This window comes from Maniola jurtina, chromosome 11 (assembly GCF_905333055.1).
Source record: "Maniola jurtina chromosome 11, ilManJurt1.1, whole genome shotgun sequence".
Taxonomy (NCBI): domain Eukaryota; kingdom Metazoa; phylum Arthropoda; class Insecta; order Lepidoptera; family Nymphalidae; genus Maniola; species Maniola jurtina.
The window spans coordinates 561,205-625,000 of NC_060039.1; the positions used below are offsets into that span (position 1 = coordinate 561,205).

Genomic DNA, 63,796 nt, shown 5'->3' on the forward strand with positions numbered 1-63,796 from the left:
TAGTTAAAGACCTGGAGAGTGACATAGGCTACTTTTTATCCCAGGGAAGCAATTCGTATAGCTGGACTTCCAAGCGCCACGGTCTTGCCACCTGAATCCAGCGGCTCCCTGCCACTTTGGATGCTATCCACTTAGTGGGGGCTCTGCCAACGCTACGCTTTCGAGTGCGTGGTTATATCCGAACTATTGCCTGGCCCATTGCCACTTCAGTTTCGCAACCCGCTGAACTATATCGGTTACTCTGGTTCTCCTAGGGATCTCCTCATTTCTGATTTGATCTCTCCATTTCCCGCTAAGTTTGAGCCGCACTGAGCTTTCTTATGAGGCCCAGCGTTAGCGACAAAGTCTTAGATCCGTATATCATCAAGGTTGCCTGTAAGAGATTGCATTAGCAATAAGGCCGCCCTTGCACCCTTTGTATAGTTTCCTAAGTATTTATATACCTATTGTTTCTCTGTAATGTGTGTGCACAATACTTCTAGATAGATAGAAGATAATAATCATCACTGGTAACACGCACTGATCGAAGACTTTGGTGTTCAAGCAGACAATACACGTACCTAATCGTAATCCTCAATCAACGTCATAATAAGGACTTTGGTTGTTTCTATCAGGATAATGGTTTGACAAGGTATCGTAACATTCGAATATCACGCGTGAAAGTCGCCATATTTAATCAATGTTTGCGTATAAGTAAACGACACCTCGTTGCTACACGGATTTGCAGGAGTCTCGTGGATAAGATTTTACATTATCTATAATTAGCTATCAATAAAAATAAAGGTATTATATTGTTTGTTTGTGATAAAATATTTGTATAATCTTAATTAGCGATTCTGTAGAATTATTATTTATTGACGCATTTAGAATGCGACAATTTTTGTCGCAATGCGTCATTGATGCACCAACGACATACCAACGATAACTATGTATATTAAGTATATTAATATTTCCTATACAGTTCCAGTTCAAGTCAACCGGGGACTCGAGAGCTGGCCGCTACCTTGGGCAAAGAATTAGTTTGGCCATCCAAAAAGGTAATGCTGCCAGCGTCTTGGGTACAATGCCTCCATGCGGTGGTCTCGATGAGGTTTTAGATTTCATTTAAGTAATTAATTTTAATTTTAATTTAATATTTTTTTAGTTTTGATTTAGATTTAAGTTTATTTTATAGAATTGTTAGTTCTATTGTTAGTCTCGGTTTTTTTAATCAGGGTCTCTAAGAAAAATTTAAGGCTAAGAAACTTAGTTTTAGGGTAGGCTAGGTACTACCTCGATGTTATCGACTCTTTCAGATAGGTACTATTTTTTATTATCTTTTGCTTTCTTTCATCTGTCTTGATACACTTTTACAAAGATAATATAATGTTTATCATAAAAAGCTCTTAGGTATATTTCAGAGCTTTTTCAAAGTTCAAGTATCAAGTTAAAGCAGTACCTAAGTAGGTTCACACTTCACAAGTCAGTCATTCTGCCTGAAAATAGGTGCCTACATGCCTGCTCACCCTGAAATTCAAATTCAAATTATTTTTATTCAATTAAACTTTTACAAGTGCTTTTGAATCGTCAAAATAATCTACCACTGATTCGGAATGCCGTTCCTACCGAGAAGAACCAGCAAGAAACTCGGCGGTTGCTCTTTTCAAGTATTGAATTTACAATAATATGCCATACTGTATACAAGCAATTGCAGCGCTGTGTATTGCTGGAGCGAGTTAAATCCAAGCTTTTTTGTCATTTACTCTTCGATTTTATAATAAGCTTTTTTCAGGAGCATACTTTAAACCCTGCGCAGCCACTACTACTAAGCTATCACCGCTTACACCTTTATATTTATGTATAGAAGATATTTTTTTGGGTTCCGTACCTGAAAAGTGCCAACGGAACCTTGTTACTAAGATTCCGCTGTCCTTCCATCCGTTCGTCTGTCTGTCAGCTGTATCTATCTTGTGAACCATAATAGATAGAGACTAGAGACCTGAGATTTTCACAGAATTTGTATTTCTATTGACGCTATAACAACAAATATACATATAAATAATTTTAAATAAAAATTTAAAATTGGCACCATGAAAAATAAAAAAAATAAAAGTGTTATTTCTTGTAGGTTGGTACGGAACCCTTCCTGTGCGAGTCCGACTCGCACTTGACCGATTTTTATGTAGGTACCGAACCAAGCTTGTATACAGAATGATGCAATAGATTACCTCGCACCCCTGGTCGCGATATGCGTTATCAGAACATATCAGCGAAAAATGATTTATTTTGGACTTTGTGTCTCACGGCCGCGCCGACTGATCGCGCGATACGCTATCGCGTGTTTACGCAAACACATCACAATACAATACTGATTGATGCCGTATCTGATCAGCTAATCGCAACCGAAATACCATTGTTCTGACTGGGAAGTCATCACGAACTTTCTGGGTTTTTAACTACAGCTATAAGAGTTCCATACACATCCTGGTCTTGGAAAAAGCCCACAATAAAATTAGATTTAATAAGAAGATTACCTTCCCACCTTACTTACGTACCATATAAACCTGTAAAAATTGGTACCTAACTGCTAGATATGAAAAGGCTCGTAATAAAAATATTGTAACCAGTAAAAACCACTATGTCAACTGATGTTTGTGGTAACTTCTTTCCCAAGAGCAAAATATTTACGATACACTTGGTTAATGAGCTGTTTATATGTAATTCATGCAAATCGATACGTTTGTTTTCCTACCTAAAGGCGCCGCGGTAGTGCCGAGAGCACTCTTCAAGTTACAAGCGATCAGCGGGTTTCTTTGCTTGCTCCGAACAGAACTCAGAGGTTCTGGGTCAAGTAGAACTGCATTATTTAATAAAACTGTCATATTCCTTTCAGGAATCCGCTTTCAACTTCGACTACATCATAATGTAAGATGGTAAGGCTAAATTGAAGATGAATAAAATGGCACGGCTTCATCCACACATTAAACGTTGCTCAGGGGGTTATGGATTTATGTTGGACATTTATTTCTCTGGGGTAAAGTCATATCTATGACCACGTAACGTCAAGACATTTTTTTTTGAAAATACCCATTTCCTACTAAGATACATGCATACAGGATAATGAAATGGAAAGCGTCCCTAACATCTCATATTATATTTTAGCCCCTTTTGTGGCTTTACTCATAATATGCTGCTCATTGTGGGTACCACCAGACACAGGGAAATTATTGTATAAGACTATATTTGTTAATAAAACATTTTCAAAACATTTTCATTGTGTTATTCTTAACTGATGGTCAAAAATATACCTTCACTGTATTATGGCAAATCGACAAAAGAAAATAGTGTAAAATAAAGGGAAGTCATTAAATAGAATTCATTTATTCAAAATAAAAAGTTTATACTTAAAGACAAAGCGCAGTAAAAAATGAAAAAGAATAAGTTCTGATTCTCAAGTTAAGAAATAAGTTTTATCAAAAGACTGACTGAAAATTCCTTGATATGTCTTTCCTACCACTTGATTTCTGTAGCTAATTTAAAAAATTTAGAGGGGTTTTTTTTCATTTTTATTGAAAACCACCACCTTTTGTAACTTGGGCGGCCCAGCGGCATTTAAAGCCAACACTTGGAGGAAGGCGTTGTATCAGTAATTGTGTCGATTAAAATGCCGGAGAGAAGTGATGTTCCTGCACCTTAAGTGTCCCCACTGATAACAGCCCCGAGACCACGATAACGAGCGAATTTGAATACGAGACCGGCAGCCGCTCCTCCAATATTTAGATACCTACATTAGATGCGTTTAGATACGTGCGCGAACCGCTGATGAATTATTTTCTTTTTAACCCCCGACCAAAAAAGAGGGGTGTTATAAGTTTGACGTGTGTATCTGTGTATCTGTGTGTCTGTGTATCTGTGTATCTGTGTATCTGTCTGTGGCATCGTAGAGCCTAAACGAATGAACCGATTTTAATTTAGTTTTTTTTTGTTTGAAAGGTGGCTTGATCGAGAGTGTTCTTAGCTATAATCTAAAAAAATTGGTTCAGCCGTTTAAGAGTTATCAGCTCTTTTCTAGTTTTCTTGTAGAAAAGAAGGTTAGATAACCGTTAGGTTCATAATATTATGTCAATAGACAAATGTCAAGCTGTCAAGATGGACGTTGCCTAAATACATAATTATTTATTTGAAAATGATGTTTTGGAAAACTCAAATACTTTTTTGGATCGTCGGGGGTGTTATAAATTTTTAATTTACACTTGTTAAACCTTTGAAATGTAGCGTTATCGAAGACTTGCTGCTGTATCGAGGAATGCCTGATTAAATACCACGAATGCCTATTAGATCAAAGCTTAAAAACACTGTAGGACTTTTTGGATTAATATAAAAATATATTTTACATCTAGTATGCAGGCTATCTCTCTGCCTTTCGTCAAGATTCGTTCAGCGGTTGAAAAGGTAAAAATCCTGTAAAAATTCTTTAGTTTTTCCGAAATGACAATTAACTTACTTTTGTTTCCGGGGTGCAAGCTATCTTTTAGTACAATAGATGCCAGGAACTTCGTCCACGTGGAATTAGGTACATATTTAAAAAAAAAATTGAACTTCGATTTTCTTGTGATAAAAAGTAGTGTATGTCCATCGCCGGAATGTGCGAAATGTAAAAATGCGGTAAACGGAACATTTTCGCATTTATGATATTTATGTATAGTATAGTATGTAATAGGTATGTAGCCTTCATAATCCATACAAAAAGCGGACGATACAACATCCTATGATCCCAGCTTATAAAAAATCTGTAAAAATTCCTATTAAATCAAACGAAAATAGTTTGATATCATTTGTACAGATTTTTGTAAGGAAATGATTAATGGATGTGAGATGCCCGCCTTGCTATAAGGAGATAAATAAATATAATGTTTAATCAATAAATAACCGCATGAAGCGATTCGCATTGCGCTTAAGCAAGGGGCGCGGCGCTTGCGGAAGTTAGGGTAACCAAGTCTCTATTGCTTCTGAAACTAACCCAGAGTCCAAAACACAGTAAATAACAAAGCGTAAAGAGATACACCCTCCAGCACGATGGACCGATGATACCAAGCGGCTGGCGGGAAGTGGCTGGATGAGGAAGGCTGAGGACCGGGTGTGGTGGCGCTCTTTAGGGAAGGCCTAGATGTCCAGCAGTGGATGTCCACAGGCTGATGATGATGATGATGATGATGAAAGAGATACATTCGGTCGTCAATTACCGAGCGATCCTAAGCGATGACAGAGTCTTGATGGAGGAGGGATTATAGGGACTAGCAAAAATCGGCAGAGCAAACTATGATTTTTTTATGTAGTGATTCAGTCTTTCGGGTACGAGTATGTCAACAAAGGTGCCGTCTCACTGTAGGAGTATTTTTAACCCCCGACCCAAAAAGAGGGGTGTTATAAGTTTGACGTGTGTATCTGTGTAGATATCTGCCTGTGGCATCGTAGCTTCTAAACGAATGAACCGATTTTAATTTAGTTTTTTTTTTTGTTTGAAAGGTGGCTTGATTGAGAGTGTTCTTAGCTATAATCGAAGAAAATCGGTTCAGCCGTTTAAAAGTTATCAGCTCTTTTCTAGTTTTCTTATAGAGGTTTTTGTGGTTTAAATTTTGAGTTATACGCTATGTTCTAGTAAGATTAGCCAATTCTAAACTTCAAAGTTTTGAACATTAGGCCGAAGTTGCCTGTCTACAGGATATAGGACTAGGTACTTTGGCTAGGCTAGGTAGAATGTGCCCAAGAACTTTTGACCTGGATCTTCCTTCACCTTTCTATTATCCAAAAATATTAATCAAGAACTTTAGAAATACAAAAATTGCATCAGCAGCCACTGAGTTATCCTTGAGTCCTGAAAAAAAAGCCAAAAATTTATTTTATTTCATACCCACCCTACTGTACGCCGGAAACGGGTATGGGGTAAGAGACAATATCGGCAAATTGAGACATCGCATTCGCCACGCATTACCAGTGGGAACACGCATTATCGTGCATGCATGCGCCTTCACCATGCATGGTGAAGGCGCATGCATGCACATGCAATAAATCTACTTTTGTTCATTTGGTTAATGGTTTATGACTCTATTGAAACTGAAACCCCATGACATGATGGTTACCCAACTATTTGGTGGCATTATTTATATAAATGTACTGATTTATATCCTTAGAAATGTTTTTTGGGTTGTTTTAACAAAATAATATTTTAATTTAAAAAAAAAAACATTTCCTATTATGACATACCTATTACATACATAGATAATATGAGTCGATGCATTTTATGTATGCAAAAATGTCTAACTACTTTTAAAGTTCTATGTCACAAAACGATCAACGTACAAAATTTAAAAAGAACAGTCAGCATTTGGGACGCTCTTAGTATGTCATCATCGCCGGCTCACTACTAAGCACGGATCTCCTCCCAGAAGGGTTTAGTCACAGTCTATCACGCTGGCCAAATGTGGATTAGCAAACTTCACACACCTTTGAGAACATTATGAAGCACTCACTCTCAGGCATGCAGGTTTCCTTACGATGTTTCGACACTTTAAATTTTTTCTCAATAAACTTAATCAAAAATGGAATAATTAGATTTTGGCATCCGTGGTAGAGTCTATGTCACTAGTTGCGTGTGCGTTTCTTTTTTGATTTTATTTGAATTTAATTCAGTTAGTTCCAATAGGGTAGCTATTTCGTAGAAAGTTACTTCTGCGTTTTAATGAAACTTGTCTTTGCACAATATTTTGTCTATTGTGCTATGATTATATTTTCAAACTAGATGATGCCCGCGACACCATCGATTTAGAGTTTTTAGAAATCCCGTGGGAACTTTTGCTTTTCCGGGATAAAATTTGCCGAAATCAATTTCCGGGGCGTAAGCTGCTACCTTAGAGATGGTCTAACGATATAGTACAGATAGCAGGGAAGAATTGGCTTAAAACATCAAAAAACAGAGAGAAATGGCGCGAACTGGAGGAGGCCTATACCCAATGAGGGGCCCTTATCAAAACAGAATTATAAAGACAATTATATATAAGTAAATATGTAAAAAATAAATTTGTAAATAACTACTAATTTACTAACACATAAATAAACATAACTTACACACATAAATACACACGCATACTTTTATACAATACGCTTATACGCTTACACAACACACACACACACACACACACACACACACACACACACACACACACACACACACACACACACACACACACAACGATTAACATACTAACAAATAAAATAGAATAGACATTAGAATAGATTAAATTAGTTACTATAAACATAAACTATGTAAATACTTGTAATTGATAAGGAAAATAAAGGCTTAATAAATAAAATAAAAAGCTGCTACCTCTGTACCAAACCTATACCTACCTTAATCGGTTAAACGGATAGACCCTTAAGAATCCCGAAGGAACTCTTTGATTTTCCGGGATAAAAAGTAGACTATGTCCGTTCCCGGGATATAAGCTAACTCTGTACCATCGGTTCAGCGGTTGAGCCGTGAAAACATAGCAGACAGATAGACACACTTTCGCATTTGTAATATTAGTATTAGTATGGAAGAGGAAATAAAATGGACATGTTCAGATTACAAAAATGTACGAACATGTCGCCATTTTGTATGTTGTACCGATGCACGTGGTAGTTAGTCACGCTGGCAATGTTATTCAACATGGCTCCAAACAAAGAGCCCTATATCCGAAGGGACGCTAGGGTGCACCCTTAGTTACATTTTGAATTATTTTCATTTCATTAATAACAATACATTTCACCCGTTTTGAAATGTGATTTGTTGGCCGCCATCTTTATTTTTCAAAGTCCCCATGCGCGAGCGCAACCGAAAACACTAAAATACAAAGCAGTGTTTTTTTTATGATCCGTTACAAAAAATAACAAAAAAATATGCCGCGGTGGTTTTGTGTCGGAAATTAAATTTGTATCGAAGTATTCGCCATGTCTAAATGAGTGAAAATATAACGGGTTAGGATTCGTTATGGTATGCTGTTTTGACAAATCCTAATGTCCTTTATTTAGGACGGTATATTAGTACATGAACCGTATGGTACTTAGTACGGTTGTCATACATCGATTAAACTTTAAAGGAATAGAACTTTATAGGAGACCAGATGAAGCCAACGACTTCACCTATGTGGATACACTCGTAGGTTGGTTAAAAATCCTGTGGGAATTTTCCCAATTTTTGATTTTCCCAAAAAAAGTAGATAGGTACCCAATATTCCCGTCTCTGGTATGCAAGCTATCAAAATCGGAACAGAAGTAAGTATGGATTTCTCAGTAAAGAAAATCTATCTCTATTATTCTAGCTTAAAAAGCATCATTCTGTTTTTAACAGTATCTAGACAAGTCAATCATTAGGTACCACTCTACCAATTTACGGTACCTACCCATCGTGCTGTATAAGTCGAAGTTTTAAAATATTTTGACGAAATATGCAATGTTTTTCTTTGCTGTAGAAAAATAAAGCACACCAGGCAAAAGTTTTCAAAATAGGTACTTTATTATCAAAGATTGAATTTCAGACCTACTTTTATGAATTTGCATTCGAATTGAATTATATTCGAGTACGAAATTCTATAAGAAACAATATCGTTTAATATTTCACCATATTATTTACATAATATTTAGCAAAACAAATCTCAAGCTGCGTCGGTACAATAGTTGTAACATAATTGTTATTGTCGCGTGTTGTCAGGGGTCCGATATGTTGGAACACGCGGAATACTGTTACAGCAAATTAATTTAATAACAACTTTATATTTGACGACCTCCATGACTTATTAGATGGAAGTCCTGGGTTCCAGTCTTAGCAGGGGCAATTCAGGTTTTATCAGGTATAGTTCAGTTAGTTAGTCAGGTAGATTTTTAAGGTAGGTAGGTAGGTACATAATTCGGCTATGGAGCGTTAAAAACACACACGATCATAAGTTAGCTACATCATCACGTGAAAAACTGCATGCATTTCCAAATTCCTGTATGATAACACTATATAGATAAATAATACTAAGTATAGATTCCTATCTCTGCAATGATTCCACTCAAAAAAACCGCGGTGACAACATGAAAGGAGGCTACTGGTTTATCTTGTTCCTGGAGATCTTGTCTCGGCAAACATCACAAGAATCGATCAGTCAATATGTTTGTAAAATATCAGATTCCGATATTTAGATAGGTAGAGTTTATCATTTGATACGGAGTTCTTTCAATATTTTTCCGTCAATAAGCCCATTTTAAACATAACCTTATCGTTCCAGATAAGATGATCGAAAATGGGTCTAAAATAATGATGGAAAATTATTTTGGACGAGTCGATTATCTTTTGCTAGTGACAATTTGATTGATTTCTTTCTGAATAAGTGATCAAAACTATTTAAAAAACAAAATATCTCAAATTGTGACTGTTTTCCTATATACATACAGCAATTATTTTTATAAAAACAGCTACTTAATTGTTATGAACTTATACTTCCTAGGTTTTAAAAATCCCGTAGGCACTATCTGACTTCGCCGCACTAGTGATTTTAACTAATGTCATCGTTGGAATACGTACCTAACTAGTAATAAATAGATAGTCAAGACGTCCGCTTCCTATTCGATAGGTCAGGGGTTCAATCCCGGGCACGCACCTTTAACTTTTTCGAGTTAACTATAGGCATGTGCATAAACAATAATTTAATATCACTTGCTTCAACGGTGAAGGAAAACATCGTGAGGAAATCTGCAAGCCTGAGAGTTCTCCATAATATGTATCCTCAAAGGTGTGTGAAGTCTGTTTATACGCTCTAATGTGGTGGACTATGGCTTAAATCCTTCACATTCTGAGAGGAGACCTGTGCTCAGTAGTGGGCCGGCGATGGGTTGATGACGACGATGATAATAGATAGGTAGTAGGTATTACAAGCTTGCACAAAAAATCACGGAAATACTACACATCTTTTTACTACGTACATAACCCTACAATAAGGCATAGAAAAGCTTTCTATTACTGTTTCACTATAAAAACATAATAGATACAAATGTAGGGCGCTTTCCCCCCATGCCGGGGTAAAAGCGGGTGTGCACAAACGTCACACCCGCTGCTAACAGTGTAAGTGTAACAGTGACAGTGTAAGAGCGTTTCCACACTATCCGATCCGTTATCGGTATCGGACGCCGATACGATATCGGGGCAAGTAAGATGTATGAAATATGTACCTGCCTTTCACATTGTCCGCCCCGATATCGGACATCGGAGCCGAGACCGATATGTTGGCGGCACCATCGCCCGTGAGCTGTTGGACGATAAAGTTTGTATGTGAGCTATACGTGTACCTACATTGTCTTTGTGTGCGCAGAGCCTTGACGCGCGGCGGCTATTTTGAAATTTGAACTAGTCCCAGTTTAGAAACATGGCGTCGTGAACATTTAAATACGACATTATTACTTTAATTGAACTAGTAGTATCTAGACTATGCTGATGGATAAAACTCACGGGAATTATAAAAATAATATACTTGACAATGGGATGTATCCAATACTGTCTATTGACAGATGTTTTTTTGGGTCTCAAATATAATAGATACAGCAAATAAAGTTTTCTATTATAGTCTGCCATGACGCTGCCCGCGTCCTGCTCAAAGAGAAAATAGTGGAATCGGAACGATTTCATATATGATATGTGAAGGTGCTACATGATATCGGATGTCAGATATCGGCTACCGGAGTCCGATACCGATATCGGATCAAATAATGTGGAAACGCTCTAACAGTGTAACAGCGTGGCGTGGTTTCGTCATCAATGGTAACAGCACACTGTCGCAGCGGAATAATACCACCAAATATTTATAAATGTTTTATTTGATCGGCGCGGGAGCAGCCTCGCGAGATTTCTTGTGGCGCAAGACACGAGCGAGTGCGGGCGATTTCTGCTGCGGTATTTGCAGGTCCATTTCATGTTTCGAATACCAACTGATATCAAGTTTTTTTAAAAGACATGATGATTGATCTTCGTGCCGGTGGACTTCATCTGTAACAAAAAATAAAAATAATTTATTTTTAATAGGATAAACTAACATATCAAAGTGCAGTATAAGTTGTTGGGTCTTGAATTTTGAAATGGCTTAAGTGGTGAGTGGTTTAAGCTACCTAAGGTGGTTCTATCAGTAGTTCACATAGTCACACTTTGACACAGTCTAAGGCTGAGGTCCATGGAGCACTCTTTGAGTTTGTTCAGAGTTTGTTTCAGTTGAAACGAGACATATTTATGACAGATACGTCTTATAAGATGTAAATAAGTTAAGTCTTAGGAAAGTCAAAGTATGCTTTGTAGATATATAGTATATAGTTAGTGAATTCATTAGGTAGAGTGAATCTATGTGTTAAAGTCTTGAACAAAAATGGCTAATCGTTTCTGAAAATGACTCATTTTAAATATAAATCGGAGCTTTAAAATCAGGTATAATTTTTGAAAAATATAAATAGGTAGTGTTACTCCCGCTTTAGCCAATGACTTGTGACGTTACAATTAGCCCTATTGTGTGATTACCCTTCTCGCTAGTTGGCGCGATGCAGATTGAATTATGTTTGCACACATGTTTAGGGGTTACCTACTCTACTCTGGGAAGGCGGCGGATTTGTGGGATTTCCACTGAGAAGTGACAACTCCGCGTCAAAACTTACGCATTAGTGTACGTTTTTTTTTTTAAATTCAGTTATAGATATTTCGAGTGCTTTATGGTCTCCCGGACCATAATAACGAATCGATTGACACCTCATTCATCAAAATCGGCTCAGTAGTTCAGGCGCTACGGTGGAACACACATAAATAAAATCTAAATACATATATAGACTGTTAAAATCATAACCCTTCCTTTTGGCTTTGCCGTAGTCGGATAAATAAGCTGTCACAAAATAAACATGAAGGTCAAAGCTTGAGCTGGTTGTTTGGTTGCGCTAAATTAGCCGCTACTCGCAATCGCAAGCATCTTGACGTGGACCGCTTGATATGAGGGTGTTATTCTCAGAACATTCGAAAATATTCACTCGGCACCTATTTATTACTATAGTTAGAAAAACAAAAAAAAAAACGACTTCAATACCTAACTACAAACACTAAAAAAAATTCGGTGGTAAATCAATTAATTCAATTTAGATACTACCGAATATAATATTAATTATTATGTAGGTATAAGAATTGATGTAGTTCTACTAATATTTTAAAACTTTTTAATGGCCCATTTATTAAAATGTGCATTGCCTGGTTAAAAACCTACTATTTACTAATTTATTACACTAGTAGAGGAGTTCCATTATCTATCGTCGAAGATATTCATCAGATCGTCACCCAAATTTTTTTTTTCCAAATCGGTCCAGGCGTCTTCGAGCAATCGGGAAACATACAACGCGGGGAACGTGCGACAGCCAACTCTGAGACGGCGCCAGCAACCTGCGATGTACCGACGATTAAATAGGTTTCATTTTTATAACAAAAAAAAACCGGCCAAGTGCGAATCAAACTCGCGCACCGAGGGTTCCGTACTTGGATATTTTTTCCGACATTTTGCACGATAAATCATAAACTAATATGCATAATAATTTATATTGTTGTTAGGGGTAAAGCCCTTTCATAATATGATACCCCACTGGGTATAGTTACCTTACTTTTAAAATAATTTCAAAAGTAAAGTAACTATACCTTGAAACATATTTTAATATTTTTTTAATGATGTAACCACAACTTCACGGTTTTCAGATTTATTCATTTACTAGTGCTATTACACCTACCTACCTGCCAAATTTCATGATTCTAGCTGAACGGGAAGTACCCTAAAGTTTTATTGACAGACATGACGGACGGCCGGACGGACAAACAGACAGAACAAAGTGATTCTATAAGGGTTCCGTTTTTCCTTTTGAAGTACGGAACCCTAATTATTGAAAATTATTTAGCCTAATACGTGAAATGGTATACAAAAATTACCGTACGAAATCGATATCGCACGACTTACAACATTGAATCCGAATAGGTAGCTATACAAGGTAGGTATTTATCTACAGATAGCATCTCTTATGTGTAATCAATTGACTAATTGTCTCCTAATTACTTTCGCAAACCTACTTCTAATATATTTTCATGTATGTGGGCACATACATGGTCTTGGTTGATTTAAGTTACTGTGTTATATTATGCTGAAATTTCTCGTTCGTTGGAAAACCTATTTAAAAAGTTTCTGAAAATATTACCACGTACAAAATTAGTCAACCTTATTCTAGCATTTTAAACACATCGTCCGCGTGAATTGATTCTCGTGGGAACACTTGCTTTAATAACAAAAAACTTCGATCAAAAAGTAGTCTTCGTCCGTTTCCGGGATGAGAATTAGGGGACTCCAAATATATTTAGTACCTACTGTAGTTACTTTTGTGCCGAATATGGTCAAAATCTATTAAAGGTAACAGACAGACATACAGATAAACACACGTAACTCTTGATGACGTTAAGAATCAATATTCTATATCAACGTTCCGGGTAGATAATAATTTTAAGAAATAAAGTATGCACGAATAATTTAATAGAACTTTCAATTAAGTAACCATACACATATTTCATTCGATTACATAAAATTTGCATGAGAACAGAGCCAAAAATATTATTTCTAAACATGCACAAATAAATGTCAAATGAGCACAATGTGACCGTTTTAGTGAAGCTTTCTGTGGGGAGTTTAGGAGATGTGCGACACAGACACACCCATCCGGACAAAAGCGACGTCAATGTCACCTCATTCCTTACGCTATACGCGTCTGTTCAATGCACTTTGACAATATCTATGAAAACCCGGTCATGTGCGAGTTACACTTGTACACGAAGGGTTCCGTACAATCGTACAAGAAATAACACTCTTAATTTTTTTCAATGTAACCACAAATTCACCGTTTTTCTCTTTACTTGTGCTATAAAATTTCTAATCATTATAATTCTAGTTCAACGGGAAGTAACTACCCCTAAGTTTTGATTCCCTTAACAGGTTTTCTTGACAGACAAAACAGACAGACAGACAACAAAGTAAGTAATCCTATTTTCTTCCTTATTTTCTCTTGAGTCATCATCATCGTCATGATCAACCCATCGCCGGCTCACTACAGAGCACGGTTCTCCTCTCAGAATGAGAAAGGTTTTGACCATAGTCTACCGCGCTGACCAAGTGCCGATTAGTAAGGCTTCACACACCTTTGAGAACATTATGGAGAACAAACTAGGAAAAGTCAGAGCCGGGATCAAACCCCCCGGGGATTAGTAGGCTATTATCGTAACTAGTAATTGAGGCTATCACAGCTTTTTTTACTGGGGATACAGAACCCTAAAACATATGACACGTCGAATTGGACTTTAAGAGTCCTGAAATAGAGTTTAATTTTGTGCAAAAGAGGTTCAGTTGCTAGGGTGCGTATATTTTTGACTTCCGCGCGGACAAACTTACCCACACATTAGCGGTACAATGAATAAATCGTGCGCCTGCGACGAGATAACTTCATTAAACTTGTAAAGTTGAGGACACACGTGGGGGAAAATAACATATTATTTTATTCAGAAGTTATAACAATATACGTGGACAGTTATATTTTTGTGTAATATGTCGTGTCAGTTACGGCAGTATACGCTGTATTTTTACTGTAAAATGTAACACCAAATATTTTTATGACATCATTTTCTTTTAATAAATACTCTAAGGATGAAATCGCCATAAACTGTCGCTCGCTATTTCGCTATGTCGTCTGCGTAAAATACAGTAATCCTTTGTGGGACTGAATATTTACTTTTATAAAAAATTCCAAAAGAATTTTTAGATTTATAATTTTATAACAATATTTAGTCGAATCTATTATACAATTAATGATTTCCTTTGAGAAAATTGCGTAGAAGCAACTTGTTGAGCTTTCAGTTGTCAACGAGACAGTGTAGGCCTGATCGAAATATGATTTTTTAGAGAGCATTTTTTAATTCTTGACCATTGAATTATTTTCATTGAAGCTTGTCTTAACAAAGTATTTTTTCTTTAGATAATTATAAAATATATATAAATGTAAATCATTTATTGTATATTTTATTTTGCTCTCGATACGTAATTTTCTCAGTACGTTACCAACCTAACGGATAACATTCAGAATTATTGGCCGGTTATCTCTTGATAAGGGTCAGGCGCATTAACATAAAGCATTTTAAATGTTCATAAGAGGATACAGCCATTTAATTTTATTTTTCTCGCCTTTTAAATGGTGTTCTGTCGCCGGCCTTATCCGATATTTAATAAAGATGATATGGTAATGCTGATCGCACTAAGATAGAACTAGAAACGAGCGTACGATGTAGCTTAACACGTTACGTTATGATAATTAACTAAATGTACTTTTCTAAATATATGTAATTATTTATTTCTACAGAGCCTTTTCTATCGATTTGATTTTTATGATCTCTGTCAAGTGCGTATTTTTATCAAATATCGTGAATAAGAAAAATCAAGCATCAAACCATATAAATATAAATCATTGACTCTCAACTTATTAGGACTTATTTTTAGAATATTGAGCGAAATAAAAATTTAATCGCAAATAAATATTCTACGTCATACCAATACCATAAATACAAAAGTGCGTCTGTTTGTTCTTCAATCGAGGCGCAATACAGCAATGGATCGACACGACTTGATTGATTATTTGCATAGCTAATACAAGTTCAAAAGCTGGAAAGCAACATACGCTACTACTTCCTGTCCAAGAAAATGAAAGAAGTTCCACGGGATTATTAAAAAACGTAAAGCGACGTGTCATGGACATAATATGAAGATTTCTCGAAAATAACAGGTTATTTTATCACTTGCTTGTTGCACGATTACCCGTACCTAACTTGAAAATCTTAACCTTCCTTTGATATGAGGCAGGCCTCGTACTTACCTGTCAAAGATACTTTCCCCTAACTAATTATTTTTATAACACAATCAACCTTTTCCCGCAGTTACCATGTCTACACCATTACATCAAATGTTCCAAAACACGAGAAGTCGGCGTGTTACTAATTTATAATACAAGAAGCATTTTGAGGGAGTTTTAAATCTATAAATCGGTCGGAATGGGCTGCATTAGTGGAATGGCCCATAAGGCGGGCCCGTTCACAAGACATCACGTCGCCGAACGTCTTAATTTCAATCTCAGTAAAAAGTATAAAAACTGGCTTATAAAGAGTTGATAAGGCGTGGCATTCACGCTATGAAACCAACTAAAATTCGTCTTAAGGCATTTTAACAGTATCCATTTTTAGATATGTATTTTTAAAACAAATGAACAAAAAAACGCAATTTAATTGCATTTTATTTGAATTCCAAATATTCGTTCATGAAATAAACACTATTCAGGAATATTTTAGAAGATTTTTTTACCATACTATTACTCATTTGTCCTGCTACTAAAAAGATAACTTTGTACGTGTGTATGTGTGTGTGTGGGAAGATATAGACTACATGAATATTGCTACGTGGTTTACGGACCTTTTGGCACCTACGAGTGTGCTCCAAAAAATGGCAGTCCGTTACCAAGTTTGTCTGCTACAAATGAAAATTTTCTCTCAATAGAGCAGACATTTTTAACGGAGAGTAAATAGAGCTCTGTTGTAGAGTCTATCGTCATTACAAGAAGCTTCATAACGACACCGTTTTCAATACCATTACTACCGTACCGGTTACCGTAATCATATTGTCCATTCCACTTTGATGAACCGACGGATTTTCACTCTCTTCTAAACCAGTTTCATTTCGATTGCCACTTCATTTAAGCTGAGGCTTATTAAAATAATAGTTAAGAATATCTTGAACTAAATTACTACCTATAAAAGGGCTATTTCAAACATAATGTTTTATTATGAAAAAAATAGTAATTATTATGTAAAGATTAGTAAGAGACTGGACATCAAAGTGTAATAAAAAATGAGCTGTAGCTTGCAAAATTTTTTGTTCCATATTGTGTACCTAGTACTTCTAGCCAAGACCTTTATAATACTTCCTAAATCCATGAGTACTACACAGAGGTCATTGCTGATTGGCTGTGTTGATTAGTAATTTTTGCATGTTTTTGGCAAAGTTTGTAAAAATTTTTTGGCAGCCTGTGGTGAAAATGAAATCTTTTCAATTCGAATTATTATTATAAAAATACACAATTTCTTAGTTTCTACATTTTTTAAACTTCAGTCAATTGAACATCGATGAAGACTCTACTTAGGACATTCAATTCTCTTCTTTTTTTTAATTCTTAATAAAAAAATATATATGTATCTTGTCTAACTCATCACTAAGCATGAATTTTATACAAACTTGTATGTATGTAATATGAACGTAAAGTGTGTACTGATGGGTATGATAGGAACATCAAATAGATCGATAATACAGCATTTTTCTGTAACAGAATCTTTTAAATCGTCCATTAGCTGAAACGTGATCGTTTTCCATGGTGGTCTGTAATCTCGAGTGCTATTTACAATAATATCCATTGAGCGATCAAAGCGACTCAAACGGCGTCGGTAATTTGCAGGACAACAATAGCGAAACCTCACCAAAACGAGATCAGCCGTGAACGGACCCAAACTCCAAAATAACATGATTACGGGTCCGGGCGGCTGTGTTTGTGCACGATGTCCTTTTGCTGGATCCAAATAAATAAATCCGCTGGATAATCCGCCATGAATAAATAAGTCTGCTCTCGCTTTGTCATCGCTGTCGTATTGTCAATTGACATCTTTTGACAAACTTAAAGTTAACCATATTTCCAGTTTACATTGAACAATCGACTGTAATTTTTTGTAACATACAATACTATTCGCTGTGGAAGATGCAAAAGTAAGTTTGCCGTATACTATTTTATCTACACACGATTTTGAACTGTAATGTGATGTTGTTAGCGAATATTTTAAAGCGGATTGGATCTGTCAACTATGTCATCACATAATCCGTCGGCGCTTAGTTTTGATGTTATATTGGGTATTTTTTCTTGGCGTTCACTTTCTTTCAACATCTGTCTTTAGGATAATTAGCTGTATGTGGGTGGCCCTCTGTTTGTTTGACACACTCGTCTATTATTATACTCTTAATAAGTACTATTGTAGCCATTGTCTCGCTGTTTTCACTTTCTCAGTAAATCCTTTTGCTTATACACGTAAACGGTAATCGATACTTTCAAAACGAAGGATCTAAAACGTTGAAGTACTTTGGACTATACTAAGATAGTTGTGTTTCAGTTTCTACTTTGTTAAAGCATAATAGATTTTATAATATTTCTTACTAAAATATAGTACCTGGTTATTTTTATGTCCTAACTATTAACTGTATACGCTATTAACAGAATTGTTACGAGAAATAGAGAGCAGACTCATTTCCAAAGAACAGATTCTTGAGTCTTATTATTACATGAAATCGACACGAATACAAGAAGTACAATGTTGAAGTAACTCCGGATCACCAAATAGCAGGTCAAAGTCTTAACCATTAGGCTCCATGAAATATACTCAGTGCTACTTGGAGTTCAAATCACATAGTTGTATTTGCTACAATCATTTTAAATGACACCAACTGCCTTTACTGATGAGCCTATACTTAATAGTGGTTCTCATTCTGAGAGGAGACCCGTGTTCAGTAGTGGACTGGTTATGAATTGATGATGATGATGATAAATCTTTAGGCCTCTATGAATTATGCTACAGGGTTCTATATGGAGTTCACATTACTTTTATTTGCTACCATCATTTTAGACGACAATCATTGCCTTCTGGTCGCTACAACACCAAGTGGGTGCTACCACACATTTCATTCGTACTTCCTATATCAAATTGAATATAATAAGCGCACATTATCCATTGTCAGCCATCAATAGTCAATACCAGTTGGCGGCATGAGACGACGTTCCGAAAGGCCGATAAAGAAAGACGTTATATCAACTTTTGTAACCGAAAAGTAATGGGAGGCTCCCGTCAAAGGCTGTACGGAAACTAATGATATAGAAAACCAAAGATATACATATACAATCTCAAGTATAATAGCTTACAAAATTATGAACTAGCTGATGCCCGTGACTTTGATTTAGATTTTTAAAGATCCCGTGGCTTCCCACGGGATCTTTAAAAATCTAAATCTTTGATTATCTGGGATAAAAAATTAACTGTGACTCACTCTAGGTCATGCCAAAAATCACGTCAATCCACTGCTCCGTTATAACGTGATTGAAGGACAAACCAATAAACAAACACACTTTCGCATTCATAATATGTGTAGTGATGGGTAGTTATTGACAAACCCTTGACGAGTTTACTGCTTCTGATCACTTTTTCCGTAGTGCGGGCATTCCACATCTGGTAGATTCACTTGACGATTCAAAATAATTTGCAAAATTTAATTTAAATTTTAAAAACTTTGTTACTCTAATCTATTCTAAAAACTTTGTGATTATTTATCGTAATTAACCGATTTACTTCTGCGTTACTAGACATTTTCGATTCATCAGAACTTTCATTAGAACTGTATATCTTGGTTTTTTAAATTTTTTATATCAGCGTTAGGGAACGATCAAACAGCAGCCGATAATTTGGTCTTTATTAGTGCATAAAAGGCTTTGTTTTGTCGGCCATTGTGCGCAGAGGACGGCGCGAGGTGGTGTGAAGTTGATATGTTTATTACAAGGCGGGGCGGGGCCCTAATGACGGGCCACACGGTGCACCGCACAATGGTGCGGCTCGGTGTGAAATTGAATTCGATACAGATGCGACATCGGCTTCTTTTGCTACGATTTGTTGAAAAAATTAAAAATTCATGCTGATATAGAATACAGATACGACAGTTTACGTGGATGCTTGATTTAATCAAATTGTCATTAGTAAAGAAAAATAAGTATTGCAGAAAACTTTCTATGATAAACAGAACGGATTTTTTTCTACGAAATCGAAACGAAGTTGAACCCCATATTGCATCCTGCACGTTGCAACTTGCAGTATACCAATTTGTCTATTTGGGTGGATTATAGCGAATTAAACGTATGGTTCCTTGTATTTAGGTATCAAAAACTTCCACAGAGTAATGGCTGCTTCTATCCAATATATTTTTTATCTTATCTACTCGTAACCTATTGCTTTCTTGCAACAATATCGAAGAAAATAGAAAAATTCTTTCGCGTATACCGGCTAGTTACTTATCATTTTTTTTTCTATCTATGAATTAAACCTTTTGGTGGGCATACAGGTAGAGACTCTAGCCTCTGCCCTCTATTACATTGTTTAGTCTTTGGCCAGGTGCGGGAACTCTGCGTCATTCGTACTAATAAGCCGCGGGATTCGGCAAATAATTGAGTAATCTCCATAATTGCGACTCGTAGGTGTTTCACAACCTTTCCGTTTCTATTCGACTCCACGGCTTTTGTTGTGCACCTCACCTGCGATACGTGACTCAATAATTTGATAATTCTACCTCTCTATTGTTATTATGTTCATTGCTAGGTAAGGGTAATTACGGAATAGGAATATAAAAATATTTTTGAGTTAATTTCAATGAACGTTATCTACTTTTACGTTACGTTTTACGGTGAGAAGACTTGGTAGTGAATTATAGCTACCTTCAATTACTTCCCGAGATTTCCTTAAAACAATGTAATTTTTCCAATTATTTATTATTACGAACATACAAAAACTTTAACGTTCAGCAAAAAAAATGAAGACAAATTAAAATACATTAACGATTTTAAAACGATACGTTATTTAATAGGAAAACAAAATTAAAACGAAATATTAATCCCTGATAAAGTGCTTATTGGCAATGCAATGAGAAAACAGGAAAAAAAACAAAAGTATAAAGATGTCAGCGGAATTATGAAAGGGATCGGTATAATTAAGCCCCGTCCACACTTCGCGACTGGCGTGTTGAATCACGCGACGACTCTTTGGCTTTAATCCTACAAACAGATAAGAATATAAAATCAGTTAAGTGCGAGTCGGACTAGTACACAAAGGGTTCCATACCATCGTACAGTAAATAACACCCTTTAATTTTTTAAATTTTCATGAAAGCTATTTCGAAATTTTTACTATAGTGGCAATAGAAATACAAATATTCTATGAAAATTTTGACTCTGTACCTATAACGGATCACTGCTTTAAAATTAAAATTGTAATATTGAGTTGGGCAAAAGAAACTTATTTTGTGGTTATGTTGGTATTAATATCATAATTCAAAAATGGAACGAGTATATTCTATATCTATCGATTTCGGAAAGTGCTTAGCTTATAAAAATACTACTAATCCGTTATCATACTACATAGTACATGCATATTTATATACCTAAAGTATGTTAAGTATGTATGTAGACATAAGATACGCCCCCTCAACTTCAAGTTAGGTCAAGTGATCTTAGACTAGCGTAAAGAGCATCTGTGGAACAAGAGTGTTTCTGTGCTCTGAGATAGTAAAATATAATAAAAATAAAATACTTACTAGGTCTCGTATGTTAACACTGACCTAGGTCAGGTAGACCGCCAAAGACGAGAAGAGCCCAACTAATTAAGTATATGTACCTATAAACTTAGGTACGAGTTTCCACCTAAATGAGAAACTATCTCTATCTAGGTTTTCCGTGTCTACCTACATTATCGAGGGAAGCTTTATACAAAACAGAGGTCTTTCTAGGTCCAAGGATTTGGGCTGGGCGTTGATGAGTCGATCAATTCAGGACTTTTTTTAATGTAGGTCATCAAACATTTTAACGACGTAAACAATAGTAACTTGAGTTTTATGCTTTTTATAGGAAAACCCTTTCTTTCAATAATAAAACCTTGTTTTGGCTGGCGTAGCTTTACTCTGAACAGCCAAGCTGATTCTGTGTGCAAAACGTAAGCAAGCTCTTCTGCTTTCAGTAAAGGTGTTTAACTGTAGTTAGTAAGCTACTAGGTACTTAAGAGTCTTAGGGCTCCGTAAATGGTTTTAACCTAAGAACTTATCATAGCTTAACGAAAACTTGCCTAAACTTTAAGAACTATAACGCCCTTACATTAGACAAAAATATAACAAATATTTTTAAACTTTCCTAATTTCGATTCCAACACCAAACTATAAATTTTATGATCATTTCCATAACTTTGACAGTTAACTTTTTGTCACAGAACCAAACTCCAAAACAGGGTTCCGCATGGTCGGTGTAGAAGTGTTACCACGTGTAGTTACGGACAGACGGACATACACGTGGTTTGTATTAGTTGTGACAGATTTAACCTAATTGATACATATTTTATTTCGTTTTGTTTGTTTAACTGCTTCCTTTGTCGGTACGTCCGTCATAAGAAACGCTAGCAGAGTGAACTTTTTTTCTAATGCTCAACGCATATTGCTGCAGACAAATATAAACTATGCAGTGAAGGAAAAGTACAGCTTTATCATCATGATCAACTCGTCGCCGGCCCACTACTGAGTACGGACAAGCTAGCAAATATCATTTGTTTTAACGGTGAAGGAAAGCATCGTAAGAAAAGTTGTGAACCTGAGAGTTCTCCATAATGTTCTCGAAATGTGTGAAGTCTGCCAATCTGCACTTGGCCAACGTGGTGAACTATGGCCAACTACTCATTCTGAGACGAGACCCGTGATTATTAGTGAACCGGCGATGAATTGATGATGAGGTATTTTCGGTACACCGCTACCTACATTTTCTTGCGATTCTAGTCAATCTTCTAGTTCCTCAAGTCAACAAAATATTTTTTGACTCTTCAACCTGTGCCCTTTCAATAAAAAAAAACCTCTTTTAATAAAATCGTAACAAATATTCGCATTACAAATGAATTTTCCCTTTACAAAACCATTTTCCTCTCTCGAGGGTGATAACAATTTCACACAACATTTCTTAATAACGCCTGAACCCAGCTGCGCCCCTCGCTATATCACCAATTATGGTGATCCGAAAGCTGATCTCCATCACAAGAAGTATAATATACAAGCTATACTGTGCGATTTTTATCGATATTGTGCTTTACTAACTTGCAGCTAAATTACCTGGCTGATTTTATCCGCAAAAATGCTAAGTCATTCTAATAGTAAAACTTTGTAAGAATTATTTAACTATAGCTTTTGATTTGTTTAAGGGATTTGATAGGTGACCTATGAGCCAGACATCGTAATTCGCAACAAACTAAATTAAAATCAAACACTTACTATTAAATATTAAACTTTTGAGAGAATCGCTAATATACTTCATACACTTTATTTGCTGGAATACTCAAAGGTTTGCTAAAAATACAGTTGAGAATACCAATAGTCATAAAACTTTAGTTTAGTGTCTCCCAGATTGTGACTGCGAACATGTCATGCCAATAATGTAAAACTCATAAAAACATTGTCCACAAACACTTCTCCACATTTGTATCTACTTTACAATTAGCAGAGTCCATTATTATCGACATTTTTATATGCTATAAAATAAGTAAGCCTATTTATATAAATCTACCTTGTCTGTCTTTCTTTTACTATATTTCTTTTCGATCTTCGATAGCCCGGAGTCAGAGCTGGAGTACATACCTTACATTCACACCTACCCTCGCCTTGATACTCAAACACTTCACAAACGATTGAAATAAACTCCCACACTTGGCGTGATTTGCAACAATATTATCTATTAAGTTTAAGTATAAAGAATTTATGTACCATAGGCATATTGACGTGCAGGGTATAGTGACATAAAAGCATTGCTTACCCTAGTTTAAATAGCTCAATACTCATTTTATGACCTGCCAGTAAATTGCTACCTCCCTAACTAATGCTTACCCTGACTTTAAATCCTGTGTACGCCACTACTTAGGTTTATCTTAGTTTTAAAATAGGTACCTAATTCTTAGAAACTTACAATCTTCACAAGCTGTTTTAAAACCTTCCAAAAACGATCTTCAAAGTAATTAACTTCAAAATCGTTTGTTCTTCTGAAATCCTTATGAATAAAAACTTTTTTTATTTAGTTAGTGTTATGTTATTTAGTTAACTTACAGTCTGTTACTTACTTTTCTACCTTTAAATACAGCATGCATACGAAATTAAAGTTAAACTAAATCACCAAAGTATAGTAACTATTTCTAACTTTAAAAAACGGGCAAATGCGAGTCGGACAATTAACTGACGTTGAGACCGCAAAGATAGTATATTTTGCTTATTTTCATAGTATTATGTCTTATGGAATCTTAATATGGGGTAGAGCGGCAGATATTGGGAGAATTTTTGTATTACAAAAAAGGGCAATACGCGCAATTTATAACTTAAAACCACGCGATTCACTTCGAGAAAAATTTAAGGAAATAGGTATCCTTACCGTAGCCTCTCAATATATTTACAACAACATAATTTTTGTAAGACAAAATATTCTTAGTTACAAGAAAGTTGGCGATCTACACAACAGGCTGACTAGACACCGTAACAGGCTTGCGACTCCTACGCTCCGCCTCAGGAAGGTCCAAAAGTCATTTGTGGGAATGGGTATAATCTTTTAAATAACAAAATTCCTCAGCCAATTTTGGACTTGCCTTTACATAGGTTCAAAAAATCTATTAAAAATATGCTCCTGAGAAAAGCATATTATACTATCGAAGATTATGTAAATGATAAAAAAGCGTGGATTTGACCTGCAATTCGCTCCAGCAATGCGCAGGACTTCAATTGCTTTTATACATGGCATAATACGTATATTGTATATCAAATCTTTGAAAAGAGCAACCGCCGAGTTTCTTGCTGGTTCTTCTCGGTAGGAAAGGCATTCCGAACCAGTGGTAAATGCTTTTGACGATTCAAAAGAACTTGTAAAAGTCTAATTGAATAAAAATATTTTGAATTTTGAATTTTAGACTCGCACACTCGGGGTTCCTCAAGTATTCAGTTTAAGAAATTAGTCAAAATAATGAGTTTGACATGAGTTACTCACAAATTAGTCGGATACTATAGCTATTTTCTTATACAAACCTGTGAGGATGATACTGCCATTGGCACAATTAAAGTGCCATAAGCCTCCTTTGGCGTATTAGTTTAAAAATTGCGAAAAACCCAATTAAATTTGAAGACCTGTCGCATGCATCTATAATTTCTTTGTCTGTGAAATAGATAGACTCCCCGTTACTATAACTCATAAAATTCACAACAGATGGCGCAGCAGGATATTGCTCCGCGCTACTTTACGTCACTAAACAAATACTAAAGAAATGGAGACGTAACTGTAATAGACACGGTCTTTACCAAACCTTACAAATACAATTTTTGGATAGTCCTTCAACCCTGATACTTCATAGTTAACAGAGGTTGGGGACGCATACTTCAGAACTCGGGAGCTGGCGAACATACCGGTGTACCCAATTATACTTTTGATCAAAATACTTTTTGGGTTCCATAGTCGAAGGGTGCAACTGTCAACGTTAGGTTAACCTACCTGAAGGTATCTACTAAAGTATTACTAAGCGTCCGCTGTCCGTCCGTCCATCTGTCTGTCAGTGTCTATCTTGTGAACCACAACAGGGTACGGAGTTGAAATATTCACAGAATTTACTACATATTTCTATTGATGCTTATAACACTAATAATAAAAATTTCGAAATTGCCGCCATAAACATTAAAAAAACCGGCCAAGTGCGAGTCAGACTCGCGCACCGAGGATTTCGTACTCGGCTGTTTTTCAGACATTTTACACAATAAATCAAAAAATAAATGCAAATCTGTTTTAGAATGTACAAGTAAAGCCCTTTCATATGATACCCCACTTGGTATAGTTATCTTACTTTGAAAATTAAAACACGTTTTAATTTTATTTTCTGTCATGTAACCACAAATTCACAGTTTTCAGATTTATTCTTTTACTTGTACCTACATGCTTGCCAAATTTCATGATTCTAGGTCAACGGGTACCTTATAGGTTTTCTTGATAGACACGACAGACGGACGGACAGACAGACAGACAGACAGGTCCTATAAGGGTTCCGTTTTTCCTTTTGAGGTATGGAACCCTAAAAAACGATCAGTAAAACCCTAAAGAGGATTAAAAAAATAAAGAGGAAAAGGCCGGCGGAAAACAACAACAAACAAAATGCAACGTAGCGTGTGTTGCCTTTGTTTAATATACCTAAGTGTTTGTTTCGCAGAGGCAGCAGAGGACAGCGCAGACTATATAACTACACTGGTGTCCGTTTTCACTCTCCACTGCCCGCGAAAGAGATTGTTGACTAAACCTTCTTGTCCTTATAATTGTGTGGTACAAGCCATGAGAGCTGACAGTGACAATATTTTACAAAATAATAAGTGTTAGTTTTGCCGCGGACAGCGTAGACTATAGTAAATAAACTGGTGTCCATTTTCACTCTCCACTGCTGCAAAGGAAATTGTTGATTAAACCGTCTTGTATTGTATGGTACAAGGAGTATAAGTTATGAAAATAATTTACAGTGGCTTTTGTTTCCCAGAGGCAGCGTGGATTAGACCTAGAGTAACTAGACTCCTAAAGTCACGTCCATATTCAATCTCCGCGAAAATCTGGATAAAATATTATACCTAATACTAGCTGATACCGGCGACTTTATTCGCGTGGATTTAGGGTTTTAAAATTCTTGTACAAACTCTTTGATTTTCTGGGATAAAATGTAGCCTAAGTCACTCTCCAGGTCTTTAATCCTAACCATGCAAAAAATCACGTCGATCCGTTGCTCCCATAGTTACAAGAGAAGCATGCCAGCAAAATATCAAACAAAGTCCGCGACTTTATCCACGTTAGGTTTTAACCCCCGACCCAAAAAGAGGGGTGTTATAAGTTTGACGTGTGTATCTCTGTATCTGTGTTGTAATATGTAGGTTGCTTACACGATGAATTTGAACAAAAGGTGATACAAAATTATTTAGGTTAGATTAAGAAATATCTGTAAGACAATAGCTTATAAGATTTTAATATAATTAATGTTAGTCCATAAAAGAGTCGATCATAAGCCTTCACCAATTAAAGACGTCTACCACAACGCCTTCCATCATTTAAATCCACCAACAAATAATATTTCAGTGTATCTGTCGAATGAACCGATTTTAATTTAGTTTTTTTGTTTCAGCTGTTTGAAAGTTATCAGCTCTTTTCTAGTTATTGTATCCTTCACGGGGGTGTTATTAATTTTTAATTTACACTTGTTTATAGAACACTTTGAGTTTTCGGGACAATAAGTTATTTTTAAACGTCTCTCTCCGGGATGCAGGCTATCTATGTTGATGTAATGTGAGATGGTGCCCGCCTAAGTCCACTTGGTTAGGTGTTTTAGAGAACTCTGATTTTTTGGGACAAAAAGTTACTAATGACTTTACTTCTTCAATCGCACTTCGCTTATAACTTGTAGCACACACCACCTCGCCCTTCGGTAATCCCTTGTAGTGTGTATTGCTCAAGTCGGCTCTAATTGCCGCGGCCGGGAACAGAACCCCCACGCTCTCCGGGCACGCTTAATTATACCATCTCTTGTCGTCTTCAAGCCTTCAACTTGTCAACGAATGCCAATTTTCGATGCTTGAAATGCTTTAGTGCCATTTAACTTAACTGGGATTAGTAGGGCATTGAAATTTTTATTTCCATTAAAAAGGTTTGAATGTACAGTCCAAGGCCGTAAGTCGTTTAGCACCTTAATGATTATACACGGTTATGCTCATGTGTTACTGTGTGTGGCGTGTTTATAGAAAAAAGTCATAAGTGCGACAGGTTTTTGATGCAATAGTTTCGCGGAATTGCTACTCGAATTCTGAGGTCGACCGTACCTATCTAAGTATGTACAGTAATAAATGGTATGAATGCAAAAGTAAGTTTATGTTTTTTTGTGGACAGCGCGACGGTGGCTTGAGGAACTTATTATCGTTGGAGTTTCAAGGTGCTAAAATGGCGATCTTACACTGGAAAACAGTGTTGGCACACCCTTCACTAGGTCTCTAGGTGGTGGTGGACAAGACCGTGGCGTGTGAAAGCCCCTGCCAGTCCAATGTCCATCAGTGGACGTCTATCTGCAGGCAAACGACGAACAAGAGTCAACATACCTAGCGTTCATACATTAAAGGGTGTAGATATCTACGGGGAGTTTTGTCTGCGGACTTCTCCGTCGTAACACCTGCTGCGGTAACACTATTGGCATAGGTTCTATTTTTTAGATCGTAGCCATCCAGCCACCCAACTAAAACTATTTCATGAGCGGCACTTTCAAATCTATTATTTATTAATCGGTGGCACGTAGACTATGCGCCCAACTTCTTGCGATCTACCGCAAGACAATCATTCGGAAGCTACAATTTTTTATAATATCTTTGCTCGAGGATTTGTAGCTCTATTACGTTGTAGTAAGAATGATAAGGTAATAAACTAAAGCAGATGGTGACGGAATCACCGCTAATGAGTCGGTTACCGCTCCGTCAACGTTGAGGTATGGACGCGGAGATTCTTACTAATAACTTTTCGAGTGTTGGCTTTTGACAGCATTGTTCTGTAGGAAAGATACTTTAAGCTGAATGGTTTGGTCTGGTGGGAGGCTTAGGCCGTGGCTAGTATTTTTTTATTCATATACAAGTTAGCCCTTAACTGCAATCTCACTTAGTGGTAAGTGATGCTGCAGTCTAAGATGAAAACGGGCTAACTTTTACGGGTCTACGGTCGTAGTACCTACTAATGTAATATTGGAAGGACGAGGCAAAGCCAAGGACTTTCTAAGTGATTTTAAAAGAAAGAAACACCAGCTATTAAAGTTTTACTAAACAAGATACCTAATTGTTTTTCGGCCGAGGCTGGTACAGTAGGTAGGTACCGACTTTTCTCATCCTATACGGAAAAAAAATGGATTCCTTAACACAGCGCCAGGGAGGTCAAAAATGCTCCACAACAAAATGTTCACGAGTTCATTACGAACTTAAATATACAACAAAGAATGTAGAAACAGTTCAAAGCGGTAATTGGTGTTCACGCATGCATCATGCATGCACAGTTAGCGCGACAAATGGCTGCCTTGCCACTGGCGGCCCGTTAGCATGAAATATGGACGAGAGGAATGTTGATTATGTCGTCACTTTAGGTGTGAAGACGCCCGCCCAGGGTTCGGGAATTTGGAAGTCCTGGAGGATTCAGGAACCAATTTCCTTCCAGTTGAATTTGCAACCGTTACTTACCAAGTCCATGAACATTTGAATTTGATTGTTTTTCAAGATTTTTTCCTAATTGTCGAAATTATTTTAATCAATCTATCTGTAATCTGTTGATAAGTTATTTAGAGACGTCGTTAATTGTCAAAAAACGACCATACTTTTTTGAAAAATATAAACGTCGCGCTAAGTAACCTATCGACAGATCACGGATTACCAAGTTAGTGTACCTACTGATATTCCTCTTGAACTTTTTGTCTAAGAATGAAATTCAAAAATACTTTATAATGGGCAAATTATGAAGTTATTCTAAGTTAATGGTGCGGTAAACACAGCTTAATACTTTTGATCTGTTGAACTTAAAAGTTCTCTTTGGTTTGACCAGATTCTTTGATCTGGTAGTCTTATTTACCTGATTGTGTCTCCTAGTAAAGGTTAATTTCTTAACTGAGATATGTTAATGATTTCGGGATGGGAGGTCCCAGTTCAAAGCGTTAGCGACTAGCGTGGATCCATTAAAAGTGACAAATTATTCCAAAATAAGCACGTGTTAGCACCTCACGCGTACCGGTACGATACCATGCAGTAATAACCATACAGCGTGTAACCAGAACGCTAGCAAAAACTTAGCGTTATCATTCTATGGATACTTAGAATCCTTCGCTTCGCTCTGAAATAATGCCCTCGAGAAACAAAATATCATACATAACCCTTGTGATACAAATAACTGTTCCCTAGATTTCCCGTTCATTTTTCCGTACCTCAAAATGAAAAACGGAACCCTTATAGGATCACTTTGTTGTCTGTCTGTCTTTCTGTCTGTCTATCTGTCCATCCGTCTGTCCGTCTGTCGTGTCTGTCAAGATAACCTATAGGGTACTTCCGGCAGACCTTGAAAATTTGGCAGGTAGGTAGGTCTCATAGCACAAGTAAAGGAATAAATCCTAAAACCGTGAATTTGTGGTTACATCATTAAAAAAAAATTAAAATGTGTTCCAATTTGCAAAGTAAGATAACTAACTATTCCGAGTGGGGTATCATAATATGAAAGGGCTTTATCTGTATATTCTTAAACAGATTTTTATTTATTTTTATGCATAATAGTTTTTCATTTATCGTGCAAAATGTCGGAAAAATAACCCTCGGTGCGCGAGTCTGACTCGCACTTGACCGGTTTTTTGTACCTGTATATTGTGCATAACAAGATTCTATTACCTTTTGCTTGTTCTCTGGTTTTTACTAGGGTTTTCTCTAGTAAAGAAGGTTGTTGTACAAATGTTGTATCTTGGCTAACGGCTAACGAGGTAAGTGTAGCTGTCGACAGGTCCAGCACGTGTGTGGAGCTCTCCGCTAAGCATGTTATCAGTACGTTAGCTGTGAGTTATTGGCGACAGGCCGCCACCCAGCGCGAGCGGCGCCTTTGACGGGTCAGCCATTTTGCTAAGTGTCACGAGCTTTTTACAGCAGGCTGCACTTTAGAGATCCTCATGATAAATATTCTTCACTTTTTTTAAGAATTATTTTTATGATGACAACAAATCCATACGGTGACTCAACTGCGGAAGTCTGTCTGTCTATATTTGCTAGCTTTTGACGACCGATTTAACCAATTTTGGCGTGGTATTGAGATAGCTGGCATCCCAGGGAAGTACATTACAGGGAAGGCTAGTTTTTATCCCGGAAAATCCTTAGTTTCCCGTGGTCCGTCCCGTAGTCCTTGTAAAGTACCACGGGTATTTTTTACATGTGTTCCAAGAAACACAATGGTACTGCCGAATTAAAATTGTACCAGTCAAGTCATAAATCATAATACAGTCAAGGCAGATATGAATTTAAAAAAAAAATCTTGTTTGGATGCCGTAGCCGAAACTCGGTCGATACAAGAGGGCAAACAGGGGGTAGATACTAGTTCATTTGTAGATATACAGAACCACACCTTATAATTTCCAGGCCACCCTTGGCAGGCTGTGGGTGGCGTCAGTTTTTTAGCGACAACCGCTTGAACGAGGCCTGGCGCCAATTGTGGTCCAATGCCGTGTTTATACCTTATCTGCGCCAGATAATTGCTGTTTTAGCCATTTTTTATTCAATTCATAGGATAATTGGGGGTTTTAAACTAAGGCTGTCTACACAATACAGCTATAATCAAAACATGATAAAACTCAATTTATTTTCTTGCTTGCAAAACCACTGATGTGTTTCTCTAAACTACAAAACTACTGTAAATTTTGAGTAAGTATTGCAGATACTTACTCAAAAGTTACAATACTCTTTTTTCAATATTGCTTAAATAGGACAGAAAATGAATTTTACACTGTTAAACACTGTTTAGTGCCAGGTACTTTACCTGTGCTCAAGACTGGCACGCGATTTGACAGTTTTAAATTAGGCCTCTTCTTGGAAATAAATGCTATGTAATCGAGATGCTAGGCATGAAATTATATGCCTTGCATGGGTATAGTTAAAAACCTGGAGAGTGACATAGATTTTATATAACTAGAGCATCAGCTAGTGAGTTTATAAAAGGCGTTTAAGAGTGTGCGGGAAGCCTACCCTGTTTTTGTTTTAAGGTTAAGGGCAGCTGCATCAGTTTCGCGTAAGATGGTAGCCTTAGAGTAAATGTTTCGAGTCGTGTTTGTAATGTTTAGATGGCTAGAAAAAACTAAAAACCACCTACAAGTTTTGCTTCAATTTTAACACGTTTTATGATTTTTGTGACAAGGAGCTTTCATAATAGGTCCATTAAAAATATGGGAGCTTTAATTTATTTGATTACAAGCTTATTTTACATATTTTATTAGTAGCTGATATTTTATTACTAGCTGATGCCCGCGACTTCGTCCGTGTGGATTTAGATACGTAGGAACTCTTTCATTTTTCGATATATAAAGTAGTCTTTGTTACTTATACTCGCTACGCCCTGACCATCTAGCGAAGACCAATGATAATATTCTATGCTCTAGAGTCTAAATCTTAATATCTAACATACTATCACGTCGATCCATAGCTCTGTTGCGGCGTGATTGAAGGAAAAACCGAAGAGCACACAGGCTTTCACATATTTTATAATATGGATAGGGATGAATAAAACTAGTAGTAATACCTATCCACCATCACTGCATCACTGAGGGTCACGACCGTTTTCATAATGCTAGGTTTGGTAGTTTTTTTGAGCATTCGACTTTACAAAAATATAGACTACCTATTTTTTTTAAAACGATTATTTTTATCAAAATATTATTTTAGTGATAATAATTGAGGCCAACGGCTTAACTTGTTCTTCAAGGCACGTAACAATCGAACAGGCCAAATCTAATATTATTGGTTTCACATGCAAATCTGGTGAAATCTGGTGACCAAGACCGTGTGTGCAAACTTCAAAAAACTTGAGTTATTTTGAACCTTTTGATTTGCCGACTGTTTTGAGAGCCATGTTCTCACTAATCCGGTATTTTAGTTGAGATTAGCTCATGCCTCCAGGGTGGCCTCGTACTGAAATAATAACGTTAGGGATAACCTTTGTGCTGTTTTACCGATCTTTTGTATGGTCTATTTGTTTAGATCATAGCTAAATTATTTGTGGCGAATTCTTTATCAAATTGAATATTGGAATTTGACTCAAAATAGGCTAAGATGATATTGTGTACATGCATCTTTATTTTTAACCCCCGACCCAAAAAGAGGGGTGTTTAAGTTTGACGTGTGTATCTGTCTGTGGCATGTAGCTCCTAAACTAATGAACCGATTTTAATTTAGTTTTTTTTTTGCTTGAAAGGTGGCTTGATCGAGAGTTTTCTTAGCTATAATCCAAGAAAATCGGTTCAGCCGTTTGAAAGTTATCAGTTCTTTCCTAGTTATAGTAACCTTCACTTGTAGGGGGTGTTATAAATTTTTAATTTGACACTTGTTGTAGTTGTATATTTCTATCCTTTAGTACCTAATAAGTTGTTTAATTTTTTACTCGCGCATCATTGCTTTTTTATGTAAAACGCAAGCTTAAATCTTGCAATAGAAAAGCTCATTCAGTTTCGTGGTTTCTTTGCAACAACAGTGCAATAATTTACAATTTATCAGTCTGTCAGGATTTTATCAGGATGTTCCAATTTTAAAATTCAGTTCCATTGACGATTTCGACTGCAGATGGTTGCCGGCTAATAAACAGCATTGTAGTGTTATTGTAGCAAATAACAATATTATCTATCAATATTAGCCTCAGTACAAGCTCTTTGAGGGTTCGCCTTTTGTTGGCTTCATTGTTTATGACAAACTTTATACCAACACCAAAACATTCGAAAAACATTATTATTGCTATAAGGATAAAGTCCTTGGTAAGTGCAATGCTAAAATTGTATTTAACCTTTGTAGTTTGTTTTCCTGTGTTTAAAAAGATATAGATCAATGGATTTTGAACTTTATCGGCGTAAAAATAGGGATTTTAGAAGTGCATTTAAGGTTGGGAATAATGTTTACAATTCACAGGACATGTGGGAATTGGAGATTTACATTTAATCGAGATTTCAATCGATGGTTTCAGATTTCAGAAATTGCTATTGTATTACTTTTGTAAAGTCACAATAAATAACTTGCTAGTTTTGGGCTCATTTCATTCTAAATAGATAGATAAATTATATTTTTTTAACAACTGTATGTAACTGTATACTTTATTATTTTAAGGTTGATGCGATTGTATATTAAATTCTTATACCTTTTAATTTAAAATACGTCCCCATCACAGGTTCCCATATCTGATTACATATTTTGAAACTTTCTAAGGAAAAACCTTAAAACATATTTTCTTGAAATTTCATAAGCACTACCAATTTTTGGGCAACAAACAGCAATTGAGAAAACGTTATAGTTTGTGGTTCGGTCGAAAATTAGAATACAAAAATAAAACCTCTCCTACTTACCTATTTTCTAATTTTACTTACATAAAACTTTCGATATTTTTTAAAATTAACAATACCTAAGCAGAAGAATCCTTAAAAACACCCGTTAAAAACTTAAATCTCTTAACAATAACCTAACCTAATGCATTCCATTTAACACAAAACCTAAAAACCATACACTCGAGTAACTTTTAAAAAGCCGCCTATACACGATCGCACACTGTTCGACGCCGCTCTCCATGGACAAAAAACTACTAATGACCGAATATCGACAATTTGCTACGTGCGATTGAACGCTATCAATGCATTCTGTACCCCACGTACTAATTCATAACGGCTGCAGAACTGTGACATTACAAAAACCACTTTAATTATATAATTGTAAAGTTGATATTTGGGTGTCGCAAAGGAAACAATGTTTGCAAAAATTGAGACATAAGCGTCATGTATCGAGGGCGATTGCCATAAAATATTATCATTTATCATGGAGACGTGTTTGTTATTGCGATAGCGGTTATTGTGGTAAACGTCGGCGTTACCATTATTAATAATGGACGCATGACATCTGCGTGCTACAGTTTATTGTCCGTGAATTGTGTAAATCTTGAAGAGATGTGCGGAAAATGTGACACAAGAGAAAGAAACATATGCTGCGTTCAGAAATCATTTATAACTTACTAGATGATGCCCGCGACTTCGCTCACGTGGATTTAGATTATTTTAAATCCTGTGGGAACACTTTGATTTTCCGGGACAAAAAGTTGCCTTCATTAATTTCCACGATGCAAGCTTCAAATTTCATATAAATCAGTCAAACGGATGGGCCTTGAAGAATCTTAGGGGAACTCTTTGATTTTCCGGGCTGAATCGTAACCTATATCCTTTTATTTATTTATTTCTCATTTCATTTATTTATTTCTTGGGATGTAAGCTAACTCTGTGCCAAAATTCATCAAAATCGGTTAAACTGTTGGGCCGTGAGCAGTTAGCAGACAGACACACTTTCGCACTGTTAAAATTACTGTTGTAATTTTTAAGTATTATGGATATTGACACTTTTTAAATGCATAATCTATGATTTCAAACAATGATCCTACCTAAAATAAGCTAAGTATTATTGAGAACGTACTACCGAGTTTCTTTCTAGCACCTTCCTTTCGATAGAAAAACTGGTGTCAGTTGACATAGATTCACTTTTCGTTTAGAAAACACAAGGTTCCTACTAAAAATTTATTTGAAATTTGATTTTCTATAAAAGTATTGTATCTTAGGACTCAGCATATTAATAACTAAATGAGCAATTATTTGCTCAGGATTCCTCGGTCTTCGCAATCATTTCTTTAACATACCTATTTAAACATGAATAAAAGATAAATCATGATTTCCTAATAATGGAAACGTTTTGGATTATTTCGATTCAGCATATTGACACAGAGCTCATCGATCACAGTCAACACAACAAATAAGTTTGTCAAACATTAGTTTAATCCGTGACGTTGTACAATCGTCAATTGAATCGGGTAGAGGCAGACTACTGAACACTTAGCACGAGATAAGACTCTAAAACGTTGTTAGATTTCGAGCATCAAAACACTATAACACAGAGTGAAATGACCCTAAGAGTGAAAAAACTTTTCTTGAAGAACTCGGCATCACGCAGCATCAACTATCCTCCACTCTGCAGGCTCGCATTTCCACTTTTTTTAGTCACATACCTAAACGCGACGATCTCTATTGACCATTTCAAGGAAGAGTAGAGAACACCAGAGCACAAGGCAGATTGCCACTGAGATGGATAGACCAAGTGAGGACGTCCCCTTATTTGAGTTAACACCGAAAGCAGCTATTAGAGAGGCTTAGAGACGGAACACGACCGCTCTGCTAAGCGTGTAGCAAGAAAGAAGATTTAAAAGTGTTAATGGTTAAGGCACAGTTATATCCATTTTGTTTTACATATTTCTGTCCGCGACTCTGACTATAGATCTATGGACAAATTTCAACGTTAGAAAAGATAATTTTGCTCCATTTCACTCTGATGTTATAAGGTTTTGATACTCGAAATCTATCAACGCTATCGAGACGTGCAAACTTGTACGAAACCTACAGATCCAGTGAAATGGCCGCGCTAATGTTGCGAAACATTTTGTTTAAATGGGGGACCGGTGTTTAGCGTTATTATTAAGTTGTATGCGACTCTGGTGTGACTTCCGCGCATTCATCACACTGTATAAATAGTACCAGTATGACTACAGGCTGTTTAATAAAATGATAATATACTTAAAAAAGAAAAACTTACTTCAGTTGGCTTAATTATATAGTTTGAATGGAAGCTAGCTAGTGGGCTAATTCACCGATTCAATTTGGCCCATTTTCCATAGCTGATGAACTATCAGCTATCTCGTTGGTTAATGTTTATTCTGTAGAAGACGGGAGACTATGACTCTATGGCTTTTTTACAATTAAATGATTCAATCGAATCTTTGTCACTACCCATAGTTATTATATTTATTACAAAAATACCCAAAATTATGTTTTACTTGTCTTTTCTTGCTGAAAAGTATAGTGAGTATTTTAAGGCTAAAAGAAGATATATTATTTTTTTATGCGTATATATTCAGAAATTTGAGAATAGCACATTTATGTAATAAAAGGTTAAGTATAACTAGAATTCATATGGCGTTAAATAAAATGCTCTAGTAATTTTATTCTAAATGCAATTTGGTTATATTTTTAAAATATTGCAATGATTATTATTTTAAAATGGGCAGTGACTTACACATCCTGTACAATAAAATAAAGTCGGATAGACCGCTGCGGACAGAGCGTGCCAAATCTTTTAAACGCACATTGCGCTTTTTTGTCCAGCTATTCGGTCTTTTAACTAACCCACTGGCCGGGACGGGGCCATGATGGTTTTATTGCGGGTGCATTCTCTAAATTATTGGTCTCTTTCAAACGCTGACGATGGTATATAGCTGCTGTAAAACAATAAATAAGTCGATTGTTTTGGTGGTTTGGACCCCATGCGAGGTGTTAGTCATGGTGCGGTCACAATGTGGTTTCTTGTAAAGCCATGATGAGATATTAGCGACTATAGAAATTAAAGTAAAACTCTAGATAGGATGACGAGCGATAATGAACACTTAGTGACTCCTTTGAGACAGTACTGAAGACATTATAAATGAACTTGATATAATTTTGTAAAGAACAGCAGGATACAATTTTTATTTTTTTGAGACTAGGTAACTGCGGTGAAATAATTATTGCCGTTGTTACTTGGTGTCAGATTTGTTATGGTTTATTTATCATTGGAACAGAAGGGAATGTAACCGACGCGACACGACACGAACGGACGATTCAAGCTGAAGTTTTGTTCGGAGGCACATTGTTATGATGTTTGGAAAAGGCCAAAATCTCAAGCTATTTGCATTTTTATTAATTTGTAGCCGACCCACCGCGGCTTGACGTGAGTGGAATTTTTGAAAATCAGAGAGGGCGGGAAATTTCCAAAAAACCTATGTAGTATTTATCTATTCATTTCTAACCAAACCCCTAATACCAATTTTGCATCCATATAACTTTACGTGCTTTATATAAATCGCTTTTGTACAAAATATGTTGAAAGTACCTACACTTGACAGAGCCTGATTTACTGAGATAATTGATTACTGTTTAAATCAAGTTTTTAGAAGTTTGTAAAAATTTATCCCATTTTCTCTGCTGTTGTTTTCTTATGCTTCTATCAGAAAGTCTTAGGTATTCAGACAGGAGGTATCTAGGTATATATTAGCTAAAATTCAAAAAAAAAAAAAGGTTTATAAATCTGAAATCAAACTGGGGGAAATCTTCCTCGTAAGAAATATAATATTCCCAAGGCACCCATAAAATTTTCGGCGTCTTTGACCAGAGTTTTGCAACGTCATATAAGCATTAAGCTCATCTTCATCATTCCAACGTCATCTTTATCTAACAAACAACCAGTAGCAAAGTGACAAAAGTCTTAGAATATGCTGAAATGACAAAACAAAGAATTCCCCATGGAAAACATGGCGTTATGAATATTTAAAACTGCTGAGTAACACTTTTTAAGCTAGTTAAAACGGACCGGAAGATATAAACAGCAGCTTTTATTTTCTTAATTCACCAACTTCGTTATTTTTAATAGTATTTATATCGGCAGAGTGACCCAGACCACAGGCCTACTTCTTTACCTTTCTTGGTCTCTATGTATGTAAAATTACACCTACGTCATGTGTACTGTATAATGATCTTAGTTCTTTTCTTTTTTTACACTGTAAGTATATTAAAAATTTTGTTCATAATCTTTACTTCAATTTCCAAAGCATTCTAACACCAAAGAGTCGAACACATTAAACTATCCGTTGTCCAAATATCCTAACTGAAATATAAAAACCCGAAAGCATTTTACATAATCTCCTTACGTCCGAAGATTTATTTAACGTAAATCAAAAGTCAACAGCTATTCCGCCGGCTTGCACAAAACCACGGGATCACTAACTAACACTCTAATGCCTTTGTCGTCAACACACATCTACTAAACACATCACATAGATCCAAAAAGGCATATCTCCACACACCCCAAACTCCCCAAAACTGACTTAAAACCAAGTCAAGAAGGTGTAAAGTTTCATGAGAGATAGATAAGTCGGTATCCTTTATCCAAAAGGGATAAATAGAGATGTCGAAGCCACACGGGGTAGCAAAGCGGCCGACGCAAAAAATGGACAATAGCACCAAGTTTTGGATACAAAGAGACATCGGGAAATAAATTATTTCATCTGTTCAGTCCTTTCACGATAATATTGGCAAATGTTTCCATTCGAGACGAGCCACGCCCTGAACGAATCGCTCGTGAAAAAATTCCAAAATGCTTTTCAATTATACTCTTAAGTCTTACAGCTTTAAAGTCGGGAATTACTTGAAGGGAGTTGGGTTGGACAGTGGATTTCGGCACGTCACAAAGTCGACAGAAAGTCATCGTTTCTTTTACAATTTTTTCATCGAAGCCAACATATATTTTGACTGTGATGTTTTTATTATTTTTGTCCGTGATTCGCTTTAGGATCAATGGCTAACTATCGAAGGTGGTGTTTTTTGTGAAAGGCGGCATGTATGCATATCGAATGGCGAGCTTGTTCACGCAGCGGTTCCTAGAAAGGCCGACAAAGATGAAAAGTAATTATCTAATGGGGTACAATGTTGATTCTGTCCAGTATTTTGGCTTCCGTTCATGACTGGCCATTAATCAACAGTAAGCAGATAATGAAACCTTACAGAACAATGATGACCTTCTCGGCACATCTAACTAAACTAACATTTTTGGTTTGTTAAAATTATCATGCTGTATAGCTTTGCAAAAATGCACTGAAAGTAGACAGAAAATTAAACAATATGAAAATAAAAATGAAACAATATCTACAACATATTACCAAGCAATGAATGATACCTTTTGAACAAATAAATCATTTCCAGGCTATGATTTTTGTATAGATGAAAACATAGTAGATCTCTTTTTTTATAAATTCTACAAAGCTAAATCTGAATTAAGAAATCAATTCGCACTAAGTGTCAAGTATAGTAAAAGCTTAAAAATTAGAATGCGTAAGTTTGTTTTCATAAGATCTTTTGCACCCTTTCATTCCATGAACTACTTAGGTAATCAATTACAAGTTACGTCAAACATTTAAAACCTTTCAAGACCCCAACTTTTACTTCCAACAAGTAAAATAGACATCAACAAAGCATTGGTTTTAGAAGCATGCCTCGAAGTATCAAAAGTACATCCAGCAGCTTTCCACGAAGACAATAAAAGAGCTCCGGAAACCAAACGGTAGTACAGACAGCTCCAAATGTCCAAAGGCTACGGGATCACAAACAAATCGTTGCATAAAGCTGGGCCGTTATTAGTGCAGTCGCGGGGGGCGTCGTAAATCAGAGGGACAAAGGCCTGAGGATAATTGGAGTTGAGTTTGGAGTGAGTTTGGCTTGTTTCTCCGTGTCGTTGTTTAAGTGGCAGATGTGTACTGACTACTGATAGGCTGCGTGGTACTTGATAAAGTTGGCAGATGATGATTTGTAAACAATTAATAACATTTTGTGAAATGAAATACCTATAGGTAATGTTCATATTTATTTCATGTAGCACTAAGTACTTGTGCTACTTATGATATAATATGGACTCTACCACTGGTTTGGAAAGATTCTACTGAGCCAGAAACAAACTCGACAGTTACCTACTCTTTTTCAATAAAATTCATTAAATTCTTTATCTACACAAAATCGTTATTTTATTTATTTTATTTTACTAAGGAAAGCAACAGCTTAATAAACTAAATACTTAATCTTAAGATTACTTCAAGGGAACTTTAAGCTTATAATACTTATTTTCTAAATACATAATTGTATGTACATTTTTCTAGCTTTGAATACTACAAAATTTTTGCTACTTGAATTTTAAACAATAGGCCGACTGCCAACATCATGATTTTACATTCCGTATCGTATCAGCCATTCAACAAGATGAATGCGAGAAACAGTAGTGAAATCAGTATAAACTGTAAAACATACAGGAGCCTGCACAATGGGGTATTACGCGCGCCAGGACAAAGACTGGACAAAAATTAACAAAACAATTGCTATAAAGAGCATTAGTGCATGAAATGTAGCAAAACTGAACTGTAGACACCCAAGTAGCGTGACTAGTTAAGTGTGTCTAATTCGGAATGTTTTGTTCATTAGCAAAAAGTTCCTACTGTACACAATGTGTGGCCTATAATAACATCGCGTCATATAAATACGTTTTTTAAGCTCGTCATCAGTTTATGATAACTGTTTATTATTAATAGAACAGAATAAAAACTATGAGATAAAAACACTGTGATATTGTAGGCATAATGCAACCTCACAACCCTATTTCACCTTAAAAATTATTTTCTTAATAGAACTTCGTCATTGACTAATCACCAAGTACCTAGTAGGGATTTCGCTTTTCCCAATCTTACGAATAGCCCAGCTAACCCAACCCAGCTTTACTCGGAGGAAATTTCTAAAAATCATTTCTTGGTTAGAGTCTAGGTCAAAGAGAAAATCTGCATGCATAATCTCAAGTTTTTACTCCACGGCTTGGAGTTGTGCGTTGATATGTCAGTTTCTCTACAAATTAATTTTTTCACATCTTCATTTTTAATAGGTAAATAAAATCCAACAGACAACAGATTAAAGTTATTGACCTCTACTCTCTAGGTACAATAATGTACCCATAGTATCTAGCTATACAGCTAGGAATAGGTCTGAACTTAAAATGAAGACGCTGAAGTATATAATATTTATTCAAATAACACGTTAAAAAACGTAAAAATAAAATTGCATTACAAATCCACTTAATCATTTTATCGAGAAAAAGAAAGCAGAAGCAAGCCTATATTTGCACACACCAAATTACCAAAAAACACGCCATCATTTGCACGTACGAGGCAATATATCAAAGTTTAACAATCAAGCCAAGAAACGCACACTGGGGCAAGCACCAGAAAAACAATCGACCGCGGCCAAAAAACATATCGTCTGCACTAAATCACCATTTTCAACGGTAGCACATAAAAGTGAATGCCAAGTAAACTTTTTCATAGATTATCGTTTAACAAAGCAAAGTCCATCAATTTCCAATTGTCTACAATCGAGGACAAATGTTTTTATCCTTTGTGTAATTTGTGCCTCTGCGATTGTCCACATTGTTATTGGTTTTGAACGAAATTTTTATTTATTGTTCAAATATTTTAAATTATGTTACACTTGTTTAATAAAATATTCATGCACGTGCAAGCGACAAGTATACAACTTTGTTTTTTTTCTTTAACAAGTTCACGTGATAGTTTAGTTTTTTCGTATAACTACATAATATCACGATAAAACAGCTGTTACTTATTTTCATTTTAACAGAATACTTAGACAAAAATGGAAATATGATAAGTTAGTAATTGAGTATTATTATGTATACAAATTCTCAGAGCAAATTATCTTACAACTAATAAGTGCAAAAGTTCAAATTCGAAAAACAAGTGATGATGCTGTATAAACTATAAACCTAGCAAACACGGTAACATGATACAGCACGGAGATAGAGCTATTTATAGAGCAACTTCAAACAATATGAAACTTAGCTATTTTAGCTAATTTAGGTAATTAGCTTAGCTAATTTAGAAAAGGCAAAATTTGCTCTCAAAGAAACCCTTTTTCGGCAAAGAAAGAGTATTATTAAGTTAGTGATTCTCTCAAATTGTTATAGTATTACTTACTTACAATTAAGATAGAGAGAATAAAGATGGAGCTGCCAGTATAGGTCACTTAAGATAAAAGCCTTTTAACATAATATCAGATTTGAAAAAAAAACCCCGAAGGAGATGAATACGTCAAATAGGTGCGAATTGGTACACTGGAGCACCCAGTATTTTGTTATTAGGTGTTAATTAAAAAACCTTTTTGGTTTCGTACAAGTTGGTAATTTATAATCTGCACTCTTGTCGTTTGCGTACACCTTTACACACGCGGTGTTTCGATTGTAGAGCAAGAGAGGGTTGCAAGATTCCCCATTTAATCCTTATTAATATTATAAATGCGAAAGTGTGTCTGTCTGTCTGTCTGTCTGTTCGTCTGTCGTGTCTGTCAAGAAAACCTATAGGGCACTTCCCGATGACCTAGAATCATGAAATTTGGCAGGTATAAGTAAAAATCCGAAAACCGTGTATTTGTGGTTACGTCACAAAAAATAAATTAAAATGTGTTTTAATTTTCAAAGTAAACTATACCAAGGGGGCTATCATATGAAAGGGCTTTTTTTTACTTTCTAGTGTTTTTGGTTAATGAAGTCGGTTTTTATTATTTAATTTTTAGTGTCGCTTTTTCGTTTCATCGAGTATCAAATCACAACGGGACATGCTAAAGAAGTTTTCGCTTCAAAAATGTACAACCATCTCTTGTAGTAGTTATCGGGAGTTTCGCACTGTGCGGGTCGTTTGTCAAGGTGTAATGAGTCGCCGCGTGTGTTCGCCGCCTTATTTACTGCGCCGCGATTTGTGGCCGCGTCGCACGAACCCCTTACACCACTTTACACTCTATTTATATTTGTGTATTTGTGAAATTATTATATTACTATATTGTATTGTAGAAATTCATAAAATTAAACTTCCTTTATAGTTTATAGTAGTCGTTCTTTTTACCAGACTACGGCAAAGCCAAAAGGAATAGTTATGATTTCAGCAGTCTATGTATGTAGCTATGTATGTATGTACAACGTATGTATGTTTGTATCCAGATTCTGTGTGTTCCACCATAGCGCCTAAACTACTGGGCCGATTTTTATGGTTGAGGTGTCAATTGATTCCTTGTAAAGGTCTGGGTGACATAGGCCATATTTTATACGAAAAAATAATGAAGAAATGAAAATAATTTAAGAAATGAAGATTAGTAGGTACTGTACCTACACAAGTGCATTTATTGCCGTCTCTTTTTTCTAAACATTAGAATATCTGTAATGCGTAAGTGAAGTAAAAGAGTAAGTGTGTACTAAATTCCTCAAGCATCGTTGAACTAGTTAGTAGCCCGCGCACGTAATACACGGTCACTTAAATTTGGGCAGAAACAAAAATACCATCGTAACCGTATTAGGTAGGAATTGACATTCAAATCAGTAGCCGCACTCATTTATTTTGAATTTCGAACGAGGCTCTCACAATGGCGACACAATAGCTGCGTTGGAGCAACAGTAAATCTCAGCAACAGTGGCGCCGTGAAACTGCGCGCGCATCCGTCAACATTATCCGCCATATTAGTTTATGTGTCATGTTGGACGCTGGCTTTTGTTTTAGTTTTTAGTGATGTTAAAAACGCATACTGTGTTCCATTGCTACATTTATTTTGCACTAGCTTATGCCACAGAATAATATATGTATTACTATACGTAGGCTTATGCCTACGCCTTCATCCGCGTTGACCACATAAAAAAATCCTATTTTACGTCTTTAGGGGTTAAATTTTCGAAAATCCTTTCTTAGCGAATGTCTACATCATAATAGCTATCTGCATGCCAGTTCGACCCATCCAGTCGGTTTGATAGTTCAGTTTTTTTTTTTTTTCTCTCGTCTGGCTTTTTACACTGATTAGCCAATGTCAAGTGTGTAGTTATTTACAAGTTAGGAAAACTATATGTATAAGTATGGACTTCGTCTGTGCTGGCGCCCGCCGACATACACGCGGCGCCCCTTTAGAGCGCTTCTCAGTCAGTTCCTCGGTCAGTTCCACCACCAATAAACACCAGCGGGACACAAAAACCGGCCACTTCTAACAAAAAAACACTCCAAAAAGTCACAACACGCGCGCCAACAAACGCCACCACAGACAAAGTCCTAGTTCAGTTAATTAGTCTGTCACCTTTTCCTTTACTAGCTGATGCCGGCGACTTTGTCCGCATGGAATTAGGTTTAACTCTTTGATTTTCCGGGATAAAAGTAGCCTATCTCACCTTCCAGGTCTTAAACTATACCCATGCAAAAAATCAAGTCGATTCGGTGCTCCGTTGCGACGTGATTGAAGGACAAACTTATAATATGGGTAGTGATTTAGATGACTACAATGACGATTCAGCTCTCGGTTTTTAACTTTTTTTATTGCGATATAGGTAAGCGCCGCACGAGAGACAGTCGAGTCCGACATTTTAGTCGCAACATGAACATTTCTTACATCCCTATTAGCTCGTTTCCTTGAACAGGCTAAAGGCTTACGTATAATTTCGAGTTGAAAACTTTTATCCTGTGGATAAGGCGACCACATTTATCCATTTTCATAAAAATCCTATAGAATTAGCGATGTTTACAGCATACTTTGGCTGCCGTCTTGAAAGTGACAAGAGCATGGATGGTATTTTACTTACTTACGTGAGAAACAATACCGAAATGTCGCCATTGTTACTAACTTACAACTTAAAGACTCGTAAGACAATAGTATGAATATTTATTATGAAATGCTGACATCCAACTAATGGTTATGTTCACGGTTACCGAAATTAAAATTATGGGCACATATTTTTGAGTTAAAGTTAAAATATTGATGGAACTTAATCAAGTAGGTGAACATAAACATGTTTCGTAATATGCATAGTAGGTATATTAGTCAGTAAATTAAAAATTTATAACACCCCCGACGATCCAAAGTATCTGAGTTTTCCAAAACATCATTTTCAAATAAATAATTATGTATTTAGGCAACGTCCATCTTGACAGCTTGACATTTGTCAATTGACATAATATTATGAACCTAACGGTTATCTAACCTTCTTTTCTACAAGAAAACTAGAAAAGAGCTGATAACTCTTAAACGGCTGAACCAATTTTTTTAGATTATAGCTAAGAACACTCTCGATCAAGCCACCTTTCAAACAAAAAAAACTAAATTAAAATCGGTTCATTCGTTTAGGCGCTACGATGCCACAGACAGATACACAGATACACAGATACACAGACACACAGATACACAGATACACACGACAAACTTATAACACCCCTCTTTTTGGGTCGGGGGTTAAAAATAGATCATTTCTAATTTTTGATGGAATAATTGAATTAGTTAGGTATTAAATATGAAGTAAAACTTAATGTTTTACGCGTTATTACGATTAAATTAAAAATATCAAGTCATGTGGCAGCCTTAAAACAGCTGTTCTATTTAGCGACCATTTTGCATAAATACGAATAATTAGGTACTTTAAAGAAGTTTTAGGTAGGTAATTCACAAACTATTTACTATCATAAAACTTATAATAATATTTTGAATAGATTCATCATGCATCCACGAGTAGTTCGGGAGGAATGGATCGGAAAATCCATCGTGACGTCATTGATGACTATCATGACGAATAGATCCGACCCTGGGACAGACTATGGGGAAATATTTGGGCATCGAAATACTATTTTTTAATATTTTTATGATCATATTATGATGAATTAGCGTTTGACTGTGATCTGATCTGATGGTAAGTGGTAATAGCGTGGGTAGTAGGGTGGTAGGTCTGTCACCTACCACCCTACTACCCACGCTATCACCACTTACCATCAGATCAGATCACAGTTTTAATTTGCGTTTTAATTTGCCAAAAATTTAAGGGGTTTAGAATAACTGATACTCGACTCGTATGTTGAAAATAAACAATGTATTTTAAAACAATACTTTTTACACCACACATTCCTGAAAATATTTCCATTAAATAGCACTAAATACCGATTAGTCCCGATTACAGAAACGTAAAGAAATACTGGCCGATCCATCATGCCGGCATCATGTTCACAAAATATTGCCCCAGCCTAGCAATCAAACAGATGGACGAGAAATACACGAACGTTTAGAAAACCTTTCAGAATTCAGTTACGTGCTATCCTTATGCGATACCTACCTACAGCAACGGGCAGTCACCCGCGTCAAATCTGTTGCCGTCTTCTTCCTTATTTCTATAAGTACTATCATCATTTAATATCTATCATCATTTAATTTAAAATCTTTTATCGTATCATACTTTGTTCTATCTTTACTTTTTTTTTTCTTTTTGTATTTGTATAATAATTAATCATCTAGTTCGTGTAAGTGGCACTGCCGTTCAATTAGATGTAAAATAAATAAATAAAAATAAAAATAAAAATAAAATCATTATCATCTTAACCCATCACTAACTACGTCTACGCTCAGAATTAAAAGGGTAGAGTAACGCCTGCCAAGTGCGGATTGGCAGACTTTGTTTGAGAATATTATAGAGAACTGGCGTGCAGGTTACCTCGCAATGAATTGGTTAAAATGCACATAACTCCGTAAGCCAAAGACCTTACGACCGACGTCTTAACCATTAGGTTATCCTTGCTTTTTTTTAACTGCACTATACCTACTGTATAGTCATGAAACTGTGTTGTAATGCGGGCTGGAATTTTCAGACACTTCCCGTGTGGGTACTATCGCGGCATCTGCATACTTCACTAATAAACTATTGTTACGAATATAATTATTTGGAAATATTTAGGTCGAGCATAAGTAACAAAGCAATACGTTAAAACTTGAATACGTACCTATATAATAACTTGCAGGAACGGGCACTAATAGATCAAATAGGGTAAGAATGCCAAAAATCAAAGATCATAATTTTGAAAGATATGAATTTAAATGCGCAAATAAAAACACCAGAAAAAAAGGATATTTTGCTGTTTCAAGTTCTTTATAGAGTCCGTAAATTTCAATTCCGTAGAACTATCATAGGTACAAGTGTTAATATAAAAAAATTTCAAAAGAAAAATAAAACCGACTTCAAAAACCAAAAACACTAAAAAGTAGAAAATAATTTTTGTTTAGCTACACATGTAATGTACCTAGGTATGAAGTCGAGCGAGCATATTAAAACAAAATTAGAAATCCAAGAGTGAAGCTCGCCCGACTTCATACCTAGGTACATTACATGTATAGCTAAACAAAAATTATTTTCTACTTTTTAGTGTTTTTGGTTTTTGAAGTCGGTTTTATTTTTCTTTTGAAATTTTTTTATTTCACAATTTTTAGTGGCCCCACTGTACTATAATATACTATGCCCAGTTAAAACCCAACTGTTTACTAAGCTATTACAGTGATCGCGAGCAATTTGCTCTTATTCATTGAGGAGTTCTGTTCTCCATCTCCGAAGATATTCATCAGATCTTCACCAAATTTATATGGGACCACCTGCACAGTATACCCTTTCAAACAAAAAAAAAAATTTCCAAATCGGTCCAGGGGTCTTTGAGTAATCGGGGAACATACATAAAAAAAAAAAAAAAAATAAAAAAAAAAAAAAAAGATCCCGACGAATTGAGAACCTCCTCCTTTTTTGGAAGTCGGTTAAAAATTACCTTTTAACCAAATGTTTTGTTGCAGTGATGACATGGATCTGAGACATGACGGACGGACTATTACGGACCTCATAAAAAAGCTCAAAGTCATTTAGAGGGCAATGGAGAGAGCGATATGCTTGAAGTTTCTCTACGTGATCAAATCAGAAATGAGGAGTTCCGTAGGAGAACCAGAGTAACTGATAGGATTGTTCAGCTGATTGCGAAGCTGCGTGGCGTACGGAAGTCCCTACAAAAGACTTATATCCAGTTGTGGACGTCAGTCGATTGATAATGATGATGATGAACTAAATAGCCCAATTGCTAGCCCACTAGTTTACTAAGTTACTCAAGGGGCGGACCAACAAATTCCTGAAAGGCTGGCAACGCATCCGGTGCTCCAAAAGTTCATGGGCGGCGGTAATCACTTAACATCAGGTGACCCACCTGCTCGTTTGCCTAGGTAGGTAGGTACTACCTATTACAATAACGTCTACTTTAGTCCTACAAAAAAATATCTCATACATTTTTTTTTAAATTAGACACATTGAACTACACATGACTATGAGTGACGGGGTATCTGCTATTTATTATTATTTTGATCTCAAATATTCCCATCACAACAGCCGAGGGTCCAACGCGCCTGTCACTTCCGCGTCGGTGCGCGCAACTACGCCATTCAAAAAAAGAACACAGATAAAAATTAGACGAGGGTAGTCAGATATTTTAATCAGTCTCCATCGTTGTGTGATAATGCTAATAACATTAAAACTCTGCCTTTATCGCGCCGAATCCGAGATGTTTCAATGACAAATTTCTTTAAATTCCCCTCATATGATCTTGCCCACAGTTTACGACAGATAGGAGACTCAAAATGTTGAGGCTTCACCTGCGTAGGTGCCTAGGTAAGGTAGGCCTGCCAGGCGTCAAATGTTCCCTGCCTACATTTGACGCCTGCTATTTGATTGGGTATCTTTTAAAGCCATTTTGGACAGGTGTCGATTCAGAATCGAAACCAAGAGTTTCCTTGCTTTAGTTTACTCTGGCTTACTTGTGATTTTTTTTGTACGATGGGGCTAACATATCCACGGGCCCTCATCATCATCACTATCAATCGATAGATGTCCACAGCTGGACATAGGTCTCTAGTAAGGACTTCCGCGCACCACGGTCTTGCGCCGCCTGAATCCAGCGACTCCCGCAGACTCGTTTGATGTTGTCCGTCCACCTAGCTCGCTAGGTGAGATGCTACGGTCGTGGCTAGTTACCACCCTACCTGCAAAGCCGTGCCGCCAAGTTTTCCTCACTTACACTTATGCCGAATTTACACTATGCATTTAGTGGCGCGACATTAGTTTCGCGACATTACTTTCGTTACCACTTGCACGTGTAAACGTCTACTTTCGTAATGCATGCATTACTTTCGCGAAACTAAACTACTTTCGAGCTCAACGTGATTTTTAGACGAAACTAGTGTCGTGCAAATAATTGCATAGTATAAACGTGACGTTACTGTATCACTTACCACCAGATGAGATCGCAGTCAAGGTAATAAAAGATAAAAAAGACATTTGCTCAGCGGGTTTTTAAGCCAGAACTTTTATTTGCTATTCCAGACTGTAATATGAATATTATTGTATTTATTAACTGCATATAAACACCTCGCATTTATGCAGTGCTGTTACTCTTAAAAAAACTGAAATACCTCCCACCTGAAGCTGCACTTTATTCAGTCGTAAAAAAAGCGCGTAGAAACCGTTTGAATCGTTTGAAAACAGAATCAAATGGCGGATCAAAGGCAAGTAGCGTAAACACGGCCGGCGAGCACTTCCTCTAACAATTTAATTACACCTGCCTGAATCAAACACTCGCTTCCGGAAATATTATGTTTGATAATAATATGTATTTTCATTCAAAACCTGTGTTTGCGGTTTTAGGTTAAATTAGATTTGTGATTTGTAAACTCATATTTAAACAAAACAAAGGAGGAATTATTCCATAATATAACCTTTTTCATCATCATCAATCATCAGCCTGTGGGTGTCCACTGTTGGACTTGGCCTTCCATAATGAGCGCCACCACTGACCACATCCTCAGCCTTCCTCGTCCAGTCACTTCCCGCCAGCTTGTCCATCGTGGTCCAAACTAGGAAGGTACCTAGTGAGAGATACCTACCTAGAGATACTTAATAATATTTTAATGTAGAGGTGATAATTAATTAAAACCGGAAGGAGAAACGTCAAAGAGAATTAATATCCCATTGGTCCGACGCGCGAAGGCATCATGAAGCTTGCAGGAAAATCTTGAAGAAGGCTCGCTCAGCACTGGTAAGAATGGCGTACACGTGAGGAGGCCTATGCCCAATAATGGATAAAAAATGGATAGCAAAGAAGATGAAGATAAAAACTACGAAGGCTCCAAACACGCCTGATTCCAAGATGGTCTGATTTCCTGGAGGGTTGTGTACTTACACATCGGTGTCAAATAACGTTTCTGGCTATCCTAGGAAAATTACGACACAGTTTACAGTGTGGCCATGTTTATGTGTTTTAATCTGTGGTTTTAATATTAAACTAACATAGAGCAATGTTGTGGTAGTGCTGGTGCGCGTGCGCATTAGCGGGCGCGGTCGTAAAGCTGTCAATACAGGGCGAATTTCGGTGAAATGATGAATGTTTCCGACGATCAAAGCGGCCGGACGCGGGTCGCTATAGCTTTAATCAAATATTGATCTTGCACAACGATCCGTGTAGATCATTGCTATATTCTGATTCGGCTGGTTACAGCTGGTTTCAGGTGAAAGGCTTGACGATACTAAAGCTGGGGATGTTCGGTGTGATTACCCGTGCATCCATCTGTCTGTCAGCGGGCCGTATCTCGTGAACCGTAATAGATAGAGACTTGAAATTTACACAGAATGTAGGTAGGTATATTTCTATTGCTACTATAACAACAAATAAAAAAAAATCAAAATGGCCGCCGCGAAAAAAGTGTTATTTCTTAAATGATGGTACGGAACCCTTTGGTGTATGAGTCCGACTCTTTTTTTTATTACTTTTAATTCACTATAAGCACACGCTCGACCAAAATCACACCTAATGGATAGTGATGATGTGCCATAACTACGGAATCCTAAAAAGAAAAATAGTTCCTAGGGACTACAACTACTATTTCTTTATTAGAATATACACATAGTCGTAGTACGTATAATTAATTATGTTGGTACATAAGCGGGTCTTCTCTTTGGTAAAGTCAAAAACGGATACAGCTTTAGAGTCAAATAGGTTCTGCCATGTTTTATCAAGGGCCGCAGAAATAGGACTTCAAAAAATATTTTATAAGTAGTTTTTTCTGATAAAGCTTACGTTCAATGAAATTAGTATTAATGCAACTGATCATGCGTAGGGTCACCACGTGTGCAGATACCATCGGCCAGCGGCTAGGGTGTCTTGTTAAGGTTCCGTTCCTCAAAAGGAAAAACGGAACCCTTATCACTTTGTTGTCTGTCTGTCTGTCTGTCCGTCCGTCCGTCCGTCCGTCCGTCGTGTCTGCCAAGAAAATCTATAGGCTACTTCCCGTTGACCTAGAATCATGAAATTTGGCAGGTAGGTAGGTCTTATAGCACAAGTACAAGAATAAATCTGAAAACCGCGAATTTGTGGTCACATCATTAAAAAAAAACAATTTTCAAAGTAGGATAACTGTACCAAGTAGGGTATCATATAATTATATGAAAGGGCTTTACCTGTACAGATTTTTACTTATTTTTATGCATAATAGTTTTTGATTTGTCGTGCAAAATGTGAAAAAAAATACCCGAGTACGGAACCCTCAATGCGCGAGTCTGACTCGCACTTGGCCGGTTTTTGTCCTTGATTATTAATTTTAAAGTTGGCCTCCCTAATTTGATAGGTACTTTAATACTTATTACGATTGGCCAGCATTTCATGAAAGACGCAGACATCCGGTGCAAAGATAACACTTGAGAAGTACATATCTCGATTAATTCCAAATCCAGCCAGTGCGCCTGATTAGTGATTACTGTGTCTCTTAATAAATAAAATTCAATTTCGTCACTAAAGTTTCGAAAAATCGGTCAAGTGCGAGTCGGACTCGCACACGAAGAGTTCCGTAGGTACCATCGTAAAAGATTATGTACTATTCATTTTTTTTAATTTACATGGCGGCCGTTTTTAAATTTTCACTAGGACGTGCTGTCCTGTTGTCGCAGAAAGTAAATGACTAAGTTTGAGTAACTTAGTCATTAACCACATACTATCATACCTACACCGTAGGGTTTTCGAGTTTGCATAATATTGCATATTTTGTGGCTTCCGAAACCGTATGACAATACATTTACATAATCGTGAATTTCATGTAGATATACCTAAGCTTTTTAAAAAGCCGTGGTTAAAGACATCGGCCGGAGGTTGGGAGTTCAATCCCAGGCATGCATCTCTTACTTTTCAAACAATTAAATTACATCACGGAAAACATCGTGACGTAACCTGTATGCCTGAAAGTTCTCCATATATGCTCTCAACGGTGTGTGAAGTCTACCAATCCGCACTTGACCAGCGTTGGCTATGGCCCAAACCCTTGTCATCTGAGTGAGCTGACAATGGATTGATAATGATGACCTGTATATCCCCGGCATAAGTTGAACTTTTGAAGGTCAGGAGAGCAGATCGGTGGCCTAATACACGCCTCAGAGAAGTTCTCGGAAAAGCAACAAACTGCGTGAATTATAAAGTCGGGGAGAGCTGCCAGTGTATAAGTTCGGGGCCACCGCAAATATGAAAATAAACAAACACTACCTAAATATCCCGATAGCACTTCAAAGTGGAGTACGCCGACGCAGTACGATGCCAAGTTACAAGCGCCCGCGGGCAAAGCTATCCCTGAAATACAAGGGACCATTTGTTGTAATCCGCTGAAATAGACATATCTGTATGGTGCAACATGCAGCATGCGGTATGCATAGCTAAATATGCAGGAAAAGCCAACCAACAAGATAAATTGTTAAGTTATAATAGTTATGCAATACAAAATCATGCAGGACAATAAAGTAGCCGTGTATCGCGGCATTGACTTCCGCAAATTAACGCCTTCTATCATCTAACGTGCCTAATCATTGTTAGGATGGAACTACATTTCATGTAGATTGCATGCTAAAAGTTGTATGCACACTAAATAATGACTAACTCAAATGCTCTGATTTGATGTTACTTGTGAGACCATTATCTAAAAGGAGCAGCATCTGGAATATGCCGTAAAATTATAAGCTCTGAAGACAGAAAGATGGGCCAAAAATAATTTGAATACATAATTAGAATGAATAAATAGACGAACTGAATAAGAAAGATGAATTAATTAAATATTAGTATAGAAGGAAAGATATTAATTGGCAAAATCCTATGGAGGGTATCAGAACAGAAAGAGTTTTTAAATGCGAAAGTATGTTTGTTTGTTAATTTATTGGTTCGTCCTTTAATCATGTCGCAACGGGGCAATAGATTGACGTGATTTTTTACGTTAATCCGTATACCGATGCAAAAAAGTAGATAAAAGTAGCTTTTTATTCCGGAAAATCAATTTTCCCCGCGGAATTTTTAAATAACTAAATCTACGCGAATAAAGTCGTGGGCATCAGCTAGTCAGTGATAAATCAAGGAATTTACTAAACGCTCCCGCTCAGATATTAGACCACACAAGAACGTAAAAACCAAAGCATCGTGTTTACACACAATATCGCTCATTGGGCCACACCAGCAACGCGGTAACAACAAATCTTCGCCGCCAACGTTTGACCAACGTTCCAACATTGGACTGAAATCTACTTCCACGAATTTACGAGATTACTTATTAATTTTAAATTAATAATGCATTTCAAACTGTTTTGTGGATTTAATCCTTATTAATCATCACAATTATTGTTACTGGCTGAATTATTGTTGTTTCTACTCTTGGTACAATCATAACAGGATATTTTTGCTAGGGGTACCAGCCAGGTAACCTCCCCGTGTGTCTGAGTGTTGCGGGTAACAGCAGCGCTTGGGCCGTGTTACCCTGGTAATATGGTTAACAATTTCTCTTCATGGGATATTCTCTGAGTGTCCTGAGCAGAGGGCGCAGTAGACGCACCCAAAGGGCATAGCCCCGGGAGCGGAGGGTGTGGCTGTGTTGGGTGATTGGTGATAAGTGTTTCATCACCCATCCAATTACTGGTTGCTCCACCGGTTTCTTGTCTGTTCAGTTTGGTGGCGGGCGAGAGAGATGTTGAGGATGGGGACATAGTCTGCCACGCTGGTCAAATGCCGATTGGCAGTCTTCACACACCTTTGAGTGGATACATTATGGAGAACTCTCAGGCATGCAGGTATCCTCACCATGTTTTCCTTCACCGTTAAAGCAAATGATATTTAATTGTTGAAAACGCACACTGCTCTGAAAAGGTAAAAGTGCGTGCCGGGATCGGACCACCGATCGACCTTCCGAATAGGAGGTGGTCGTCTTGACCACCAGGCTATTAAGTACGGCTATGAAATGATGTTGGTCTATTGGGCAAACATTTGGGCCATCTTGCCAGCTGAGTGGATTTGTTGAATAGAAAACACAGGCGCGCGAAGCATGTAAACAGCGGCCACATCAAACAGGCCGATTGCTGCGCGGGCGCATCGTCTTGGTGCTTTAGCATTTACTGACCAACTCCAAAAAAGCTCCCCGCCATCACCATCACCTAAATATTTTTAAAAGCAGTTTGAATATTTTAGTAAGAATAGAGCCTGGCTTGCCAAATGTCCATTTTCTTTTTCAAAATACCAGCTATACACAAAACCTGTACAGCAACCTACAAATATTAATTATGCAGAATCATTATAACATCCTTGTATATTAATTATTTGTCAAAGATTAACATAACTGTGGTAGGATGTAGGTTAGGTTACCTATACCTACAGTATATAATCTGCATATAATCCGTCATATTTAGTTAGGAATCAAATGACCCGCCTGCTCGCTATTTTTTATAAAAAAAACTTCAAAATTTAAATGAATCATATCTAATCTGGTTCTTACCAATTAATGTCTAGATTTAATCATTTGTTTAATTGAGATTTTTAAAAAACCTAAATCCACGCGGACAAAGTCGCGGCCATCATCTTGTCCTTAATAAAGGCTCATTTTAATTCCATAGCATCGAAAACATTCGACATCGTTATCCGAAAAGTTAATTAACGATCAAAACGATTCGTTTTCGCTCGGCAGCACATCGGATTGATCAAAACCGCTTTGATCTTCGGATCACGCGCTCCTTACTTATATTACTAGCCTCGTATCTAAAAAGACATATCTGACAACCAGTATATAAGCAAAATAAACTTTGACTCTGGTGGATAAAGTTTAAAATTAAATATCACATGTCTACCTTTATTATCTTACTCTATGTTTTCGATGCGAAACATTACCATTTGAAAAAGACTTAAAAGCTGGCGTGACGACAATGAAATTTAAACTTTATACCTGGTTACTGAGGTAGATTTTTCGTTAATCATTGGTATGGTGATAACACGGTTAGTGTGTATGTTTGTTCGTGTGACCTGTCAAAACGCTGAGTGGTAGCAGGCGCGAGGCGTAAACATTAACACGCGGTCAAAGACTACGGTTAGCGGTACTGCCTCAGCCGGGAATCGAATGAGTCAATTCTTGTTTACTGCGAATGGCGATTCTAACGGTAGTGATGGTGTACCTACCTATGATGTAGAGATTCAGATTGTGTTTAGATTGATGCGTGATAAATATTAATTCTTAATGCACTTGGGTGGTAATGGTAATGTTAAAACTAAAAGTCAAACTAGACACATGTTTGAGAAAATGTCACTGATTACAACTAACTGTTCTTTTTATTGTACCCAAATTATTGATAGGTAATAATAATACTTTAATAACATTATACCGAGTTAAGAGTATATATAACATTTTAACGAGTTAAGAGTAAAAAGGTCCGAAATTCTCTTCTTTGTAAAAAAAAAACTACGTAGTAGTTAAGTTAAGTATTCTGCCGTAAGTACTTACGGCAGAATACGGCACTATACCTAACTTTCAGCCTAAAGTTAAAGGATACCTTGGATTCTTTATTTCACATTAGATGATGCCCGCAAATTCGTCCACTTGGAATTAGGCCCTTATAAATCCTTTTTTTCCCCGTGAGGAAAATCCATCATGAATACCACCGACCACGGGGGAGCGTCCACTGTGCCCTCTGCTCAGACTGAAAGGAAAACGCGGAAGAACACCCCCTCTTACCAGAAAGCCTGTGGCAACTTTTTGATTTTCATTAAAATTATAAAATAATCAAAATCAACAAAAAACCAAACATCCCTGCCACATTCGTTAGGTTCAGTGCACACTGCATAGTTCTATAAATAGTCCAAACCTCTAATAAAGTACTTACTATAATGATTAGGCACTTACCCCCTAAAACGACGATGTCTTGATGGGTGGTAGGTAATAGCAAACACACTAGTGCTGAAATTAGTTTATTACGTAACTTCCCATTGTGGCGCGGTGGTCTTCCGGTGTCGTCTTACACTGGGGGGCTTCCTACTTAATGCAATTAGCCCAATTACTCAGGAGCAGACCAATTTGTTACTACGCTTGATGCTTCATTCACGAAATAACTACCTACCTACTGTATTATATACTGTATAGTGTATACCTATATTCTTCCTTCTTTTAGGGCATGTTGTTATGGCCATTAACAGCCAACAACGCGATATTCAACGGCGTTTCCTGTTAAACGTAGATGTACGACCCACGATCAACGTACAGCGGTATCCACAATGCCGTTAGGCGATAGACGATTTTAACCCCAATTCAATTGGCATTAGACGTTAACCGTTCAAGTGTCGCCATTCAGTTTGGCGCGTTGCTTTTATCGCAATAATTATGGCGTTGTTGGCCATTGACGTGGACTTTAATGTAGCCGCAACATAACAGGTATGTCATTCAGCCAGTTTGCTCTTCTATCTATTTAGATTTATTGTTATAAAAAGATATTTTTTTCTGTTCTAAGCATTTATTTAGATATTACAGAAAACAATATAAGTGCCGCCCTGAAACAAAATCCGAAGTGATCAAAATGAAAACAACAAAAAAAATATTTCTTAGAGAGGTACCATTACTCTAACAGAACACACACATAACAATATTATGTGACAATAGTCAATAATAAAACAAAATTAGTTAACAATAACGGACAGAATCTTCAATCTTCAATGAATCCCAAATGATCTAAAATGAAGTAAAATGAGGTAAAGTGAACACAAACATCCCGCATGCAGTATCGAATTGTGTGCGAGCAATTATTACTAAATATTCACTTATTAGTAAATGTTACCAAACTGGAATCAAACCCACGGCCATTTGTCCCAATTCCGACAATCGGTGAGCTTTGACTCCGGAATTATAGATTTTGTCCAGTAAAGGCGTGTACACATTTGTATCTGGCAGTAACTACTGAATGATCCGCCATCCATTAAATTATAAATTCTAAAGTGTGCTTGTTTGTTTGTGGTTTATCCGCAACGGAACAAGTAATAGATCGATGTGATTTTTTGCATGGATACCTATAGTTGCGATTGAAGGACAAATTAAAAACCAACAAACAAACACAACGTTTAAGTTATAGTGAGTGATATTATCACTACCCATGTTATAAATGCGAAAATTGTTTGTTGGTTTGTCTTTCAATCATGTCGCAGTGGACCAACAGGTCGACGTGATTTTTTGTTGCATGGGTAAAAAATTAAAAACACGACTGCCATATTATTTTTTTATTTATTTACAGCCAAAGGTCGGTCGCTCGGGATGATGTAAGGATTCTAAGTTCTAAGGATACATACACATCCAAATCAGTTTAGGCATATAGAAGTTATGTGGAATAAAAAAACTCACATAGGTACATACATACAAATGAATCGTAAAACACTCCTGTTTTGGATAGTTTGTTTTATATAAAAATAGCGAGCAAACGAGCAGGCGAGTCACTCGATTACCGCTGCTCATAAACATTTGTAGCGCCAGAGGAACTGCGTTGCCAGTCTATCAGGAATTTGTTGATCAGGAATGTCTTCGTTAAAAATGTCGGTTCAAATTGAATGAATGTGTGCAGACCTTTACAATAATTACAGTTAACAATAAAAGCTGTTTCCACAGATTCCCGCGATGGCGTAAAGAGAGGAATGCGGGACTGGGAGTACGGAGGACGGAGGGCGGAGGGCGACAACTATAAATACAAATTATTCTATTACACTCATGAGCGCCCGCACCCTCCGGAGATTGACCGACGACAAATAATAACATCTTGAATTTAATCTTCATGGAATTAAATTAAGTAATTTTTTCTTTGCTTCCTTGTATTTTCTTTATACTTTGGAAATCAAATCAAATCAAATCAAATTTCTTTATTGCGAATTTGGGTAAACAGTGGAGATGTTACAAAGACAAAAAGGTACAGCCAAATTCTGCTTATAAGCATGCAATATGTTACATTAAATAAAATTACATAAATTTACATTAAATAAAAACAATTTTCAAAATTAAAAAAATTAAGATACATTTAGGTCACACAAAAAACATTTAAATAATAATAGCAAAATGTCCAAAATTAAAATATAGTTATAACTTTTCTGAGAGGTAATTATTAAGGACGTATTTGCACACTTGTATAGATTTTCGGTACGCTTTGTGGCTAAAATATACTAAGTAAATTGGAACTACAGATTGCTAAAAATAGATTGGTCCTTTATCTCCAGAGATCGAGTAATTTTTTGATAAAATCATTAATTTTGATACTATAAGAACGATTTTCCTTCACCTCTTCCACGCAGAATTAACGATTTAGGGTCAAGTTTAGGTACATTTTTCTCAGTTTACGTACGGATTTTATTCTTCTAATAAATATTTTCCGTTAGCACATAATGTGCACCTCAAAAAATAGGATTATTATATTAATAATAGTATAAAAATAAATAAAAACATCGTGTATAAATTTTTCACGTATTTTGCTTCAACCGCAAACCTTAATACAGTGCACTAAGGGTTATTTTGATATTGGGCAGGCAATGGTATGATTTCAAAATTATATCAGTCAGCGGCCAGCCGCCTTCGTGGGTGGTCTCTGCGTCGGTTGCTATAATTTTTTGATGTGGAAAAGATCGCTGTACGAACACAAAATAGTTCGACAAAACCCTAACTGATATTTATAGGTACTTATTCCGTGATTGTGCTAATATTTTGGCAAGGTAAGATAATAATGATAATATTATGTACCTATTATCACATTTTATCGTTAGCTGGATTTTTTTCTTGAGCATGATAGTGATCTGATAGTGAACTTCGAAGGCTGCGACAGGAACTTGAAGACTAGAAGAACTAGATGTGTCCAGTTTAGGCTCGTTTTCTTAGTCATGACGAGATCTTACCTCCGGATTTGTGGAGTGACCTGATGGTATACCTCGAAAGTCACTATTGGAACTCGGAGACGAATAGAGCTAGGTGTTTCGAGTTTGGGCTCATTTTCTTAGTCATGATGAGATCTTACCTCCGGATTTGTGGAGTGACCTGATGGTATACCTCGGAAGTCACTATTGGAACTCGGAGACGAATAGAGCTAGGTGTTTCGAGTTTGGGCTCATTTTCTTAGACATGATGAGATCTTACCTCCGGATTTGTGGAGTGACCTGATGGTATACCTCGGAAGTCACTATTGGAACTCGGAGACGAATAGAGCTAGGTGTTTCGAGTTTGGGCTCATTTTCTTAGTCATGATGAGATCTTACCTCCGGATTTGTGGAGTGACCTGATGGTATACCTCGGAAGTCACTATTGGAACTCGGAGACGAATAGAGCTAGGTGTTTCGAGTTTGGGCTCATTTTCTTAGTAATGATGAGATCTTACCTCCGGATTTGTGGAGTGACCTGATGGTATACCTCGGAAGTCACTATTGGAACTCGGAGACGAATAGAGCTAGGTGTTTCGAGTTTGGGCTCATTTTCTTAGTCATGATGAGATCTTACCTCCGGATTTGTGGAGTGACCTGATGGTATACCTCGGAAGTCACTATTGGAACTCGGAGACGAATAGAGCTAGGTGTTTCAAGTTTGGGCTCATTTTCTTAGTCATGATGAGATCTTACCTCCGGATTTGTGGAGTGACCTGATGGTATACCTCGGAAGTCACTATTGGAACTCGGAGACGAATAGAGCTAGCTGTTTCGAGTTCGGGCTCATTTTGTTAGTCATGATGAGATATTACCTCCGGATTTGTGGAGTGACCTGATGGTACACCTCGGAAGTCACTATTGGAACTCGGAGACTAATAGAGCTAGGTGTTTCGAGTTTGGGCTCATTTTCTTAGTAATGATGAGATCTTACCTCCGGATTTGTGGAGTGACCTGATGGTATACCTTGGAAGTCACTATTGGAACTCGGAGACGAATAGAGCTAGGTGTTTCGAGTTTGGGCTCATTTTCTTAGTCATGATGAGATCTTACCTCCGGATTTGTGGAGTGACCTGATGGTATACCTCGGAAGTCACTATTGGAACTCGGAGACGAATAGAGCTAGGTGTTTCGAGTTTGGGCTCATTTTCTTAGTCATGATAAGATCTTACCTCCGGATTTGTGGAGTGACCTGATGGTATACCTCGGAAGTCACTATTGGAACTCGGAGACGAATAGAGCTAGCTGTTTCGAGTTCGGGCTCATTTTGTTAGTCATGATGAGATATTACCTCCGGAATTGTGGAGTGACCTGATGGTACACCTCGGAAGTCACTATTGGAACTCGGAGACGAATAGAGCTAGGTGTTTCGAGTTTGGGCTCATTTTCTTAGTCATGATGAGATCTTACCTCCGGATTTGTGGAGTGACCTGATGGTATACCTCGGAAGTCACTATTGGAACTCGGAGACGAATAGAGCTAGGTGTTTCGAGTTTGGGCTCATTTTCTTAGTCATGATGAGATGTTACCTCCGGATTCGTGAAGTGACCTGATGGTATACCTCGGATGTCACTATTGGAACTCGGAGACGAATAAAGCTAGCTGTTTCGAGTTCGGGCTCATTTTCTTAGTCATGATGAGATCTTACCTCCGGATTTGTGGAGTGACCTGATGGTATACCTCGGAAGTCACTATTGGAACTTACAAAACGAGCTCAAACTCATAACATCTAACTCTACTCGACTCGAAAGTCCAATAGTGGCTTTTGAAGTATACCTTCAGAGCACTCCAACAAGTTTCAAGGTGTAATCTCGTCATAACTAACAAAACGAGCCCAAACTCGAAACACCTAGCTCTATTCGTCTCCGAGTTCCAATAGTGATTTCCAAGGTATACCATCAGGTCACTCCACAAATCCGGAGGTAAGATCTCATCATGACTAAGAAAATGAGCTCAAACTCGAAAAACCTAGCTCTATTCGTCTCCGAGTTCCAATAGTGGCTTTCGAGGTATACCATCAGGTCACTCCACAAATCCGGAGGTAAGATCTCATCATGACTAAGAAAATGAGCCCAAACTCGAAACACCTAGCTCTATTCGTCTCCGAGTTCCAATAGTGACTTCCGAGGTATACCATCAGGTCACTCCACAAATCCGGAGGTAAGATCTCATCATGACTAAGAAAATGAGCCCAAACTCGAAACACCTAGCTCTATTCGTCTTCGAGTTCCAATAGTGACTTCCAAAGTATACCATCAGGTCACTCCACAAATCCGGAGGTAAGATCTCATCATGACTAAGAAAATGAGCCCAAACTCGAAACACCTAGCTCTATTCGTCTCCGAGTTCCAATAGTGACTTCCGAGGTATACCATCAGGTCACTCCACAAATCCGGAGGTAAGATCTCATTATGACTAATAAAATGAACCCAAACTCGAAACACCTAGCTCTATTCGTCTCCGAGTTCCAATAGTGACTTTCGAGGTATACCATCAGGTCACTCCACAAATCCGGAGGTAAGATCTCATCATGACTAAGAAAATGAGCCCAAACTCAAAACACCTAGCTCTATTCGTCTCCGAGTTCCAATAGTGACTTCCGAGGTATACCATCAGGTCACTCCACAAATCCGGAGGTAAGATCTCATCATGACTAAGAAAATGAGCCCAAACTCGAAACACCTAGCTCTATTCGTCTCTGAGTTCCAATAGTGACTTCCGAGGTATACCATCAGGTCACTCCACAAATCCGGAGGTAAGATCTCTTCATGACTAAGAAAATGAGTCCAAACTCGAAACACCTAGCTCTATTCGTCTCCGAGTTCCAATAGTGACTTCCGATGATACCATCAGGTCACTCCACAAATCCGGAGGTAAGATCTCATCATGACTAAGAAAATGAGCCCAAACTCGAAACACCTAGCTCTATTCGTCTCCGAGTTCCAATAGTGACTTCCGAGGTATACCATCAGGTCACTCCACAAATCCGGAGGTAAGATCTCATCATGACTAATAAAATGAGCCTAAACTCGAAACACCTAGCTCTATTCGTCTCCGAGTTCCAATAGTGACTTCCGAGGTATACCATCAGGTCACTCCACAAATCCGGAGGTAAGATCTCATCATGACTAAGAAAATGAGCCCAAACTCGAAACACCTAGCTCTATTCGTCTCCGAGTTCCAATAGTGACTTCCGAGGTGTACCATCAGGTCACTCCACAAATCCGGAGGTAATATCTCTTCATGACTAAGAAAATGAGCCCAAACTCGAAACACCTAGCTCTATTCGTCTCCGAGTTCCAATAGTGACTTCCGAGGATACCATCAGGTCACTCCACAAATCCGGAGGTAAGATTTCATCATGACTAAGAAAATGAGTCCAAACTCGAAACACCTAGCTCTATTCGTCTCCGAGTTCCAATAGTGACTTCCGAGGTATACCATGAGGTCACTCCACAAATCCGGAGGTAAGATCTCATCATGACTAAGAAAATGAGTCCAAACTCGAAACACCTAGCTCTATTCGTCTCCGAGTTCCAATAGTGACTTCCGAGGTATACCATCAGGTCACTCCACAAATCCGGAGGTAAGATTTCATCATGACTAAGAAAATGAGCCCAAACTCGAAACACCTAGCTCTATTCGTCTCCGAGTTCCAATAGTGACTTCCGAGGTATACCATCAGGTCACTCCACAAATCCGGAGGTAAGATCTCATCATGTCTAAGAAAATGAGCCCAAACTCGAAACACCTAGCTCTATTCGTCTCCGAGTTCCAATAGTGACTTCCGAGGTATACCATCAGGTCACTCCACAAATCCGGAGGTAAGATCTCATCATGACTAAGAAAATGAGCCCAAACTCGAAACACCTAGCTCTATTCGTCTCCGAGTTCCAATAGTGACTTCCGAGGTATACCATCAGGTCACTCCACAAATCCGGAGGTAAGATCTCATCATGACTAAGAAAATGAGCCCAAACTCGAAACACCTAGCTCTATTCGTCTCTGAGTTCCAGTAGTAGGTTCCAAAGTATGCAATTTCATCAAGTCGGGAGGTAATGTAATGCTATCCTTCTCAGATTATTTTAGTCATAGTAGGAGCTCATAATTTCATAAGCATGGAAATGTTGTTCATTGCCAAGAAGTCATGGTGAAATATTTCATCATCAGACCCTTAGTCTGTAGGCACTGTTCTACTTACTGTATTATTGTCAAGATACATATTTAAAAAAAAAACTGTTAAAAAAAAATAGATGACCAAATATAAAATAAAATAAAAATATCAAAGTATCAAAATCAAGTC

At 37.0% G+C, this 63,796-nt stretch overlaps 1 long non-coding RNA gene across 1 annotated transcript; it reads right to left on the reverse strand.

Annotated features, from left to right (window-relative positions):
- Positions 1-371: 371 nt before the first annotated feature.
- LOC123869375 lies at positions 372-21,777 on the reverse strand. The gene is made up of 3 exons (XR_006796879.1): positions 21,766-21,777; positions 11,200-11,204; positions 372-427 (listed from the first exon to the last, which is right to left on the reverse strand). It is a non-coding gene; the product is annotated as an uncharacterized LOC123869375 (long non-coding RNA).
- Positions 21,778-63,796: the final 42,019 nt, after the last annotated feature.